This window comes from Schistocerca serialis, chromosome 10 (assembly GCF_023864345.2).
Source record: "Schistocerca serialis cubense isolate TAMUIC-IGC-003099 chromosome 10, iqSchSeri2.2, whole genome shotgun sequence".
NCBI classification, from domain to species: domain Eukaryota; kingdom Metazoa; phylum Arthropoda; class Insecta; order Orthoptera; family Acrididae; genus Schistocerca; species Schistocerca serialis.
Genome location: NC_064647.1, coordinates 210636251 through 210708339, shown reverse-complemented (window position 1 = coordinate 210708339; position 72089 = coordinate 210636251). Strand labels below are relative to the sequence as shown.

The 72089-nt window shown below is 39.9% G+C and overlaps 1 protein-coding gene across 1 annotated transcript; it reads right to left on the bottom strand.

The window, feature by feature from the left end:
• Positions 1 to 19687: 19687 nt before the first annotated feature.
• LOC126425103 (smad nuclear-interacting protein 1) lies at positions 19688 to 57105 on the bottom strand. Its single transcript, XM_050088027.1, has 5 exons — positions 56973 to 57105; positions 56019 to 56638; positions 48266 to 48541; positions 36555 to 36903; positions 19688 to 20249 (listed from the first exon to the last, which is right to left on the bottom strand). Exons 1-5 carry the CDS (start codon positions 56988 to 56990, stop codon positions 19956 to 19958), a joined length of 1557 nt encoding a protein of 518 aa, XP_049943984.1. The 5' UTR covers positions 56991 to 57105; the 3' UTR covers positions 19688 to 19955.
• Between the last annotated feature and the right edge of the window lie 14984 nt (positions 57106 to 72089).

Here is a 72089-nt window from a genome sequence, read left to right as displayed (position 1 = left end):
TCGTGGTTTTTGAGGAAGTAGCTTTCTAATTATAAAAGTTTTCTTTGCTGTCATTATTGCAAGTGGTATTTCTGGCTGAATAACAGTTGTTTTAACCTCTTCGTTCCAGCGGTCCACAAATGTGGACCTACGTTCGTTATTTTTTTTCTCCGCAAATACGCGTATTTTTCCGCTTACAGACCCTTGGTCCACCAGCGTGGACCTTTATTTCTCAGTTTCAACACGAGAGCGCAGCACCTCGCAAGGAACGACTGATGTATTTGTTTACAGCTGGCTGTGCACTCAAAATGACTGCTGAAGTTAGAAAGGTATGTAAATAATTATTTTGCTCAAATATTAAGTCTAAAATGCTGTGACTTTTTTCTAAAGTGTGTTAACTCTTCTAGATGTTGAGAGTTAGTTCCGATTTCAATATATTTTGTTTATTACTATGAAATAACTCATTTTCTGAAGGTCCTCGTATGTGGATCTCAGGTCATAATATGAATTTGCTGACTTCAATTTCGTCTTCGACAGTAGAGTACTGAAGTAACTCTCCTTTTTATACTTTACAGATATGAATGAAATATTAACTGACGAGCAGTTGGAAGTGCTTCTGAACGACAGTAATGCTGAATTATCTGATGGGGAAGATGACGAATTTTCATTTTTGACTGGAGATTTTCCTGTTGAACCTGAAGCCAATGATGAAGATAAAGCAACAGTAGATGAGACTGTGGATTCTTCTGAAGAATTAGACGATAGAAATGGTAGGTTTACCCCACATAGTAATGATCAATAATATTATAAATTATGTAGCTAACTTACTCATGTTTTTTTCTTACAATTTTGTTTATTTGCAGATCCCCAAGACGAAATTCTTGTTCCACAACATCTGCCAGTGCGACCTATGAAGTGGAGGAAGAATGAAATGCCGTATTCGAATCCTTGTGAGAGCGAAGTCCATCTTCCAGATTATGAAGAAGAGAGAGGAATTTTTGAATCTTTCTTGGAATACCTTCCTCTGACATTCTGGGAAGAACATGCACAACAAACCAATTTGTATTCAGTTCAAAAACGACAACATAAATCTGTTAACACCAGTGGAGAAGAAATGTTGCATTTAGCTGGAATACATGTTGTTGTGGGAGTTCTGGGCTATGCACAAAGTAAGCTGTACTGGCAGCAAGATACTCAGGTTCCAGTTATTGCTAAGTGTATGACAAGAGACCGTTTCTATGAACTGAGAAATTATATGCATTTTGTGGATAACACAAGTGAGCACAACTAGAAGCTTTGGAAGGTAAAACCTTTTCTTGATTGTGTGCAGAAGAAGTGTCTGACCCTTCCAAGATCACATCATCTTTCCATTGACGAACAGATGGTGCCATTTTCTGGTAAATGTGGCTTTGTGACTTACGTACCATCAAAACCTAATCCATTAGGTTTAAAATGCTTCATTCTGGCTGCACCTGATGGCCTTGTGTTGGACTTTATGTTTCATGCTGGGTCAGGTACTGTGTCAGCTGAAGAGATGAAAGAATATGGTCTCAGTGCAGCAGTTGTTAAGATGATGACAGAAAGTGTTCCTAGAGACAACCAGCATTGTGTATACACTGATAGATTTTTCACAAGTGTAAAATCTGTAGACATGTTGCTGGGAAGGAAAATTTATCAGACAGGTACAGTTATGAAGAACAGGTTGGGTCCAATAGTGAAGAAACTGAAAAATGACATGCTATTTCAAAGGGGGGAATGGGAAGAATGGGTTAGGGAAGATGATAAAATTTGTCTTATTAAGTGGAAAGACAACAGAAGTGTCCTAATACTCTCATCATGTGTTGGAAGCAGCCCTCCAACCACATGTAAGAGGTGGTCAAGAGAACAGAAAAAGAAGATAGATGTTCCTCAGCCAGTGGCAGTGAAGCTTTACAATGAAAATATGGGAGGTGTTGATCTCTGTGATAGATTTTTGTCATATTACAGATGCTACATTCACACATCAAAATGGCCTGTAAGAATGTTTAACCATTTTATACATCTCATGATTGTCAATTGTTGGGTGATGTACCACAGATGGTGCTCAGAAAATGAAATACCCCAACAACGAAGGTTGTCACTGATGGATTACAAAATGCACGTAGGCAAAGCTATGATTAATTACGAATATGTTGAGCCTGTAGCTAGAAGAAGAGGACGCCCTTCAGTAGTCAATTCCTCTGATAGTGAAGATGTAGATGATGTACAAAATATGGATAAAAAGCCAAGAAGAGTTCTGTCACAACCAACTGCAAAAGTTAGGTTTGACAATGTAGTCCATTTACCAAAATTAGTTGAGGCAAAGAATGCCTCAAAATACAGGAATCATGGCTACAGTTCCAAGACAAGGGTCATCTGCATCAAATGTGAAATGTATTTGAGTGTCATCAAAAATAATTGTACTGAAGCCTATCACAAAAAGTAAAGATGCATTTATGGGCAATATCAAGTTATTATCTGGCAGAAATTGTTGCATGATATTTTTATTTTCTTTCATTTGTGGAGTATCAACAGAAACCTGTATTGGAAACACTGTATTTAAAAATACCGAAATTAAAATACTTATTTTCTGTGTAAATTAACATGTAGTTAAGTTTACAATAAAATAATTATTTTGTTGAAAAAAAAAATGTTTTTACTGAGGAAGAGAGAGAAAAATGTAATCAAAGACAAGTACATTATCATGATAACTGTGGACCTCCATTTATGCCCTAGTGAATAACCAATTTTTTTTCTTTGGCATGTGTGTCATGCTTGTATACTAGTTTGTTGGAAAATAGGAAAAGAAAAATTTCCTGTAAATTTTTTTCGTCTCAGGAGTGAAGAGGTTAAGACTTTTTCGTCTTTGTCTCAGCCGTTTTCAGAGGAATCTTATGATGTGCAGCTGGATAACGTAACAGTCTACACTGGGCATAAACAGGTTAACAATGTTTAGTGAGAATTTTTGAACAGTGGAAAAGTCAGCACGGCTGAAGGAGAAAAACAGTTTTTTTTTTTTAATTACTTGCCATCATCTGCCAATGATAAGGAAAACAAGATATAAAGTAAAAAGGAACAATGTACTGCCATCTCAATACTGTCTGACATGCTTATGTGTATACACGGTGGCCAGAAACATGTGATGACCTTTAAACTTCCATTTGCGGGATGACGGCTATGTTCTCTGGTCTGTGAAACATTCAGGTGCATCACATTCCTCCTCCTTTTCTACTATAGCACGAATGCTCCTACATTTTCTTTATATGTCCTCCTTTCCCACTTTTTTTGAAATTTTTATTCTTGGCTTAAAAAATAATAAATTCATTTTCATGTTTTGAGTTTTATTCTGTTTGCCAAAATTTCAAAAATGTTGTGTAGTGTAGTAGTACTTATTATTATTGCTAGATGGCAGCATCAGTCCATTTCCAAGTAACAAAATGTTTTGAATGTTAAACACACTGCATAAATCTGTATTGCTGGACTGATTAGCATCCTTGAGCATAACGTCACCATAAGCCCACAGTTACCGTTTGAGTTATTTTGGTAGCTCAAGATGACACCTCTACCAACAGTACAGAACAGTATGTTGGGCACACATGTATATTTAAGCAATGGCTGAACAATGACGTATTTATTTAATCACTATCCAATTATCTTATTTTCGTGATCTTGCATGTGTGTAAATTGTATGAACACACAGTGTTAAAAAGTGTGAAGTAATTAAAACTTTACAGAAAGTTTTATGAGTTTTGAAGGCAAAATAAACAAATGGTTGCATGAAATATGAGTTATTGTTTTTACTGTGTGAAACAAGTGTCATTTCTGCACTTTTATTTTTAGCCTGAACATGAAGCATAAAAATGCCAAAGAACCTAATTTCTTTTAGCAAAGCATGGTTTAGGTTAAGGACTGTGATGAACATTTTCTTCAAGATTGATGTAATACTTATGATCAAAATGTAGCGTGGTATCTAAATGTCAGAAGAAAAATGTTAGATCTGACAAAAATGGACTTAGCTTCTTCGCCATTATGAAACCGAGATGCATAAAAAGAATACTGAAGACGTAATGTCAGGAAGTCAGCTTGTTATGCAAGTATCTCTTCCAATGCATACAAAAGTAATAAACCAACAATAGTCTGCTGGTGCAGTAGGAATAACACAACAACAGCTAAACTTCTTTGCCCTTCAAAGGGGGCTTGCAATAATTTTAGGTGGAGGTCTGTTGATAACTTGAAGCTATTCATGGTAATGTTACCCAATACTATAATTGCTGGAAAATTGGCATTATCTCACTCACTCCGTCGTTAGGCCACGAGTGGCCATCCGATCGCTGTGTCATCCTTGGTGGAGGATGCGGATAGGAGGGGCGTGGGGTCAGCACACCGCTCTCCCAGTCGTAGGATGTTATTCTTGACCGAAGCCGCTGTTATTCGGCTGAGTAGCTCCTCAATTGGCATCACGAGGCTGAGTGCACCCCGCAAAATGGCAACAGCATATGGCGGTCTGGATGGTCACCCATCCAAGTGCCGGCCACGCCCGACAGCGTTTAACTTCGGTGATCTCACAGGAACAGGTGTATCCACTGCGGCAAGGCCATTGCCCAAATTGGCATTATCTGCATCAGAATTTTCCTATCTGATATCAGACACCATACGGCCACATTCCCACATACTATCATTAGATGAACTGCAAAAATCAGGTTCTTATACTTTTGTTTATGATGAATTAATAGAGAAATAAAAAAAAAGTAGCTAGATATAAAAGTAAGGTACTGGTCACATGTCAATGATGAAGTTAAAATTCATTACTTGAACACTTACCTGATGTCTTATGCTACAGCAAAAGATAGATCATAAAGTATCACGAAAGCTGTTGGATGATCATCAACTGGCCTTTAAAAATTTTTAATCATATTGGGCAGTGGTAGAATTATTAGGGAACAAAAAAGATTTTAAACTATCTGCAACTAACTGATATTGGCAGCTGCACTCTACATAATACATGAATTTAAAAAATTCATGATGATCTTCATCCAAAATTGAAACATATCAGACATGCGCAATGTAGATGGCCAACACTTCCTCCATGCACTGAGTCAGTGACCTGTTCTTTGAAAATACTTCTTGAGTTGCCAAAGAGTGATTAAAAAACAGGTGGTAACTCTTGATCTGGTAAAATTAATCTTATACAAAGTACGTAAGACAAAATTTTACTTCAGTTACATGTTCTAATTTGTGTCTTAGTTGATGAGATGACATCGCTGACAAAGATCCTTCATGGGTGTTTTGTTCATGTTAAAGAATTACAAAACAGCAGTATTTCGGATATTGTATAGAAATTCCCTGATAGTAAACTGAAGTGACCGATGATGGAATGGAAACTGGAAATGAAACAAGGAAAATTCTTATAAAGTTAGTACCTAAAATGCAGAAGTCAGTTCTTAATAAGAGACAATTTTAAGGAATTTTAAGGAGGGGGGGGGGGGGGGGGGGGGGGGAGGAGGGGACACTACCTTCAAAAATTACCATTCAATAATCAATAGTGCAAGAGAGTAGGTTCCTTCAAACAGCAAACAAATGTGAATCATGGACTGCAAATATCATTCAAAGCTCTCAGAAAAAAATTCTGTAGATAGTGCTACATTCCCAAATCTGAATAAATTGGTGAAAGCGTTATTAGACTGCCACAAGGCAATGCAGATCCAGAAAGAGGATTTTTTTAATGCTAAAAATTCTCTTTCAAACCATGGAAAAAGTTCCTATAACACAAAGAGTTTTTGAAAATAGTTACTTAATTGACTTGAGGAGAAAACAACTGCAAGAAGTGGGTATTAGGCAAAGGAAAGAAGAATATGAAGAGAGGAAGAAAGATGAAGGAGCAGCAAAGAGAAAAAAAATATTTTAGAAAATCAAAAGATACTTACATGAAAGAAAAATCATGGGGGGGGGGAATGGATACCAAATTGGAATCGTGTGCCACCAGCACACTTATCTGAAGTAAAGGAGAAAAACATTGCCCTCAAAGTCAATGATATGACTGGTGTGAGGATCTGACAGACAAAGCAAAGTTACAAGCAGCACAAAATAAACTAAATGACACAACCATTGTTCTAGAAACTATATGTGAAAATCAAGAGAGACATCAACAAAAAGAAAAGAACAGAATGAAAATGTTTTGTTTATTTGATTGTTTCTTTTTCTTTTCACTTTTTGAGTACTTAACCTCTTACCGCATACTGGGTCAGATGTAGCACATACCATTTTCCTCATTGTGGAGCTCATATTTGAAAATATATTTTATACACGCATGTTGGGACAGATATGGTATGCTGTTAAGAATATCTCTGCAAACAATGAATGCCATCTGTTGAGAGTAAGGAGCTATGTAGTAAGAATCTTTGCTTTGCGCTGCGAGCCGTTTATGTCAAGTTTGGTCATATGAAAAGTTGTATTTGACACAGTAAACATTTGAGTTTGGAGTTTATATAATTTCTAGGGGGAAAGGACATATGTGGCTAATTGTAAAGATGTAAGTGTATATATCTGTCAATTAGTCTAAAAACAAAGATGATGTGACTTACCGAATGAAAGCGCTGGCAGGTCGATAGACACACAAACAAGCACAAACATACACACAAAATTCAAGCTTTCGCAACAAACTGTTGCCTCATCAGGAAAGAGGGAAGGAGAGGGAAAGAGGAAAGGATGTGGGTTTTAAGGGAGAGGGTAAGGAGTCATCCCAATCCCGGGAGCGGAAAGACTTACCTTAGGGGTCTTACCTTAGAGGTCTTTAAATATGTCTGCTTGTGTCTGTATATGTGTGGATGGATATGTGTATGTGTGCGAGTGTATATCCGTCCTTTTTCCCCCTAAGGTAAGTCTTTCCGCTCCCGGGATTGGGATGACTCCTTACCCTCTCCCTTAAAACCCACATCCTTTCCTCTTTCCCTCTCCTTCCCTCTTTCCTGATGAGGCAACAGTTTGCTGCGAAAGCTTGAATTTTGTGTGTATGTTTGTGCTTGTTTGTGTGTCTATCGACCTGCCAGCGCTTTCATTCGGTAAGTCACATCATCTTTGTTTTTAGATATATTTTTCCCACGTGGAATGTTTCCCTCTATTATATTGATATCTGTCAATTAGAATACATATAACATTGAAAAATCGGTTTGTGATACGTATGGCACAACATGCATTATTGGTAGCTTAGAGTAAACATTCATCATAACCTAACTTTCGCAGCTTCTTTCCAGCTGTGTTAGTGCAATGAATGAAACAAAGTTTTACAGCTCTTCTGCCACAATAAGAGTCACTAAGGATGGAAATGTTAGCCAAGACCCAGATATGTCAGATGACGAAAATTTTCTGCAGAACAATATTTTCAAAATGAAGATGTGCTTTGTTCAGAGTCAGATAGTTATGATAATAACCTAAGAGCTATAATGTTAAGAACGGTGATACCAGAAACAGAATCAGAGTCAGAAGATGACAGTGAGATGAGGCTTTTTGCTGATTGTAACCTTGATGATAATGGTGTTGCAGATAGGGTTAAAGCACAGCAAAGAATTTCAAAACCTCCTACTATGGTGGAGAAACCTACAACACACTGGAAAGTAGGACACTTGATTAGAAAAGATGAAGAGATAAAATTCACCGGTGATACCAATCATTACTGGATGACAATCCTGTGGAATATTTTCAGTACTTCTTTACTGAAGACATAGTGTAGTACATAACAAAACAAACTAATTTGAATTCTGTACAATGGCAACCAATATGTTAATGTTGAAGAAATGGAACACTTTACTGGTATGACCATGCCAATGTCCATTATTCAACTCCCAGCAACAAGGCATTATTGGTCTCAACATCTGGGCCACCCTGCTGTAAGTGACATAATGATCTGTAACCAATGGAAGGAAATCAAATGCTTCATACACTTTTGTGATAACAGTAATCTAGTCCCTGCTAGTGACCCCAACCATGACAAACTTTTCAAAATTCACCCACTGCTAGACCAGTTGCATGAAAGACTGTAGCGAGTACCAATAAGAGGAATTTTTAGCAGTTAATGAACAGATTATTCCAACAAAGTGCAGATCTTCACTAAAACAATACAATCCTAGTAAACCACATAAATGGGGGTTCAAAGCTTTTGTTCTTAATAGGGTGCCAGGATTCAGCTATGACCACCCGAAAACTGTGGTCGATGGAAGTATCCAGATTGTAATGGAAAATTCTGCATAACACGTCTGAAGTACAGTGCATCTTTATGTTTGATTTCTAATAAACAAGTAAATTAATGAACAGAAATTTTAATTATTTTAAAAAAATAAACTTAGTCCTGCTAATGTGTGTTTATACAGTATCTTGTTGTATATTTTTGAAGTGTTTTCTCATCCCGCCTGAAACTAGAATAACAAAATGTTAGCCGTAACTGCATGCTGTCCCATATACGGCACAAACCCTTAAATCAAAACTAACGGACTACACATAAGAGATATAATATTTTAAGTATTTTTCCAGACATCGGGACACTGAAATTAACATGTGTAATTTTTTTCATGACAATTAATCAACTCTATTAATGTTAAACTTAGAGATAATTATGCTCTCATAACAAAATCAGATAAAGGTAATTCTCTTATTATTGCTACAAAAGATGAATATGCAGCAAAAACTTCAGAATTTTTTGAGGAAAACAATATTTCTGAGCTACAGGTAGATCCTACCCCAATTTTACAAAAAGAAATTAGATCCGCGGTCAATGATGCAAATTCCTTACTTAAGCCATTCCAGAAAAAACAGCTGAGTAACATGAACCCCCAGCCACCTAAGCTTTGGGCCCAGTTTAAGGTCCACAAAATAAATCACCCCATTCGGCCTATTTCTAATAGTATGAACAACGCTTACCACGATCTAGCAAAATTCCTTCATGATAAATTAAAAAGGTCTATGTTTTTCAAAATAATTACTCTATAGCTAACAGTCAGAGCCTCACCAACAAAATAAAAGACATACACTGCAACGAAAACACAAAGATGTTCTCATCTGATATTAAAAACCTTTATACCAATGTGCCTGTACTAACGACTTTAGATATTATAGAGAATAACTTACGTTTGTTCAAAAAAGAACACTCTGATGACCAGATCACTGATTTCATTAACCTAATGCAGATCGTAACAAAGTACAATTATTTTGAATTCAATGGACAGCTGTACCAACAACCTGATGGTCTTGCTATGGGCAATCCCTTAGCTGGCATCCTAGCAGACATTTTTACCAACTCTCTAGAAGAGACATTTTTCAAAAAATTTTCCCATACCACCTTAAAAATTGTTTCATATTCTAGGTACGACGATGACATTTTAATCGTCTATAACGGAACAAACGATGGCATTAACCACCTGTTCGAGATCTTTAACAAACTACATGAAAAAATCACCTTCACATGTGAACTTGAAAACAGCTCACGTCAGTTAAGTTATTTACACTTAACTCTGACAATAGTGAATGACAAAATCTCTTTCAATATTTTTCGTAAGGATTCTTTTTCTGACCAAATTGTGCCAGCTTGTTCCACACACCCACGATCTCACAAAAAAGCATTTTTTCACTCTGCTGTTCATAGAGCAATCTCTACCCCTTTGTCCTCTAACAGAATTACCACGCTTGGGACCACTATTGACGAGACTAGCGATTTGAAGAAATACTTCTCTTTACCGTATGTAGGGCCAATAACCTACAGATTGCAACGTCTCCTTAAAAATAAATATGGCTGCAACATAGTTTTCTCTACCAACAACTCTCTCAAAAGTAATCTTATCCACAATTTAAAACCAAGATGGTCGCCTCTGCAAAACTCAGGCGTTTATAAAATCACCTGTGACACTTGCTCTGCTTATTATATAGGACAGACTGGATGAGCTTTTTCGATTAGATATAAAGAGCATCTATTAGGGAAAATAGGTACAAACGTACATAATTCGTCATTCGCTGACCACCTTATCACAGGACACAAACCTAAATATGTTCATCATATTAGTATCTTACATACGGAAAAGAAAGGCTTCAGACTTGATATTCTTGAACAGTTGGAAATTTTCAAACATTTTTCCCGTAACGACCGTTTAATCCTCAATGAGCAATTACAATTACGTGATAAAAATTTCTTTGATGGTGTAAAGCCCTTGCTTAAAATCACTTAACGCGGAATATTGCTATTATGCTTCCCGTACTGTAGTCTTAAATATTGTTCTCTCTCTCCCTGTTTTACAGTATAATATTTTGTTCAACTTTTGATCTGTTACATACTATCTGACATAATGTAATCAGTACATTACGTGCACTCCCGTTCCAATGCTTCTGACAGCTGTTGTCACTGAAAATTACAAGTATTCAATACTAGATGGCGCGATACAAGGTGCCGACTTGCTAATATCGACGGCGCGCACCCCTGTCAGTCTGATGCTGCTTACAGTGCCGGCCGCACACGCGACCCTTAGCGGCGCGTCTTAATCAAGTTGTGCATTCCTAGGAAAATTTTATAATGTACAAATATATTTTTAATTTTATTACATATGTTTAATTTAATAATTTTTATATTATTCCAAAATTCTGTTATAGGTCATGTAAAATTTTTTTACTTCTGATGAAGTCTGCCTTAGAGCAGTTGAAACCTAGGAAAAGTAGAAAATTTTTTACCTGTGCAACTGAAGAGCTGTATTTTCAAGTAATATTATAGACAGTAAAAAAGTCATGTCGTAAGAGGTTAAAAATTGGAGTGCATAGAATTATTTATAAACAAAGGTAATAGTAACTTTCCTTAGACAGTCTGCAGTTAAAGAAAAATACTAGTGAAACTGGAAGTCTACTAATTTCAATCTATCATTAGTAGAAAATGTTGATGTTTTCATATTAAAATGAGGTTGTGAATTTAGGGAATATGATTCCAATAACTGTGAAAATATTCTCATTTTCAAAAAGCAAATCATGATAAGACGAACTGGAAAATTATTTGTGTTTAAAATATAACAATCTTCATAAAAAGCTGAATGGATTATATTAGTATTTTTGTTGCTTTATTTCTTAATTTTTTTTAATACACTGGAGAAGTTCAACTATCATATTATGTTGTACAGCAACTGAAGTTCTCCTACACTGAATCCTACTTTTTCACTTTAAAGTGTTACTTTTCCTACTTTTTGGAAAAAAGACGGCTGTGTTGCCTGAATATTGCACAATGACACTAGAGGAGTTTAGCTGCTCGATAACTTTTAATGCAGTTTTGCTCAACATGAAGCCTCTAGTCACAATACTCCATTGCTATGGGTATTGAAAATTGTGTCACAACGGAACTGTAAACAGCAGTGAGCCTGCAGGATGTCCTAGTTCGATACTTACACCGGAAAATGTGAATAATGTATGGAATATGATCTTGCGTATCCCTCGATGGCAAGCTATCGCACTCAGGTTAGTCGATACCAATGTTCACCGTTATCTTGCACAAAAATCTTCTCTGCCATATGTACAAGGTCCAAGTTGACTTTAAGCTTACTAAAAGAGTCAAGATGAAGATACTTTAATTTTGTAATAAGTTCTTGGAGCTCCTGCAAGCCTACTGCTGTCAGGCAAGGCTCTTTTCCACTTGTCTGGGCACACAAACAAACAGAATTGTCAGTTCTAGCCACCACACACCCTGTGTGGATTGCTGGAGCATCTAGACACTGCTCAAAAGTGACAAAATGATGAGCAATTCCTTTGAGCGCATTATTGGTATATGTATTTTTGAGAATGAGGGCCATACTGTGAAAATAAATTCCACATGCAACACAGCCAAGCTGCAGAACATTTCTACATCATGAAGACAATCCCCATAATCACCTATGGTTCCAGCAAGATTGTGCAATAGTCAGTACTACATATCTTTCCACAGGAGCCCTGATTGAAATGTTTCCAGGCAGAATCATTTCTCACTTTGAAGACACCAACTGGCTTGCTCTTGTTCACTTCACCTGACCTGACAGAATCTGATTATTCATTGTGGTGCTATCTTAACAGAAAGTTCGTGAACAACCGGTACAGACGAGCTAGCAGATCAAATTCGTGAGTGCGTTCTGGAGATTCCAAACAACATGTTACAGTGAGTTATGTTCTCTTCCAGACAGCCTATGTAAGTGTGTTATTCAGCATGACTGACACTTACCAAATATTACTTTTAAGAAATAGTGATACACACTTTAATTCTTCATGAAAAGGGAACGTACCTTTACAAAAATTACTCTTTCCCCCGACTTGTTTTATTCTCAAACCATCAGCTGTTTCGGGGTGCCCTGAATATTTTATTTTTCAAATGGGTTGTCCCCCATAACCTCACCTTAACTGTTCAGAACTGGGCCGAGGGACAAGACATTCTAATGTGAATTCATTATTATCGATGGTGGTGATGTTTTTGCTCAGTGATGGTCCATTGCCATATACTGTGAATCAACCTTCAACCACTTGATTTCTTCTGGAGGAGTATCCTGGAGTACATATTGTACACAAGTCAGTGAAAGAGAATTAAGCTCAGCACCTAGGTGAACCCTTTTAACTGGTTCCGATACATACTTACATGCTCTCTTTGCTAATGATGTATATATGCAGCAGCAGTCGACAATGCCACAAGGGCAAATGTCAGATATATACGTGTGTTTTGATGTACACATGTAGAACTACAGCATATCGTGTGTTTGTGTGCTGTAAAAATAACTTCACAATACTGCTCACGGATGGCAGGAGACAATTCTTATTTGCCTTTCGCAACTTTTGGAGGTATTATAGTGTCGGAACACGTACAAATCATATTTCGGGCTTGCAGCCGGATCACGTTGCCATCTTGGCACGATATTTCGGCTAACAAACATGCAGTCATCTTCAGGTGAGTACGAGACTGAAGATTACTGGTGCGCGTCGTTCAATACGTACCGAAAAATGGCGCAGCGGCGTCTGCGCAGTGGAGAATAGGAAGGATTTTAAAGAAGCATTGTGTTAAAGTGATCTTCCGACCACCTACGAAAATATCGGCTTTGCTTGGCTCTGTGAAGGACGATCTGGGTCTAAGGAAGGCGGGTATCTATAAGATCGGTTATCAATGTGGCAAATCCTACATTGGCCAAACTACTCGCACAGTACAGGAAAGATGCGTGGAGCATGAGCGCCACACACATCTACTACAGCCCAACAAATCAGCCATAGCAGAACACTGTATTTCGCCGGGACACTCCATGGATTATTGTGGAACAAAAATTTTAGCGACAACTAGATCTTTTTGGGAATCCATTATCAAGGAGTCCGTGGAGATACGACTGGCAGAAGATCTTATTAATCGAGACGGCGGCTTTCAGATGGATAAAGCATGGGATCCTGTAATTTCTTTAATCGCTTCACAGAGACATTGGCCTATATCTAGTGTGACGGCTGACAAAAATTGATTTTATACCTTCGACTACCGCGCCTCAGCTGTGCGAAGGCGCTTTACGACAGATAGCGCAAATGTAGGTACATCACTACGCATGCGCGGCCCGCTTCTGCTGCAGAGCGCGCCAAATTAGATAGGGGGCGTGGTATTAGCCTTCTCCACTGCGCAGACGCCGCCGCGCCAGTTTTTGGTATATATAGAACGATACGCACCAGTAATCTTCAGTCTTGTACTCACCTGAAGATGGCTGCATGTTTATTAGCCGAAATATCGTGCCAAGATGACAACGTGATCTGGCTGCAAGCCCGAAATATGATGGACCAATCAATACGCTGGGAAAACTTCAAGATACACACGTACAAATCACTTAAAAAATTTGCAAGCTTGGACAGTCAAACGCAGAAGTTGGAAAGTTGCTTATGAACAATGACACTGAGGATGAAAATTAATTTCATCTTCTTATGAGCATTTTGGCTCTTCAACAAATCAAGGCCAAGAAAATTGTCCTTCCGTTTCACGTGCATGTCTTCTTTGAGCAAAACTGGTGACTATGACAAAGTGGTCCCTTCCAGTGAAAAGAAAAGCACGTCTTTGGATAGTTTTCAGTGGCAGAGAAAGGTAATGCATCATGTGATACCTAAGTTTGACTCATCAAATTCAGGTGCAAATCTTGCATTTGCAGATAGTTTTAGTGCCTTGGAAATTTGAGATTTTTTTTTTTTTTTCTTTTCTCCATCTGATATAGTTTCACGTATCATAGGAGATACTAACAGTTATCATAAATATAATGTGCAGAATATTGTTATTGAAGGGAATAGCTGTGTTTTTGCCTGGAGAGACACGTGTGTCGATGAAATGTATTGTTTCCTGGAGGTAATCCTGCTTATGATGCACTGATGAGTTGAACATACCACATTATAAGTCAAGAGATCCTCTTCTTCAGAGTCCAATTTTTCGTGAAATGATGTCTCAAGACAGATATTTGCTGTCACTCTGTATGTTTCATTTATGTGATGATAATGTTCCTTCTCAGGGGGACATTATGTAAAGTGTGGTTATACACTGAAACACACATAATTTTAGATTTGTGACGTGCACCTATAATAACGGTACTACTGATTCTGGTTTTGTGACAAGTGTAACAATGTCGCTCACAAGTACGATGACAGTGGATATCATTCAAATATGACATGTGCAGAGGCTATTATGGCATAAAGTGCCACACAGTAAGTTTTTATTAATCATAGCATAGTTTACCATCCGATTTGTTACCATATTTAGCTTCTAAACATGGATTTGTTAACTTATAGGAAGAGACACTGTAAGAATACTATCACACATTTTCTGTGCATTTTTGACAGAAGTTATCATTTTAACAAAAGTAAGTTAACAGTCCTGCACTGTTGAAACCTTTCTGTCAACAGCTGCAGGTGACTAAGGAAAATTCCCCATTCTGTTTAAAGGGATAAGGAATTTGATTTTTGGTGAAATAAATCGATTCATCTTTATACGACATATCATACACGTCTCTATTAGAATTAGAACTATTCTATTTTTTTAGATTTGTGAGATCAGGTATTGCGCTTTTGTGATATACTTCTGTCATGGGGGACGATAAACTTTCTGGCACTATATTCATGCAACATGAATTCAAAATCCCGCTTTCCAGCAACTCTTTATACATAATTTGTCCGAAATTGTTTGTCTGGTTGCATGAAGTTACTATTTAATTTTTTGACTTGGGACTGCTTGTAAACAGTGTATTGTAAGAAAGTAGTTGTGACTTTTTTTCCGTCTATAGTGCTTGATTTTCCGCATTGAAAATGCTTAGAGAAAGGGCAAAAGTGTTTAAAAAGTGTGTGAACTGGAAAAAGAAAATAAACATTGATTCACTAGCAAATGAAGCACTCCTTCTTCATCGTCATTGGAAAAACGTGAGTCCACTTACTTCTGATTTGCAGAACGAACTTACTCCAAATGAAAACAGTGTTTCCCAAAGATTTGGAAGAGAAATACAATTTATTTGCTAAAAGGAAGAAAGTTTTTGAACTCACTGGCATAAGTATATTGTGCAAAGCTCTTAAGAAAAAATGCGTGCTGCAAAAAATGTCAAAGAAACGTCTCTCTAAAAGTAGAATCGCATGTTTGTCTAGCTGCCCTGTTTAATTTACTATGGATTGTTTGTAAATACAGCTGTTAAGTTTCCAAGCTCTGTTTCAGTAACTGCAAATAATGGATACAAGAACACTGAATTTTGTAGTTTAAATATTAGGTTAGTCTACGGGTTGTGAGTGGTTGACAAGGGCAATGCAGCAGGTAACTTGCTATGTGGTGTTTTAAATCTTCCCAGTGTACCTTCAAAGTTTGATACTTACAACTATGTACTAGGATCTGCAGTTGAAGATGTTGCACATAATTCGATTCAGGAAGTTGTGGAAGAAGCAGTAAAGGAAAGTGAAGACAACAGTGACCTCACAGTAGCTTCTGATGACACAAGACAAAAAAGGGGTCACACCCGCAATAGTGGTGTTGCCACAGCAACTGGTGCTGAAACTATTAAGGTTATTGATGTTGCAATAATGTCCAAATACTGTAGATGCATAGATAGGCTGAAAAATTAACACATTGATGATTGTGTTGCTAATTAGTTTGGTAGTAATGGTGGCATAGAGGTTGCTGGGATGAAAAGAATTTTTCATCTCTCTTCTGAGTAGTATAATGTTCACTATGTCCAGTATCTGGGATATGGTGACTCTAAAGCATTCAAAGAAATTTTGGAAAGCAAACCATGTAGGAACAGTGTAAATATAAGCAAACTTGAATGTATAGGACACGTGCAGAAGAGAATGGGTGACTTGCTGAGAAGGCTGAAATCAGTTATGAAAGGGAAAAAATTAGATGACGGGAAAACCTTGGTATGGTCTAGCAATCAGACAAAATACAGGCAGTCCTGAAGGAATGTGGAAAGCTATATGTGCTTTGAATTTCTACACCACAGACACAGATGAGCATCCGCAACAAGGTTTGTGCCCCAGAGGTGAAAAGATCTTCAGAGATCTTGCTGACAGTAGTCTTCTGATGAAATGTCTTCATGGAAGAAGGCAGAACCCCTACGAGTGCTTGAACAGTGTGATATGGCATCACCTCCGAGAAACAGTGTTTGTTGGAATTAATACACTGAATTTTGAAGTGCATGATGCTGCGGCAACCTTCAATCCTGGGAATATTTCTAAATGCAAGGTCCTTGAAAAGCTGGCTGTGCACGTTGGTTTCCGCACAGCATATGCTGTGTCGACTTTAAACTGGCACAGACAAAGGTGTGCAAACAATACAGTTTAGACATTAGTGAAAAAAGCAAGGCAGGTGCAAAGAGGGGCCAAAACAAGAGTTAAACATGATTAGGAATATTGTGAAGAAGGTATTAACAGTGCTTGTGAAGAAGGTATTAACAGTGGCTCAGGAATGTTTTAATGTTCTTTCTCCGTTTTCAGTAAGTTTACTTTTTACTTCTTCTAAGAACATTATAACACCCACTGCTGAACCTAGAAGTCTGAAATTTTTATGACACAGTCACATATGTTTCTTGTGCATACTGAAACAATGATTTTCAAATTATGTGATTTACAAAAGATTTTGAGGAGATAACTTAGTGAAAAGTAATGGAAAAATTTAATATCTTTTTAAGTAGTAACTATGAACAAAAACTGTTGTTTCTGTATTGTTATGACATATCAATCCACATACAGTAAAAATTTTCTCTCCAGCTCCAGTAGTTTGAGGGAAAATGTTCCCTAAAGTAGCCATAAATTAACACTGCGGTGATGGGAGATTCTGCACCCCTTAACAAATGTGAGCATAAATCTGAACTTAAGAGAGATAATGATATAATTCACTGTGCAACTGGAAACTTAATAAATCGAAGAATTTTTTTTTTATCAAAAGCTATATAACAGTGTTCAAACAGACTGTATCACAACTATTTAAAGAAACTGCAGAGAGGAAAGTTACATGGCAACAAAATAGTCAAAATTAAAAGTACCTATATCAATGAAATTATACAGCAGATGCATCACCAAACTCCAGGTAAATTATATTACCGGCAACATTATTCATCCGCCAGAGGTGATTGTTGGTACTCTGCACTGTCAGATGTATCTAGTAAACAGGTGTAATCTCAAACTGGTCAAGGAGTTTACACAATTTACAGAGTATGGTAAAGTCATCATTTTCAAAAGCATTCACACTGGGCATTCAGCAGCATATGCAATTTCCTTCTTTGAACAACCTGAAATCGGGAGCTTATTGTCTTGTGGCAAAATATTCAGCTCCAGTACACTCAAACTCAGACTCCAGTTTATTGTCAAGGAAGCATCACTCGAACGACTGCATCGTGAGGATCCCTGAAGTTGTAGAAACAGCTCAAGTGTTTGTTTCAGAGGAGCTGAGACCATCATTGTGATCATTGGTGAAGATTATTGATGTAAGCAAACTGACAATGAACATAATTTTTGAGGATGATTTACGACACAAATCTTATAATTGAAGGCCAGACAAACGCTCCCTGAAACTGAGAAAGCAAAGCCTGTCAGTCACTGATATTTTTTTGTTTTTTTTTGAACAACTATGCCATGGGGTGAATCAGATTTTTTTTCTGGTGTGAATGTATCTTATGGACACAAAAAATAATTCCTGTCAGTTCTGACAAGTTCACAAGCTCACCACTGTGTCCTGTGAGGTCATGTCATGTCTCCATATTTTTGTTGAACTCCACATTTTTCAGCAAGACAGTGCAATGGCCCGCATAAGCTATCTGGCACAATACTGTATTTTACACAACTTTGATATGATTTTTCCTAAGGAATTTTAGCGTGCCAACACTCCTAATTTAGATCTCATGGACTACGGCACACAGACAGTAGTTGAAAGGGTTTCGAACAAATCTCAACATGCCAATCTGATGTCATTAATGACCATCACAGAGGTAGGCAGCACTTGCCAATATAGACTATGATACATAATTTTGTGCACACATGCACTTCAGACAGATATTGGAGGTCATTGTTTATGCTAAAAGAGGTTGGGTTGAAATACTGTGTTCTACACATGTAAAGAATTTTTCATAACATTAAATATTTCAAAAACAAAATTTTATCTAAAGAAACTAATAAATTGTCCTGAGTTTGGTGATGCACCCTGCCTGTACCACCTTATATAACATCCTCAAAATGTCTTTCATCTAGCAATACCTTCTAGTTATTCTGCTAACAGAAATATAATTTACGTAATGAAAGCAAAATACATAATGAAAGCAAAACTTACATATTCCAGTGAACATGGTGGGGAAAATGGGAATTCAATGTATGTGACTGTCATGATGCAGTGGTCAAAAAGTTTTATTAGTCAGAGTGTCTTCACAAACAGCTGAAAATTGTAATTACACTTAATCTCTCCCCCCCCCCCCCCCCCACTCTCTCTCTCTCTCTCTCTCCCCCCCCTCCCTCACCCCCCCCCTCTCTCTCTCTCTCTCTCTCACACACACACACACACACACACACACACACACACACACACACACACACACACACAGGTTTAACCGGCTATTACATAAACAATGCAAATGGGTACCCATGAATAACTACGGCTATAGTCAAAAATGCAAATGCTGCTCTACAACTGAAACAACAAAACAAAAAAATACTGAAGCACTGTCTGCTCCCTTTAAAAATGTGTGATTGAATTCATACCAATTAACTTCACCTCTGTATTGTGATTAAAATTCAGTTATACGTAACTGCAAGTGCCAAGTGGCAAGAAAGAATTAAACTGAAGGAATCTTTACTTTACGCAAGTTCAACCCATACCCTGTTTTTTATAACTATATCACAGTCATTTTTGTCTTAAATGCAAAAGTGCCACAGATAACATACTACACACTTCTCAGGGACCATGTCACTGCACAACATACAATGGACTAAGTCTAGTGAGTTATTACTACCATAACCAACTTCCCTTGTGGTGAAGTTAGTCCTTCTCTCTCCTCTTTTTGAAGTATTGAGTTAAATAATATGGCACCAACGCATATTCTACTATGAACATTTCTTCCACTATAAGACAACAGCATTATTATCAACTTTATAGATGAAACAGGTACTTTTACTGCTATTAGAATTGTTACAACAACAACAACAGCAGCCACCAATGTAAGTAGCATGATGAAAAGAAAGACAGAAGTGCCATTGTTGAGGTTTAATGATCGATTCTGATGAATCACAACCAACGTGATACAAAATGAGGCAGTCTAGCGCTGTCATTAATCAGTGGAAATTTCTGCCTAGTGGGCACAATATGACAAAGTGGTCTAGATGAATGGAGCTCATTCAACAATATCAACAAATGAATCACTTTTTTTTTTCACCCATTCAAGTAAACGTTAACTAACCAGTTCAATAAAACAGGCAACTACCTTCCTTCAAAGTATCTCCCGGACAGCCATTTGTGACTACCCATTCTGATCGTCGTCTTCTTCGTCGCCTTTGCTGTGCTCGTGTAACAAAACATAATCTCTTGAGCTGTATCCAAATTTAATAACATCTCGCTCCATCAGTTCCACGTACTTCCGTGCCTCAATACGCTTATTGTTCACGTACGTGCCGTTAGCAGAGTCCAAGTCGATGATGTACGGTCGCACTCTCTTGCCTTTTGTTCCATCTTCTCGAGTGAAAGGCACAAGTCTATACTGCAGGGCTGCGTGCTGCTTCGAACACGATGGGTGGTCCACAGGGATATCAGCCACCTGCAAAAATTTTAAATACTAGCTTATAACAGGGATTCTGTACGTAGTAGACTGGCAGAAGTGTTATTTATTTCATCACTGATGGTAACAATGTCCGTGTTTATATAGTGTCTATCTTCTCATGTGTCTGTTCCTTCATGCATGCATATCAGGGACATGTGATGTGCAGACATGGACACTGCAGATATGGAAACTGTGTAACTGCAGACATTGTAACCATCATCAGTGATGTATCCTTGCCTATATGAGATAAAACGATGATAAATATCTCTCTCCCCCTGTGTCAAAATCACAATGTGTGCAAGCATAAGGGTTGTGGACTCCACATGGAAGTTTGGGTCAGTCCTGAAGGCATGCTCAAACAGCTGAAGTGCTTAAGGGACTGCTCATGATAAGTGGGAAATCCAGATTCACACCCCAGTCCGGCACATATTTTCAACTGTCACAAAGAGCTGACACCAATCCAGATTCACAAAATGCAAATCAATTTTGTAATATTATTTATTTATGGATATGTGGCACCTGGGAACATTAAAGCCATCAGGCCTATTACTAGATATCCTTAGAGATTTGAAATTATGATATTCATACTACACGAGATGTAAATATTGACAATTAATTTGACTGAATGGCTGATGATAACACCAACAGCTCTCATAATGAATATCTATAATTTATGAAATGCCAGTCTTTGTGATATTATGTTAAGCTATTTCCTGATTACATTCTTATCAACTTTTAACACATCCTTTCCTAGCCACCCAGGTGTTCTTTAGCAGTTTTGATACTGTAGTCACCCAAGCTGATTTCTAGTGGCAGAGGGAAGTGAGTTTATGTTCGGCCAGAGGAAGATGGGTTAGATTTTCCCTAAATGGATGCCAGTTGGAGCCGAGTAGACTGGCTCGGAGGGAGAGAAATACTGCAGGAATGATTCCTAAACTCCTGCCATGAGACATTACTTTATAGAAGTGCAGTTAAGCAGGGGCAGGGGATGGCTAATACAATGCTTCCATTCTCCTCCAGATTTCTGAATGGCTCAAAGGTCTCTATTTTAAACAATTTTGTGGGCTGGTTGGGTGCTCACGAAATTGAGGAGTCAGATTGAGCCCTCATCAAATTCAGGTGGCAAGCTGTCAGCCATTTTTCCTTTTTTCTTTTTCTCTTTTTCCAAATGCTAATTTTGAATGTCTGGAATTAGTGGCTTCTTGGCATCAAAGATTACATTTCTCGAACGGAATCCTATAAAGCATTCGAAAGTGCGTTCCGCTGCAGGGGCATCGAATTCTATGCGTGCACTTTTTCTTGTTGTCTGTCAGTGCCATGGATTAATGAGTGTCCACTTGTTCTGTGAAAGAAGGGTTCAGAGTGGTGTGTGGAAACATAAGCCAGCTGGAGATGTGATTTGAACAGAAGTGTAGGACTTGGATAGAGTTAATTAATAACAATAAATTTCATTTTTTTTCTGTGCAAATTTGTGCATGTGCATGTTTCAGTGATTGCATGACAGTTTCCCTAGCTACCTCATGTAATTAATTGTGAAATAAGGACCAATAAGTACTGAACAAAGATGAATAAGAATGCATTTATTAAATGACTAAAAAGAACAACATGAGATGTCTTAAAATTAACAGATATTGAGGAAAGTCACTCGTCGATGTGGTGGCACAAGACAAAGGTGGCGCACGGTAGGAACAGAGGACAACAAACAAAGTCACTACCTTGTCCCCAAGTATCACCAGCATAATACCAAATTTTATCGAAGCGAGAGGCTTAGAATTAATCATCTCTTGTGGAAAAAATGGTCTGGACAAGATCCGGACTAAATGTATGTGTTTAACACACAAGTTTGCCGGCAGTGTCCAGTGGACCTTACGCACACTCACGTGGGCATTAACATTTGCCAGTTGGAATGCCTTGGAGCATGAAACACCGATTTACATTTTGGGCTGTGTAGCATGAGTAAAGACAGTGAAATGGTGGCGAGTCACAATACTTCACGAAAGGCATTTCGGCATGAAATCGATGCTGATGCTGTGAGGAGAAGACGAAGACCGAGAGCAACGCTAGGTCAGTGGAAATCTCACTAGGAACTGAGATATTTTCTTGTACCAGTAGCTGCCGTAACAGACAGCTATAGCGAGCTAGGAACATACGGTACCATAAAAATGACGACGATTTGAGTTGAGGGGGTGCTAGACATCATAGTCATCAGAGCCCTGACGAAAAGTCAGCATGCAAATCTCATTGGTGGGGATGAAGGCTGTCCCCACATGCAGAGCAGTTTATAATGTCAAAATCTACTGTCCTTCCCCACCAATTTAGGGATGAGGCCTGAAAGTGCACAAAATTCCACCAGCCTTGTAACACCTCTGTGAGGATGGTGGGCACATCTCCAGCGAGACTAAGGGCTGCCCTGATATCAGTATACAGGACACACATAGCCAAAATATGCTGAACTGAAAGTGGCATGCAAGAAACTTCAGAGTGGGGGATCCTCCCACTGGAGGAGAAAACCACGTGTTAAAGGGCTATGCCTGAAGCACATTCTGGTACGCAGAACCTTCTCCCAGCGGCAAAGCTGAGGTGAAGTCTGCCAAGCCTTTGTGGTTGATTCGAGCGACCGCAGTTTATTGTCTGTCACATGCAATCATTCAGCCTCCAATGCATCTGTCAGAAAATGAGATGATGGCGTGCAACGGGATGGGACAGTGATGGACAGCACCATCCCAACATGCTTCCTTGGCGACTGCCAGCCATGTCATTGCTCTGTATCCCAACGTGGCCAGGTATCCAGCAAAACATCACCTCCTTACCACAGTGTTGGAACCACTGTAAGGAGTCATGGTTGCACTGAATCATTGGGTCTACTGGATACATTTGGTGCTTGCAGGGCACTAAGAGAGTCAGAACAGACAAGAAACCTTGTACAGTGATGTCTGTGAACCCTCCCCAGTGGCACCAGAATGCCATATAATTCATCATCATAATTTGTAAATTGTTCTGGAAGATGCACTATAAAAACTATTATCAAGATAAGCAGCAGAACAACCGAGAGCATTCTCTTGCTGGGAGCCAGCTATATAAATAACGATAAAACTGTGGTACGTACTTAAAATGGACGACAACATAGGTGTAAAAACAAAATCTGGAGTACAAGTTTTACTGTACTGTGTCAAGCTTAAAATCACTCTGGGCCTCTGAAGACACCAAGGCAGCAATGTGTTCTGTCCCTGGCTGTGTATTTTGATGCCTGGTACATCCAGATCTTTGAAACAGTCCATAGCATGTATCCCAAATGGCTTGGTCGCATGGGGCTGATTCCTGAACAGCCATTCAAAGGTGGGTTGGACCACTGAACTAAATGTCAATGACTGAGATTTTCAGTGCCTGCCAAGCCAGATGGATATGTTGCCAAATCCAGAGTGGTGGTTCACCAGCCTCTGCACACAGACTCCGAGCTGGGCTGGTCCGAAACACTCCAGTCGACATCCAAATGCGCTCATGGTGGACAGCATCTAACATCTTGAGATAGGAAGGACAGGCCAATCAGTAGACCACACTGCCATAATCTAAGTGTGATTGAACAAATGCCCTATAAAATTGCAGGAGGGGGGACCTGTCAGCTCCATGTTTTTCCGCTAAGACATTTCAAAATATTCAATGACTGGAAACCCTTTGTTGATAGGTCTTTCAGGTGGGGGAGCAAAGTCAATTTTGAGTCAAATAATAAACCCAAAAAGTGCACAGTATCTTGAAAACATAAAATATTGTTCACCACTGTGAGCATTGGTTGGTTAAAACTTTAACGAGCACGGTCAAAAGTGACACATGTAGTCTTGAGTGAGAAATGAAAACCAATTGTCCTGGCCCAGGTTTCCAGCCTCGTAATGGTCAGCTGTAGCTGCCTCTGATCTTGTCATCATCATAAGATCAGAGGAAGAGTAGACGACTGCAAAGTCATCCACAAACAAAGAGCATTTGACAGGGCTCGTGACTGCAGAGGAAATGGCATTGACAGCGATGGCAACTGCTGTGGGGGATCCCATTCTCCTGAACATAGAAGTCAGATTTGGCACTGCCAACGCGATATTGGAAATGCTGGTCCTCAAGAAAGGATTGGATAAGAAGTGGTAGATGTCCACGTAGTCCCCATTCATGAAGTAGGCAAAGAATGTTGTACCTCCAAGTAGTATCATACACTTTTTCGAGGTCAAAAAACGACAGACAAAATGGCTCCTGTATCGCCGTCTCCAGCAGAACTAAGTTGTCAAGGGTGGAATGGTAGCACCTGAAACCACACTGGGTGCGGCTCAGGTGACCTCGGGATTCGAGCAGCCAGATGAGGTGGCTATTGACCATGCGTTTAAGAGTCTTACCCATACAACTGGTAAGGGTGACAGTCTGGTGACTGTTAGGGGCGCCACAGCAGCCCTTGCCTAGTTTCCAGAATTAATAATAACTCCTTCCAAGTCGTGGGGTACTGTCCAGCAAACCAGATCTGACAAACAAGAGAGGAGCTGTCCTTTCACTTCAGGGCACATGATGAAGCATGGCATTATGGATCTCATCAGATCCTGGAGCAGTGTCTCTGGCTGCAGACAAAGATAATTCCATTTCCCGCACGGAGAACGGAAGGTTGTAGACTTCGTCATTATTCAAGAAGAAATTTAGCTTCCTCACCTCTGCAGTCCTACAGAACACCTGAAAAGCAGGAGCTTGTCAGGATGACATAGTAACAGTAAAGAAGTGTTCAGCTAAAACTTCAGCCACGTCTTCTGGTGTGTCCACCAAGACCCCATTACATGCCACGGCCATAAGGGGGATGAGTACTACCTTTGCCTGAAATCCATCTTATTGATTCCCAAACTTGCACATTGGAAGTTGACCAATTAATGGAAGTCTTTAATTTCCTCCAGGAAGCCCTCTTTTGTTGCTTTATCACTTTTCTCGCATGTGCTCCTCCAGATCTGGAGGCATGAAGAATGTCTGTAGTTGGACAGTGTTTTAAGTTCTGCAGAGCTGTCAGTCTGGCACTGATTGCCAATCGACAGTCATCATTCCACTAAGGTATAGGCTGCCGTCTCAGATGGTTACTAGACCTGGGGATGGACGCTGGGGCAGCCCAATTGATCTCACAAGTGATATGGGTCACCACCCCTTACGCACAATATTTTTGTTCAAAAATAGCCTGTCAACTCTACTGTAACAATTTTCCCTTTGTATCGTCCATCTGCAAGGTCTCACGTTGGCCACCATCCTAGTCGGCGTACAGATCCACACTGGGAAGCGGTCACTAGACTGGAAATCTGAAGCTACTTCTCACTGAAATGAGTCTGCAATAGCTGGGGAAAAAAAAGAAGGGCTGATGGCTGAAAAAGACCCTGTAGCTGTGGAAAAGTGTGTCATCTGACCCGCGTTCAGAAGGTCAATATTCTCAGAGTATATGAGTCATTTGATCATCCGACCCCTAGAGCAACTGGTAGCTGAGCCCCACAGCACGCTTTGTGCACTTAAGTTCCCCCACGAGGAGGAATGGGCATGGTAGTGCCCGGAAGAGTTCTTCCAGTGCGTCAAAGCATCAATAGGGGGAAGGTACAATGAACACAGTGTGATATTAAAGGGTACAAGAACTTTCACAGCAACTGCTTGCATGGCTGTGGTAAGAGGGGCAGCCACTCCACCTTTAACCCTGTCTCCAGTAGTATCGTCCTTCCTGTATGCCTGGTAGCCCCATAATGCAGGTGTATCAGTGACTTTAAGATGCGTTTCTTGTAAGCAGATGCAGAATGGTTTCTCCTGGACCTATAGCTGCAATTCTTTCAAACGTGAGCAATATCCATTCAAATTCCACTGCAACACTGAAGTCCCTGTGGAAGCCATTGGTTAGCAATGGTTGTTCTCTTTCTCCCTCGGAGGCGGTGATTTACTGGAGAGGTCAGGGAGAACATTAGCCGGTTCCTTGGTCTCCGGTTCCTCCAACTGGAAGTCCATATCCTCAAGAGCACAGTGCCCATCAGAGAGGAAGAGAGTGTACCGATCTGAAGGTTTAACTACTGCTTTCTTGGAGTTTTAACTACTTTTCAAAGGATGTTTTTCTTTACTGACAGGTGGTTGGCTGGATTGCGGAGATGGCTTAGTTGGCTTCTGATGTTGGCTTTGGCATGCAGCTTTACTGTATGATTAAATGATGGCGTCCTCTTGGGTAAAATATTCCGGAGGTAAAATAGTCCCCCATTCGGATCTCCGGGCGGGGACTACTCAAGAGGACGCGTTATCAGAAGAAAAAAAACTGGCGTTCTACGGATCGGAGCGTGGAATGTCAGATCCCTTAATCTGGCAGGTAGGTTAGAAAATTTAAAAAGGGAAATGGATAGCTTGAAGTTAGATATAGTGGGAATTAGTGAAGTCCGGTGGCAGGAGGAACAAGACTTCTGGTCAGGTGACTACAGAGTTATAAACACAAAATCAAATAGGGGTAATGCAGGAGTAGGTTTAATAATGAATAGGAAAATAGGAATGCGGGTAAGCTACTACAAACAGCATAGTGAACGCATTATTGTGGCCAAGATAGATACGAAGCCCACACCTACTACAGTAGTACAAGTTTATATGCCAACTATCTCTGCAGATGACGAAGAAATTGAAGAAATGTATGATGAAATAAAAGAAATTATTAAGATTGTGAAGGGAGACCAAAATTTAATAGTCATGGGTGACTGGAATTCAAGTGTAGGAAAAGGGAGAGAAGAAAACATAGTAGGTGAATATGGATTGGGGCTAAGAAATGAAAGAGGAAGCCGCCTGGTAGAATTTTGCACAGAGCACAACATAATCATAACTAACACTTGGTTTAAGAATCATGAAAGAAGGTTGTATACATGGAAGAACCCTGGAGATACTGAAAGGTATCAGATAGATTATATAATGGTAAGACAGAGATTTAGGAACCAGGTTTTAAATTGTAAGACATTTCCAGGGGCAGATGTGGATTCTGACCACAATCTATTGGTTATGACCTGTAGATTAAAACTGAAGAAACTGCAAAAAGGTGGGAATTTAAGGAGATGGGACCTGGATAAACTGAAAGAACCAGAGGTTGTAGAGAGTTTCAGGGAGAGCATAAGGGAACAATTGACAGGAATGGGGGAAAGAAATACAGTAGAAGAAGAATGGGTAGCTTTGAGGGACGAAGTAGCGAAGGCAGCAGAGGATCAAGTAGGTAAAAAGACGAGGGCTAGTATAAATCCTTGGGTAACAGAAGAAATATTGAATTTAATTGATGAAAGGAGAAAATAAAAAAACGCAGTAAATGAAGCAGGCAAAAAGGAATACAAACGTCTCAAAAATGAGATCGACAGGAAGTGCAAAATGGCTAAGCAGGGATGGCTGGAGGACAAATGTAAGGATGTAGAGGCCTATCTCACTAGGGGTAAGATAGATACTGCCTACAGGAAAATTAAAGAGACCTTTGGAGATAAGAGAACGACTTGTATGAATATCAAGAGCTCAGATGGAAACCCAGTTCTAAGCAAAGAAGGGAAAGCAGAAAGGTGGAAGGAGTATATAGAGGGTCTATACAAGGGCGATGTACTTGAGGACAATATTATGGAAATGGAAGTGGATGTAGATGAAGATGAAATGGGAGATATGATACTGCGTGAAGAGTTTGACAGAGCACTGAAAGACCTGAGTCGAAACAAGGCCCCCGGAGTAGACAACATTCCATTGGAACTACTGACGGCCTTGGGAGAGCCAGTCCTGACAAAACTCTACCATCTGGTGAGCAAGATGTATGAAACAGGCGAAATACCCTCAGACTTCAAGAAGAATATAATAATTTCAATCCCAAAGAGAGCAGGTGTTGACAGATGTGAAAATTACCGAACTATCAGTTTAATAAGTCACAGCTGCAAAATACTAACACGAATTCTTTACAGACGAATGGAAAAACTAGTAGAAGCCAACCTCGGGGAAGATCAGTTTGGATTCCATAGAAACACTGGAACACGTGAGGCAATACTGACCTTACGACTTATCTTAGAAGAAAGATTAAGGAAAGGCAAACCTACGTTTCTAGCGTTTGTAGACTTAGAGAAAGCTTTTGACAATGTTGACTGGAATACTCTCTCTCAAATTCTAAAGGTGGCAGGGGTAAAATACAGGGAGCGAAAGGCTATTTACAATTTGTACAGAAACCAGATGGCAGTTATAAGAGTCGAGGGACATGAAAGGGAAGCAGTGGTTGGGAAGGGAGTAAGACAGGGTTGTAGCCTCTCCCCGATGTTGTTCAATCTGTATATTGAGCAAGCAGTAAAGGAAACAAAAGAAAAATTCGGAGTAGGTATTAAAATTCATGGAGAAGAAATAAAAACTTTGAGGTTCGCCGATGACATTGTAATTCTGTCAGAGACAGCAAAGGACTTGGAAGAGCAATTGAATGGAATGGACAGTGTCTTGAAAGGAGGATATAAGATGAACATCAACAAAAGCAAAACAAGGGTAATGGAATGTAGTGTAATTAAGTCAGGTGATGCTGAGGGAATTAGATTAGGAAATGAGGCACTTAAAGTAGTTTTGCTATTTGGGGAGCAAAATAACTGATGATGGTCGAAGTAGAGAGGATATAAAATATAGGCTAGCAATGGCAAGGAAAGCGTTTCTGAAGAAGAGAAATTTGTTAACATCCAGTATTGATTTAAGTGTCAGGAAGTCATTTCTGAAAGTATTTGTATGGAGTGTAGCCATGTATGGAAGTGAAACATGGACGATAACTAGTTTGGACAAGAAGAGAATAGAAGCTTTCGAAATGTGGTGCTACAGAAGAATGCTGAAGATTAGATGGGTAGATCACATAACTAATGAGGAAGTATTGAATAGGATTGGGGAGAAGAGAAGTTTGTGGCACAACTTGACCAGAAGAAGGGATCGGTTGGTAGGACATGTTCTGAGGCATCAAGGGATCACCAATTTAGTATTGGAGGGCAGCGTGGAGGGTAAAAATCGTAGAGGGAGACCAAGAGATGAATACACTAAGCAGATTCAGAAGGATGTAGGTTGCAGTAGGTACTGGGAGATGAAAAAGCTTGCACAGGATAGAATAGCATGGAGAGCTGCATCAAACCAGTCTCAGGACTGAAGACCACAACAACAACAACAACAACTGATGTTGGTAGTGGTATGTGGCTTAGGTGGCAAGCCTATTGTTGATGACTTCTGAATGACTTCATTTTCAAGTGGAGCATTTCCCCACACAGGTACACCGACAAGTGCATGTACTGACATTTGAATCTGTGGTCTGAGTTTGTGTGGAGGCATCACACTTAGTGATTGACATCTTAAGAGCTGATGCAAAAAAAGTAGCAAAAACCAGTGGTTGCATAGCTTTGAAAGCCTTTTTAGCTTCCCCATAGGGTATGTGTCTCTTTACTTCCAACTCCTGAATTTTGCTTTCCTCATTGTAAACCCCACACTTTCTGCTCCAGACTGGGTGATACCCAGAGAAGTTCATATGTTTTGGAGGAAGTATACAAAAATTGCCCGAGTCATGAGCTGAGCCTCCACAATTGCAATACGTAGCCTTCCCATTACATCTCATAGTGGTATGGCCAAATCTCTGACATTTGTAGCATCACACTGGTAACTCCACAGGGTCCAACTCCATTATATTGGAGCAGTTAATTATGCCCTTCCTAACGTGAAGGGTGTCATGCAACTCAGCCTCGACTACGGAGCCACCTAGGGCCTTACATCCCAGAAGCTTAGATATTTGGTTTGAATCTGCTGATTCTACTAAAATTGTTCCATTACTAAGTCATTTGACACTTTTTACAGACCCAGCAATATCTTACAATGCCTTGTGAATATAGAAATGGGATATTTTCTCAAAGGTTCCTCCTGTTTGCTTGATTACAACGAAAGTGTTATGGCACTATAATGCCCCGTTACTATGTTTCTGAGACTTCTTTTCGGGAGGACTGACCAACCGAGCTCTCTTTGAGGAGTGGGTGTAGGTACCAGCTGACGGTACACCCGTACTGTCAGTGAAAATAGTAGTAGTAGTTTGATTAGAACGTTCCATAGGGATCCCATGATACATTAGGGAAACAACTGTCGACCCAGGCAGAGCTCTGCGTGCCTTAGCAAGCCTCATACAACCAGAGGGTGGCAGGTGCCCGAGAGGTTGCCTGCCGGAGACTGCTTTACTTCAAGAGCCATTCACCTCATCAGCACGTAGCACATGTTGAGGTTGAGGTTTTTTTTTATAGAGGTTTGTACCTTCATTGCGGTCTAGGCGGTGAAGCAATGGCCTACATTCTCCAAAACAAACATTACACCACAGCGCTGCACGGTGGTCGCTGAAGCATACCCAGAGCTTATGGCGGCAGAGGGCTGGCGGCACTTATCAGTCTCCATCTCAGGAACCCCGGGGTCACCTAGCCCATACTCAGCAAACAAATGCAGAGCCACTGAGGGACAGAACTATTGAGACATGTGGCGAAAGGCTGTCACATGAGCTTTTGTTGAATTGTTACTTGTTTTGTTGCTACAGTAATTATTAAGGGCACTTACTAATAGCCAATTGAGAGACATGTATTGAATTGTTAGCGGTGATCATTTCCAGTCCAATGGTTGGATCTCTGAAACTTTTATGAAAGCAGTTCGATAGTTACAGGGCTTTTAATTACTGACAGTTGAGTTGCGAAGTTTAACCCTGTCACACAGATCAACGTGAGACTGGCTACCCTTCCTTTTACTGATGTCTAATGTAATAGGTTGGTATATAAGTTTATAGCATTTTTCTTTTGCATGGGTTCGTTTATCAATTGTAATTTTCTATTTGTAGTTCACTGTTGCTATTTGAGTTTACATATTATCATTTTGTGTTCTGGAGATACTGAGTGGAACTTTGGGCACTAGAAAATGGACTTCCAAGTAGAGAATCTGAACATTTCTGACATATTCTTCTGACCGAGTTCAATAGAGGGGTGACATCAGCAAAGGCAGCCAAAAACATTCATGCTGTGTATAGGGCTAATGCAATTGGACAGAGCATGGCAAGGAAATGGTTTTCTCATTTTGAAGAGGATGATTTTGATACAAGTGTCTCTCGATGTTCAGGAAGACCTTCAGGGTTGGATGAAGATCGTTTAAACACACTAATCCACATCAGTGTATTTGAGAATTGGTAAATGTGACGAATTTTGATCATTCCACCAATGTATGACATTTGCAAGCAATGGGAAAGGTTTGAAAATCTAGTAAACGGATACCGCGGGCTCTAAGCCACAATCACAAAAATCAGTAGGTGACTGTATGTGCATCTCTGTTTGCTCGTCATCAATTAGTTCGTGAAAAACATCGACTGTTCCTACCCTGAATGATTACTGCTGATGAGAAATGGTGTCTCTATGCTAACATAAGGAAAAGAAAAGAATGGTTGTGCCCAAACAAAGCAGCAAATCCCTGTACAAAGGCCAGCACACATTCACAAAAGATAATGTTGCGCATCTGGTGGAGCAGTGATGGTGTGGTGTACTATGAACTCCTTCCCCGAGGTTTAACCATCACTGCTGACATTTATTGTCAACATCTGAGATGTCTTGCAGATGCAGTCAATGAACAATGACCAGGAAGACCATAAAGTGATGCTACTCCACCATAATGCACACCCACAGTCTGCTAGATTGACAAAAAATACTATACAGGAGTTGCGTTGGAAAGACATTCTGCACCCACCTTATTCCCCAGATCTTGCGACCTCACATTTTCACCTTTTCTGCTCTCTATAGACAAACCTTCAAGAAACTTCTTTTCTGGATGAAAATGCACTCTGAATATAGCTCGAAGAGTTCTTCACCTCAAAACCACGATTCCTACACTCACAGAACTGAAAAGTTACTGCAGCATTGTTGAACTGTTGTAAATAGTGAAGGAGATTATATTGATGAAATAAGTTTCAGTCATGTGCATCTGTTGTTGTTGTTGTGGTCTTCAGTCCTGAGACTGGTTTGATGCAGCTCTCCATGCTACTCTATCCTGTGCAAGCTGCTTCATCTCCCAGTACCTACTGCAGCCTCCATCCTTCTGAATCTGCTTAGTGTATTGATCTCTTGGTCTCCCTCTACGATTTTTACCCTCCACGCTGCCCTCCAATGCTAAATTTGTGATCCCTTGATGCCTCAAAACATGTCCTACCAACCGATCCCTTCTTCTAGTCAAGTTGTGCCACAAACTTCTCTTCTCCCCAATCCTATTCAATACCTCCTCATTAGTTACGTGATCTACCCACCTTATCTTCAGCATTCTTCTGTAGCACCACATTTCGAAGGCTTCTATTCTCTTCTTGTCCAAACTGGTTATCGTCCATGTTTCACTTCCATACATGGCTACACTCCATACGAATACTTTCAGAAACGACTTCCTGACACTTAAATCTATACTCGATGTTAACAAATTTCTCTTCTTCAGAAACGATTTCCTTGCCATTGCCAGTCTACATTTTATATCCTCTCTACTTCGACCATCATCAGTTATTTTACTCCCTAAATAGCAAAACTCCTTTACTACTTTAAGTGTCTCATTTCCTAATCTAATCCCCTCAGCATCACCCGATTTAATTTGACTACATTCCATTATCCTTGTTTTGCTTTTGTTGATGTTCATCTTATATCTTCCTTTTAAGACACTGTCCATTCCGTTCTACTGCTCTTCCAAGTCCTTTGCTGTCTCTGACAGAATTACAATGTCATCGGCGAACCTCAAAGTTTTTACTTCTTCTCCATGAATTTTAATACCTACTCCGAATTTTTCTTTTGTTTCCTTTACTGCTTGCTAAATATACAGATTGAATAACATCGGGGAGAGGCTACAACCCTGTCTCACTCCTTTCCCAACTACTGCTTCCCTTTCATGCCCCTCGACTCTTGTAACTGCCATCTGGTTTCTATACAAATTGTAAATAGCCTTTCGCTCCCTGTATTTTACCCCTGCCACCTTCAGAATTTGAAAGAGAGTATTCCAGTTAACGTTGTCAAAAGCTTTATCTAAGTCTACAAACGCTAGAAACGTAGGTTTGCCTTTTCTTAATCTTTCTTCTAAGATAAGTCGTAAGGTTAGTATTGCCTCACGTGTTCCAACATTTCTACAGAATCCAAACTGACCTTCCCCGAGGTCCGCTTCTACCAGTTTTTCCATTCGTCTGTAAAGAATTCGCGTTAGTACTTTGCAGCTGTGACTTATTAAACTGATAGTTCGGTAATTTTCACATCTGTCAACACCTGCTTTCTTTGGGATTGGAATTATTACATTCTTCTTGAAGTCTGTGGGTATTTCGCCTGTCTCATACATCTTGCTCACCAGATGGTAGAGTTTTGTCATGACTGGCTCTCCCAAGGCCATCAGTAGTTCTAATGGAATGTTGTCTACTCCCGGGGCCTTGTTTCGACTCAGGTCTTTCAGTGCTCTGTCAAACTCTTCACGCAGTATCATATCTCCCATTTCTTCTTCATCTACATCCTCTTCCATTTCCATAATATTGTCCTCAAGTACATCGCCCTTGTATAAACCCTCTATATACTCCATCCACCTTTCTGCCTTTCCTTCTTTGCTTAGAACTGGTTTGCCATCTGAGCTCTTGATATTCATACAAGTGGTTCTCTTCTCTCCAAAGGTCTCTTTAATTTTCCTGTAGGCAGTATCTATCTTACCCCTAGTGAGATAAGCCTCTACATCCTTACATTTGCCCTCTAGCCATCCCTGCTTAGCCATTTTGCACTTCCTGTCGATCTCATTTTTGAGACGTTTGTATTCCTTTTTGCCTGCTTCATTTACTGCATTTTCATATTTTCTCCTTCCGTCAATTAAATTCAATATTTCTTCTGTTACCCAAGGATTTCTATTAGCCCTCGTCTTTTTATCTACTTGATCCTCTGCTGCCTTCACTACTTCATCCCTCAAAGCTACCCATTCTTCTTCTACTGTATTTCTTTCCCCCATTCCTGTCAATTGTTCCCTTATGCTCTCCCTGAAACTCTCTACAACCTCTAGTTCTTTCAGTTTATCCAGGTCCCATCTCCTTAAATTCCCGCCTTTTTGCAGTTTCTTTAGTTTCAATCTGCAGTTCATAACCAATAGATTGCGGTCAGAATCCACATCTGCCCCTGGAAATGTCTTACAATTTAAAACCTGGTTCCTAAATCTCTGTTTTACCATTATGTAATCTATCTGATACCTTTTAGTATCTCCAGGATTCTTCCAGGTATACAACCTTCTTTCATTGTTGTATTTATTAAACTTATGGAAAAATGCAATGAACTTATGCACTAACCCAATAACAGTGAAACAATAAATCCTGGCCCACCATCAAACATTTCCGATCAAATCAGGAGAGCATTGCTCTATGTCATTTCTTTCAAATGCCAAGCATTGTCAAGACTGCAGATGCGAGATGACTTCGCATAAAGTCATGGATGTTCCATGAAACAAATGAAAGCAATGTTTAAAAACATAATAATGATATGTATCACAACAGTACTGAAGCAATCAAATGTGGAGAAGCAGCTGAGTGCTCAGAGGAAGTGAGAGAAACAGTAAGATAAGGCTAGTGGATGAGACGAAGGGAAGAAAACAGTAATGGATAGATATGAGAAAAACATTTCGGTGTTAGCACTTTAACAAATATTGTGTCAGACAAAAGGAAAATTGCTGGTATACATCAAAAGGGAAATAATGTTGATGGTAAGACTGCACGGACTTTTTAGCTAAAATGCAGGTTACTAGGTCCCTTGTTCCGCATTTGTACACCTAAAAGGGAGAAGAAGAAAAATTTAGTGTTATGCAAAGGTGCAGCCAAGATGCTGGACATATCAAATCTGGTATTGCAGTTATGGAATGACGATAGGTATTTGATACGTGAGGATAGGTACTGAGGACACTAGTACTCAAACACCAACAAAGTAGCAGGATGTGAGAAAATTACATTCCTATTCCATCACATTCCCCCTAACTGAGCACAGGAAGGACCAACAATCTGGCAAGATACACTTTCGGTGGATGTAACACAAATGGAAAACAGGCTCTTCAACAAATCAAGTAATGACTTTTTGGAAGACAATATGTTTACAGAAGGATGATCATCGAGTCATCTACCAACTAATTTACAAATATTATCATTGATAACATATACAGTGTATCAAAATCAAAATTCATTTGAGAAAATTGTAAAATTACTGTGACACAGACTGGCCAGTCAGTAATTACATTCAGAGGGTTAAATTCAAAATACTGCAAATACTTGTACAGAAAGCAGTAACGACAATCAGTTCACAATTACTTTAAGATTGACACTTAGGTAGGAGCACATCGAAGACGCACACAATCTCGTATTTCATTCAGTTCACTCGAACTCACAAACTATTCAACATATAAAGATGAAACCGGCATCAGTGTGTTCTTGAAGAAAAATGTTCAAATGTGTGTGAAGTCTTATGGGACTTAACTGCTAAGGTCATCAGTCCCTAAGCTTACACACTACTTAACCTAAATTATCCTAAGGACAAAGACTTACACCCATGCCTGAGGGAGGACTCAAACCTCCGCCGGGACCAGCCGCACAGTCCACGACTGCAGCGCCTTAGACTGCTCGGCTAATCCCGCGTGGCTGTTCTGGAAGACCACTCAATGTTTTCATTTTAGGTTTTTTTTTCCCCCAGCAAATTTTTGAGATGATATATTGAAAGTTTATGAAACTGCATTTGCTAATGACATTACTGAGTTTTCAATATTGCTCAATTTATGTGGACACATTAGGGGAATGAAGGTTTACAAGCATTTATCCGTTTTTGTTTCATTTCATTTTTCTTAAGAAATACAGAAAACTTAATTCATAACTATTTCTGTTGTCTGCAGTGGTTAGTAAACTTCGCGATCGGATGGCATTTCAAAACATTGTCTTGGAGCTCCTCGATACAATGATAACACTTCAGTTGATCATCAGTCACTGATAAGATCTCATATTCATGTAAATAACCTTACATTCACTCAAAACTGCAATGACAACACAACATGATACAGCACGGGTGGGCTATTGAATGGTGGCATGGTCAGCTTTGACGTCAGCATTGCAGCCTTTTACTGCACCATCTCTGAGTGATTCCTACTGTGTACTCTTCATAACCGTGGGAAAACATATCACAAACACTCATGGATATGATGGAATGATTTATAACTGCAATAATACATGAATCTGGAATTGATATTTCTGCCTTTTGCAACTAAGAAAAAGAATGGCACATCAAGTATACAAACCTTTCTATCACGGCCAATCAGGAATGCAGACTGTCTGTGAAGGTACAGCGTGGGCAATGCCTCATCGCCTTTGAATGGGTAAAATCGCCACCGACGTTTCGGCTTGCGAGCTTCTGGAGGCTCGCTGTACTTGATAACAACACCATTGTAAACATTGACATCTTCTGTCAGTTTCCCTGACAGGCCAAAGTTTGGCTTCTTCTTATCCTCAGCTGAGGAAGGGCCTCCAGAGTTGTTATTTGCAGCTTGTTTGTTGTCAGCCTTGCCCCACTCGTACTCCCTCTCGTCTTCGGTGGGACGCTCACGTTTTATTCGGCGAGGACCTTCCCGTGAATCACCTACATGGTCCCTGGAAAGCAAATAACATCCTTTTACACTCATTTGACAAATGCTTTCACTAATACAACTATAAAAATGTTGTTCTGCACTTTGCAGAAATGTCACAAAACAATGTGATGGCTATTCTGTATGTGAAGAAACAAGCTCTACATTTCAGTCTTGTCTAGTGTTACTTACAAAGCCAGTCTCAAGAATCTCTCTCATTGAGGAGAGCAATGAAGAAGCATGATCAATGCACAAATATCATTTCTTCAATGTGACTGGAAAATGAACTAGAAGGTGACTCATTACTTAACACTATCAACTACATCCCAATCGTCACTGAACTGCACTATTAGATGTGTAACTCCACTTTTTCCAATGTTACTTCAAAATAATAAAAAGGCAACACTAATGGCTAGTGTGCCGAGTACCTACATCCACTGGTTATCCACGAACACAATAATTGAACTATTTGCATCTGTTTATTTTGTTTGTGCATTCTAATAAGCCTCAGGTAGTTGACAATACCTAAGCATGAAATATAAGCAGCGAGTCATTCTGTGCGTGCAAAAGCAGTCAAAATTGATTCACAGCTCAATAAACGGATGGAACAGTAACAAGAAAGTATTAGTGTTCAACAGATAGCCATACTAATGGGCATGATGAAATTCCAAATCGGCAGCCATCTGCCGTAATTGAAAGACTTGGCACAGAAAGTTTATGCAGGATGAAGTTTTACAATACTGTCCTTATTTAATGCGTTTCCTCACATTTCAGGAAGTTCTTTTTGGAAAAAATGCTATTTTTTATTTGACAAAAATGTGTACCATTACTAGCAAAACATAAATATACAGCCAAAATAGCTTCACTTCTAAATGTGTGCAAGTATTACCTGTAATCCCTGTCTTTTATGTAATTGCTCTTTATTTTAACTTCTCACAAAAATCTTCCCAACTGAGTCTTTAAATGGAAACAACGGATACTGGCTCAGTCTGTCTCTCTGTAGCATTCACTGAGTATGTTCATTTACAAGGTGCTGCCCTAAATGCCTGAGAATATCCTGCAAGAATTACAAAACTTACAACTTAATTTCCACCATTCACTGTCAAGGTAGTCTCCATGCGCTTGTACGATGTTTGTTCAAAAAATTCCGGAACTTTGTCCACAAAATTTTTCTATGCTTACCATTTAGTTACTGTGCATGGTCTCATCCAAAATACTCTCCTCCCAATTAATATACTGCTCCCAAAGCCGTTTCCACTTGGTATGCCTCTAGCGGGATTGGTGAAGCACGATCTGCGAATTTTCTTTGATCTCACCTATCATTGCAAACCTTCGTCTTTCAGCAGGATTTTCAACTATTTTTTTTTTTTTTTTTTTTTTTTTTTTTTTTTTTTTTTTTTTTGGGGTGGGGGGGCGGGGGGGGGGGCCGTGAGGGGGGGTGGGGATGGGAGCCTCTGCAGGGACCAGGTCTGGAAAGTATGGAGGATGAGGCAGCACAGTAGTTCCATTTTTTTGTGCAATTGTCACGCACCAACAGGGCTGAATGTGCAGCTGCATTATCATGATGCAAGAGCAATGAATTGTCTCGCATGTTTCAGGCCATTTCCTTCTCACATTTTCTCGCAGGTGTCGCAACGTACCGGATAGTGTCATCGATTAACAGTTTGTCCCTGTGGTAGGAATTCATGATTAACTAATCCTCCAAAGTCAAAGAAGACTATCAGCATGGCTCTGACATTTCACCTGACCTGAAGAGCTATTTTTGGCCTAGGAAAACCTTTCCTGACCCATTATGAAGACTGAACCTTTGTCTCAACATCAAAACCCTAGAACCATGCCTCAACACCAGTTATGATTCTCTCAATGAACATCTCGTTCTCATTTGTATGATCCGAAAGCTCTTCACAGACAGTGAGGCGAAGGTCTCGGTCTTGACTCATGAGCCATGGGACAAACTTGGTGGCAACATGATGCCTTCTAAGATGCTCTGTCAGTATTTCATGGAATGATATTACTGAATTGTTAAATTCTTCTGCAATCTCTCAGACAGTTAGTGATGTGGACAGACATCAAAGGGCATCCTGAATGAGGGTCATCTTCAACTTCCGTCTGGATATTTTTAAACTTTGTGAACCATTCATAACACCAAGTACAGCTTGAACACTCATCACCATAGGCTTCCTGCATCATTTGGTGTGTGTCTCATGATTTTCTTGAGTTTCATGCAAAATTTAATGCAGATGACTTGCTGCTCTAACTCTGCCATGTGCAACATAACATTCTACTCAATACAGCACCGAAAAAGTAACTAACAGATATACAACAATGAAACTTCCGGCAGTTACACATTAAATACAGGCACGTGCAGGGATGCCAACCACACTTCGCTCCAACACATCATTGGCACGGTGTTACAAATGATCCAGAATTTTTTGAACAGACCTCATATGCAACATTTCTGATGATTTTCCCCTTGTTGGAGGTAGTGCTGAAATTCTGTTGGCCGATTACACTTTAATCTCTTCTATGGAGCCAAAATGCTGCCCTTTAAACCTTTATTTCATTTTCAGTAAGAAAAAGAAATAATGCAGCAACCCGTCTTTGTTGTCCTACCTCAGAATGTTTGCTGTAACATCATATGAAAATCTACTCAACATAGCAGAACTTTCCTGTGACTGTCTGACAACATGGAAAAAATCCTTACAGAAAACTACATTAAAAAACAGATATAATATTAGAATTAATTTGATGTTGCTGTGAACTTGTCACATTTTTTGGGCTGTGGAGATGACGGTGTCTTTCACTGTGAAGATTACTGTTTTGTTGCAGGGTCACTAATGTACACATACCATTCACTAGCAGTTATTTATTTATTTAACCTGATCTAATTTGGGCCTCTCTTACATCAGGCCATGGTTTCACATGTACAGTACCCTTTCTACATCATATGTACCTAAGAATTAGCAATTTTAATATGACAAACAATATTAAAATGATTTGAGTGTCTGAAGCGTCAATGTGAGTAAATAATACTGCCTACGATATAATAAATTTATACTTACACTATCTGAACTACAGCAATGGCTGTCACTGATAGTTATGGTGGTGGTAATAATAATAATAATAATAATAATAATAATAATAATAATAAACCCCGTGGAGGCCCGGGAAAAGAATAGGCCTCCGGTATGTTCTGCCAGTCGTAAAAGGCGACGAAAAGAACAAACCACTAATAGGGCTAACCCCCCTTTTAGTGTGATTACTTGGTTCAGGACAGAACTAAAGAAGCCTCGGACAAGCGCTGTCATGGTCGGGGACGACGCTTGAACCCTATGCCCGCCCACAATGGTAACAACACTGCTAGCCAACTGGAAAATGATTTAAATCCAAATAGAGGTGTTTTGCAGGATATGCTTCCTGCAACCACCCTAGAAGGAAAACAAAGACAGAGGATGAGATGGTCAGATGAAGTTAATCGACACCTCATGTTCTGTTATTACCAAGCAACAAACCTAGGAACCAACACAACTGGATACAGATCACAAGTATACACAACATTTATACCAGATACCCGGAATTAAAATTTTTAACAGAACAACGACTAGCTGATCAGATCCGTGTAATAATAAAAAGTAACAGGATACCCCAGTCAGAATTAGAAAACATCAAACAACAAGTACAAGAAATACTGGAACAAAATAATGTGCAATCAGAAGAAGAAGAAAATACAGTAATGGACTCAAACATCCCAGAGCAAACAAACAAAGACCAACACGCATCAATTAAACAATCAGAGGAAAACGAAATCTTAAGACAGCCACCAGAACAAGCACAAATAGAACACGAAGAGACACACGTGTTAGATATAGAAGAGAAATTTCAGCTGACATATATAGAATACAAAGACACAAATACAGACATCAGACCATTCTTGCATAGACCACCAAATAACCCACAAGTCGAAACAACAATAAAAACTATCAACACAATCATACACAACAAAATAAATGAAAATACAACTATGGAAGAGTTACAACTACTGGTTTATATAGGAGCACTCACTACACTAAATATACACACTAGGCAGAGATCAGAACAAACCAATACACAGAAGAAACCCACAAAACCAGCATGGCAACACAGGCTACAGATCAGAATAGAAAAACTGAGAAAAGACATCGAACAGCTAACACAATTTATAAGAAATGAAATATCAGACAAAAAACGAAAAAGGTTAGGTAAAAGCTCACAACAAGAAGCAATAGAGCAATTAGATGAAAAGAAGCAGAAATTACAAGCATTGGCCAAACGACTTAGAAGATACAAAAAAAGTGAAAATAAAAGGAAACAAAACCAAACATTCAACACAAACCAAAAGAGATTTTACCAAACAATAGATAACACACACATTAAAACAGACAATCCACCAAACATAACAGACATGGAACACTTCTGGAGCAACATATGGTCAAACCCGGTACAACATAACAGGCATGCACGGTGGATACAAGCAGAAACAGACACATACAAGATGATACCACAAATGCCTGAAGTGATAATTTTGCAACATGAAGTCACCCGAGCAATTAATTCTACACACAACTGGAAATCCCCTGGAAATGATAAAATAGCAAATTACTGGCTAAAGAAGTTCACCTCAACACATTCACATCTAACTAAATTATTTAACAGTTACATTGCAGACCCATACACATTCCCTGATACACTTGCACATGGAATAACCTATCTGAAACCTAAAGATCAAGCAGACACAGCAAACCCAGCTAAATATCGCCCCATAACATGCCTACCAACAATCTACAAAATATTAACTTCAGTCATTACACAGAAATTAATGACACATACAACACAGAACAAAATTATAAATGAAGAACAAAAAGGCTGCTGCAAAGGAGCACGAGGATGTAAAGAGCAACTGATAATAGATACAGAGGTGACATATCAAGCTAAAACTAAACAAAGGTCGCTACACTACGCATACATTGATTACCAAAAAGCCTTTGATAGTGTACCCCACTCATGGTTACTACAGATATTGGAAATATACAAAGTAGATCCTAAATTGACACAGTTTCTAAACATAGTAATGAAAAACTGGAAAACCACACTTAATATTCAAACAAATTCAGATAACATCACATCACAGCCAATACAGATTAAGCGTGGAATATACCAAGGAGATTCATTAAGTCCTTTCTGGTTCTGCCTTGCTCTGAACCCACTATCCAACATGCTAAATAATACAAATTATGGATATAATATTACTGGAACATACCCACACAAAATCACACATTTGCTATATATGGATGATCTAAAACTACTGGCAGCAACCAATCAACAACTCAACCAATTACTAAAGATAACAGAAGTATTCAGCAATTATAGAAATATGGCTTTTGGAACAGACAATGCCACAAATATAGAATACATCACATACATTCAGCAACAGAGAGATTCACATTAAGCAGAAAGGAAGGAGGACGGGGATTCATCGACATAAAAAACCTACATTATGGACAGGTAGACAATTTAAGAAAATTCTTTCTAGAACGAGCAGAAACTAGCAAAATACACAAAGCAATCACTCATATAAATACATCGGCTACACCACTGCAATTTCATAACCACCTTTACAACCCTTTAGATCATGTAACATCAGCAGATACGAAGAAAGTAAACTGGAAAAAGAAAACACTACATGGCAAGCACCCGTATCATCTAACACAGCCACACATCGATCAAGACGCATCCAACACATGGTTAAGAAAAGGCAATATATACAGTGAGACGGAAGGATTCATGATTGCAATACAGGATCAAACAATAACCACCAGATATTACAGCAAGCATATTATTAAAGATCCCAATACCACAACAGATAAATGCAGACTTTGCAAACAACAAATAGAAACAGTAGATCACATCACAAGCGGATGTACAATACTAGCAAATACAGAATACCCCAGAAGACATGACAATGTAGCAAAAATAATACATCAACAACTTGCCATACAACATGAACTAATAAAACAACATGTTCCCACATACAAGTATGCACCACAAAATGTACTGGAGAATGATGAATACAAATTATACTGGAACAGAACCATTATAACATATAAAACAACACCACATAACAAACCTGACATCATACTAACCTATAAAAAGAAGAAATTAACACAACTAATCGAAATATCCATACCCAATACAACAAATATACAAAAGAAAACAGGAGAAAAAATTGAAAAATACATCCAACTGGCTGAGGAAGTCAAGGACATGTGGCATCAGAATAAAGTTGACCATACCAATCATACTATCAACTACAGGAGTCATACCACACAATATCCACCATTACATCAATACAATACAGCTACATCCAAACTTATATATACAATTACAGAAATCCGTAATTATTGATACATGTTCAATTACCCGAAAGTTCCTAAATGCAATATAACATATACCGTACAGTTAAAAGGAAGTGACGCTTGATCAAGGTCCGTGTCACGTCCCATTTTTAACCAGACTTAACGTCTGAGAAAGTAAAGAAATAATAATAATAATAATGAAACTTCCTGGTAGATTACAACTGTGTGCCAGATCGAAACTCGAACTCGGGATCTTTGCCTTTCGCGGGCAAGTTCTCTACCAACTGAGCTACCCAATCACGACTCACGCCCCGTCCTCACAGCTTTACTTCTGCCAGTACCTCGTCCCTTGTCTCCTACCTTCCCAACTTTACAGAAGCTAAAAAAAAAAAGTATGGATCAGAGAGACAGATGAGCTGATCCAGTTTTAGACCACAGGACGCAGAGTTAATTTGTGAAACAGAACAGCTCTTTGTGTTTCTCTGGGCCTAAAAGAACTGTTAGAAGTTGCTTTTCCCTCTACTTCTCTTTAGACGCAGTGTCGCTCTGTGATGACAATGAAATGCGACTTCCTGGCAAGGAAGATAAATATTGTTTCAGTTGTGAATGGGTTTACAAGCAATTAGGAGCATTATGCAGTCCACAGGAAGAAAGATGGTGAAAATGTGCCTAGATAAGGAACAGAATTTAATGGAATCTTGTAAGTATTACAATCTGTTTCTTGGTGTATGTATTTCAGTAGTAAGTACTATAATAATAATAATAATAATAATAATAATAATAATAATAACCACTGCAATTTCATAACCATTTCTACAACCCTTTAGATCACATAACATCAACAGATACAAAGAAAGTAAATTGGAAAAAGAAAACACTACATGGCAAGCACCCGTATCATCTAACACAGCCACACATCGATCAAGACGCATCCAACACATGGTTACGAAAAGGCAATATATACAGTGAGACGGAAGGATTCATGATTGCAATTCAGGATCAAACAATAAACACCAGATATTACAGCAAGCGTATTATTAAAGATCCCAATACCACAACAGATAAATGCAGACTTTGCAAACAACAAATAGAAACAGTAGTTCACATCACAAGTGGATGTACAATACTAGCAAATACAGAATACACCAGAAGACATGACAATGTAGCAAAATACATCAACAACTTGCCATACAACATAAACTAATAAAACAACACGTTCTCACATACAAGTATGCATCACAAAATGTACTGGAGAATGATGAATACAAATTATACTGGAACAGAACCATTATAGCAGATAAAACAACACCACATAACAAACCTGACATCATACTCACCAATAAAAAGAAGAAATTAACACAACTAATCGAAATATCCATACCCAATACAACAAATATACAAAAGAAAACAGGAGAAAAAATTGAAAAATTCATCCAACTGGCTGAGGAAGTCAAAGACATGTGGCATCAGGATAAAGTTGACATTAAACCAATTATACTATCAACTACAGGAGTCATACCACACAATATCCACCAGTACAACAATGCAATACAGCTACATCCAAACGTATATATACAACTACAGAAATCTGTAATTATTGATACATATTCAATTACCCGAAAGTTCCTAAATGCAATGTAACATATACCGTACAGTTAAAAGGAAGTCACGCTTGATCAAGGTCCGCGTCACTTTCCATTTCTAACCACACATAACGTCTGAGACAGGAAAGAGAAATAATAATAATAATAATAATAATAATAATAATAATAATAATTATTATTATTATTTTTATTACTAGTATTATTATAGCTATTAGTGGTGTTGACATTATTATTTATATTCAAAGCTGAGGAAGAACGTGATGTGGAGATGCTCAGGACATTCATTGGTTCAGATACAGATGATGATCCATCCTACGAACCGGACAACACTATAGATTCTGGTGAGAAGCCAAACAATTACTAGACACTACAGCAGCTTCAGTGATTTTTCCCCCTTTCTCTGAATACCTGTCATGTCTAACAACGACAGCGGTGTTGAGCATACAATGTCCCTTGTAAAGAACGTCACAAAAACTGCTGAGGATGCAACTAGTGCACAAGTAAATCACCACAATCACGATGGGGATACTGCAGATGCCAACGCTGGTATTGAGTAACAAAACGAGAACGAAGAATGGTAGCGGTTGAAGAGAAATGGAAAAGAAATCAAAGAAAAATCAATTGACAGCATGGTAGAGCATGTATTTTTATGAAGAATTGTGAAGTTCCTGCAAGAAATATGAAGCCGAAAGATTGCTCTAGATGCCCAAAACAGTTCAGCAATAAGTTTACTGAGCAAGACTGACAAAATATCCATAGAGCTTATTGGGAACTTGGATCAGTTGAGCTACAAAGGCAGTACCTAAGTAAGTTCGTGGAAGACAAAGAGAAAAAAGGTGCGAGGACAAAATCGGATAACTCACGAAGGAAGAGGACCAAGAAATTACATTTACTGAAGGGTTCTGATAAGATTCCAGTGTGTATGCGGTTTTTTCTCAAGACTTTTGACATTTCTGAAAACTTTGTAAGGAATGCTATTAAAAAGAGAGATGAATATCACATAATTGAGAAAGAGTGAAGAGGGTGTCATGAACCAGATATAAAGAGAGCAGAAGAAAGTAAAGAGGCTATAAGGAAACATGTTAAAGAGTTTTCCTGCCCTTCCTTCTCATTACAAGAGGAAATAATGTACAGCAGATTATTTACCTGCCAATATGAGTATTAATATAATGTGTGAGTTATATAAGGTACAATGCTATGAGAAAGGAAAGATAGTCAATAAATTACGATGGTATGGGGAGATAATCACAAAGGAGTTTAATTTGAAATTCCACAGCCCACGAAAAGATGTGTGTGATAAATGTTTAAAGTTTTCACACCTGGCCGAGGAAAAGGAAGACAAAGATTTTAAAAGGGAACAGGAAGAGCATTTGAAGAAAAGGAAAGAAATGACAAGGGATTTTAAGAACATTAAGAAAGAAAGTGCAAGAAAAGGCGAATTTTTGCAAGCTTAATCTCATTACAAGCTGTGCTTTATTGCCCATAAGTGAATGAAAAGGCAGTATTCTATAAAAGAAGACTCTCCATGTACAATCTCACAGTTCTTAATATAGGAGAAAACAAAACTGATTGCTACATAAGGGATGAGACAACAGCAAAAAGGGGGTCCATAAAGGTGGCTTCATTTCTGTGGGACTTTTTGAAAAAATCATGCACAAAAAAACCGACAACCTTGTTTTCTGATACATGTGGGGGCCAGAACAGGAATGCCAACATGAGCACTACGTGTTTGCATGCAGTGAATGCACCGGACATTCCAACTATCGACCAATGCTTTTTTGAGCCTATATATTCACAAATGGAAGTAGACTCAGTGTTTGCGAGCATCGAAAGAAAAAGAAAACACATAGATGTTTCTGGTCGCATTGGCTGATATACAATTTTAAGAATGATCTCAACAAGTACACAGTGACAAAGATGGGTAACACTCAAATTTTAGATTTCAGCCAGCTTCAGAAGAAAATAATTCAGAATAGGAAAACTGCTGAAAATGGAGAAACTGTGAAATGACTTAAGATTGATTGGATGCAAAATACGGAAGAACAGTGTGACACGATGTTTTTCAAGTATTCCTACAATCATCATGACTTTCAAGTTTTGCACACCAAGAAAAGACTTGGCCTACGAAATTCTTCGAATTCAGGACCTAAAGATAATACTATCTGCCCAGCGTATGACAATCTTCTCTGCATACATAAAGAAAAAAGATCTTATAGATGTATGTAATAAGGGTATTATACCTCCTATGTATCACACATTATACCAAGGACTCAATGCTGTTAATTATTTCAAAAATGAGGAAAACGTGGAGGAATCACAGGAACAGACTTCATGTTTAATCTCTGTTTTTGTATCCCTTATTACTGTTCCTAGTTCATAACCTTAGCTATTTCATGAAACCACTAATTTTAGCTCGTTTAAGTGTCTGTGTTGTATTATTTTTGAAACAGTAATCCACAAACAGAAAAACAAGTGTGAGGGAGCACTGTGTTTCGCTAAAATGATTTTTCCTATGTTTGTTATGTGAAGATTAAAAAACATGAATATCATTTCTGTTACCTGTAAATTATTTATCGTAAGTTCAATGTGACTGCAGACAAATAATACAAAGTGAAAATATTAATGGCTTTTATGTATTCTCGATCACAGTTCTCTTGCTTATAGCACTCACTGAGTAGCTGTGACACACATTCCCATAACTCATTTCATGTAACCTGTATTTATAAACGACATTATTAATACAACTTCAGTAATCTATCAAATGATAACATTGCTTAAAGCTATGTATTATTTGTTTGACATTCATATGTTATACAGCAGCAGCCTTTAAGCTAAGGATCGGACAAACGTAACTATGTGGGTAATTTCATAAAATATTGCATTAGTGTCCACCAAGTGACTAGAATATGTAACACATGTTAGAAAACAACAGTCAATGAAGTACACTATTTATTTATCATAGAAGGTTTGTGAAAAATTATTAGAAATTACTCAGATTTTTGGACAAAAACCTTTAAAACGAATTAAAATACTGTTTTTTGAGTTACGTTTGTTTGGTCCTAAATGGGTGAATTGTGCAGGTACGTTCTCTCCCTGCAACATATCTCTCATTCCTATAGACCCTGGCCTCTAACTTCACTAGTCCCATCCCGGTCTTCCACCCACTCCAGCAGTACACACACTTTTTACTCCGCCAACATTCCCACTAGTCTTTTGCCCTTCTCCCCAACACAGCCTCCCGAAACTGCAATTAGCAACTCTACCCAGTCCTCACCATGCCAATGCACACACTCATATTATTGTTTTTCAATCAAGCACTTCCAACTGTTTGAAAAACTTAACAAATGTGATTCCACTGTGTCACCTCTCCCCCAGTCAGTCAGTCACTCACCTGGATCGCTCCTCCTGTTCATCATTCCTCCGTCTTCTGCTCCTGCTCCTTGAACGAGAATCATCATCCCTTTCAGTCTTTACGGATGATGACGATTCACCGTTTACCCGGCCATTCCTGCGATCTCGGTGGCTGTGGTGATCTTCACTGGCTCCATTTCTCCTCTCTGGCTTAACACGTCTAAGTAGCTCTGGGTGGGGCTTTCGCTCACCAGAACTAGAGCGATCACGGGGTTCCTCCTTTATACGATGGTCTGGCCTCAAACTGTTGTGACTGCTGCGAAATGTGAATTAAATTTTAGAATAAAAATTTAAAGAACAACAGATTCTATGAACACTAAATGCCACAAAAATGTATCAAGATCAGCACAGTATAGAAGACACTGAATGTGGAAAACTGCAAAATGATCAGAGATCAGGAAAATTGCAAAATAATACTCAGGTCAGATTTACAACATTGTAAGCTGTTGCCACAACATGACTGAATATCAGGTGTAAGCATAAATAATATGATCTAGAAAGTGGAGTATATTATACTTGACTAGCAAAATCATTTCTAAAATGCCAATACATTCTTTGAGAACTTTTTAGCTTTGTAATGATGCTGGAGATCGAATTTCATGCATTAAAAACAAAAACTTTTATCTGGCAAGTTCATAACAAGTATTTCCAGTCCTTCAATTTAATGAAATCCGACTTACAAGTGTCTAGTAAGACAAATTCCCAACGCCTATTTCTTGCTGTACGTAATATTTAATTTTCTAACTGGAAATATTAAATTTTACTGGAGGCTTTTCTGAAGTCAAGTAACACGAGCTAAGTGCTGTTACCTGCAGCTCTCTGTGACCAGTAACACAGGAGATGAACTGTTTTACACAAAGCACAAGGCATAGTGTTTGCCACATACTCTAAATACACTGGTCTCCAGGATGTCTGCTTTCAAACTGAAGTTCTCTCTTGCTCTTGTGTTGTTAAGAAAAATTATAGGATTGTTGGTTTTCTGTGAAACATTCTGCAACAGTTAGAAGTTTACAGCAGAGGCACCTGACTGCAAAGCTGGATCACAATTTTATATTATTTTCTTCATATTTATTTCTTAATGTTTCTACTATTTCTATTATTATGGGCACAATTTTTTTAAGGTGAAAGTATCTTTGCTTAACTACATAGATTATATAATCATTAACAACAGAGTTGTCTGGAGCAAAATTCTTCACTTCCTAAGGAAAATAGTAACTGTGCCTACTACTTCTAATGAAGGTAGTTGAAAAAACTGCATATTCTTCGAAGATTCATAAAAGAACTATTGAGAAAGCTTGCAAACAGAAATACTGTGCAGAACAGGAAGTGGCTGTTTCATCTAAGCTTTGGGCACCAGCTAAAAATAGTAAGAGAGAACAATGAGCAACAGACTCGTTCTAGCAAGATACTGCTCATCGACACAAATATTAGCATTATCAGAGAAAAGAACATCGAATCATAGAAAAATATCTGTACCTTACTCTATGCAAGAAGGATTTTTCAGTGGCAGCAAAATTTTATCAGTTTCACAACCCTCGGTTTCCGGTAAAAATAAATTAATGGATCCAAAATTATAAAATAGAGCTAAGTGACATAGTTGAATTTTGGGAGACATTGTTAAGGTACAATCTGAAGACACTGAGTAGCTTGATCACAAATGGCTAAACACCAGTCATTCCATTAGAGAACATGGAGACATGACGATACATGTGGAAGTACTCCTATTCCCATGGCAATGGCACTATGATTACTGTTTCGCATGCTGGGACTTCCTCTGGTTTTACACTGAACTGTTTTACAGTTTACAAATCAGGGAAATCAAGCAACTGCCATGGGGAGATGATTCACTACAGTTTTCTGCAGTAGTTTAAAGAGGCAACTATTTGAAAACAAATCAGAAGTTATGCTACCATAATGGTTAATGCCCCACATCTGCAGTTATTAGAGATAAAGCTCCAATAATGGCAACACAAAAAAAGCATCACTCTAGCAGAAATTCAGAAACTGTTGGGGGAAGCAATGGCACAAATAATGCTATGGAAATGGAGTAATGTTTTATGCAACACAGAAACAGTTGTTGATGAAGCAAAGTGCGTTCAGACAATAATATAGAAGATGCCATTACATCTTTGGGCAATTCCAATGGCTCTTCCACATATCAGAGTACTGATAATGGCAATATTACGGATGTAGCATCTGACGTAAGAGGTACATACCCTTCGCTGTATTCTGTTTTCTTCAGTGCTTGTAGACACAGCTTTTGTTTCGTATTTCGAGTGAGGGGCATCTACCATGCTTAGATTATAAATGTCATTTCACTATACAGAAATAACACTCTGCACAAGTACAAGATACTGCAAGGACTGTACAGTGATTAGTATGTGCTTAAGCAGTTTATATTGTTTTAAAGTTGTTACATATTGTGTTTACATGAAGAATTCAGATCCATTCGAGCACTGCTATCATTACGAATGCGCCGACTAAATTTGAATCATACTGATTATTGTAAAAACCATGTAAATATATTATGAGATAATGTTGTTATGATGTTGTAGAGTGGATTAACATTGCGTGTTAACAGGGAACCCGACAAGACAGTTGGTATGGATTTTTACAGCTGTTGCCACTAGGGTCATTGCACACTGTGACCCAACAAAATCGCCCCCTTCCACACAATACTGTGCTTTGTTGCCAATCACTTTGATATTCTGATCCAAGTACTGTACCATAAAATCACCGTCAGCATTTCAGTAAGTAGTTTGGACATTACTGAAAATTGCAGTACCACACGTTGGTTTTCAGTTGTGATGTCACCAAGATGGTGGACTACCATTCCTTAAAGCTTACACAATATGACAACCAGGACATTACACATTATGCATTCGATCAGACACAAACACAAAAAATAACTGTAGGAATAACATGAAACTAATTGGGTAAATGCGGAAAATAGGGGTTTTTGTGTGGGAACAAACTAGATACGTGACAATCCTAGTAGCTAATGAAGACTTAGCAAAACAAGAGTTCATGCAAAAATGAACCTAATGGAAAAATCAGAAAATGTGGGTATTGGAAATATCATTTGACCTATTTAGCTCAAAAAGCCCACCATACCAGGAACAAAAAAACTTACAAAAACTAGGCATCAAAAATTTAACTCAACCTTTATAGGTCAAACGAAGTCTACAACACCACCACGCCCCAACTATTACCAAAACCTAACCAGACCAAAATAACTACAACATACTCAATTTGCATCCAATGCTACAGACTACGAAAACCAACCAAAACCATAAAAAAGCTACTCTAACGTAAATTTCAATACCCACGTCTCAAACAAAATTAGGTACAAAAACCAGTACACTACAGTTCTGACTATAAAGAACAAAACTACCATAAAAAGATACATACCACACAAAGCCAGCTGGCAAATAAATCTAGGCTAGCACAACATAACACACATACAAAACTGGGTTTACAGAAACGTTCGATTCCACCCGTCTGCTCTGACCAATGATGTCACCAATATGGTGGAAACGAAAATTCACAAAAACTCCCATATCGTGACTATGAAGTAAACATGACAACAAACACAAAAATAGATCAAAAACCCATCAAACACATAGTCCTCCAAAAATATACTGAAACTAACGGGACAATCGGGGGAAATAGGGGGTTTTTGGGTGGGGACAAAATAAAATAAACACACGTCACTAAACCAAATGACAAAAACGATAAAATAAAACGACCACAACCTTCACAAAATCAACTAAAAACAATAGCCACTGGAATCGAACATTTCTCTTGACCCATATAGGTCAACAGCAACTACCGATACCACACTATAAGTCTCATAACTTTCATCACCACCACCACCACCACCACCACCACCACAATGAATCCTACCACAAAAGGAAACACCTACAAAAACAAAATTGACATTGAACGCTTCCCTTGACCTGCTATCCTTACGACATCTCCACATATAGCCGTCCCTAATCCGAGCCGCCGGAACTTTAGTAGGCCTCATTTCTTCACAACACACTGAACACTTCATGACTTCAGCCAACAGGCCGAATAGCTGAAGAAATTTTATTAGAGACAATGCACTGTCCCTGGGTCTAGTGTAGCAGGGGGATACAACCCGTCGGCTTTGAACAATGACGTCATTCCTTAGTCATAGATAGTAATGTCTTCACTTCGAGGCATAGATAATAAAGCAGTTCTGTGTTCTAATAAGCGCTATCATTAAAATAATTGAATGTGAATCTAAAAGCGATCGCTTGATGTTAGATACAGATGCTTCAGTAGCTGATAAGTGTTTTTTGGCTTTTAAAAAAAAAATCTCATGAGATAGAATAAACTGATCCTACTTTATTAAGCAATCAATAAAAAAACTAAACTAAAACATAACAGCAAAAGACAAGTGAAACACAAAGGTTAAATAAACAATCAAAACATATAAAATGAAACAGGTTGCAAATGTAACGTACGTGTATTTCCACCTATTCATAAGTAGGATCAGTTTATTCTATCTCTTGAGATTTTTTTTTTTTTTTTTTTTTTTTTAAAAGCCAAAAAACACTTTTCATCTACTGAAGCATCTGTATCTTAGGATCAGTTTATTCTATCTCGTGAGATTTTTTTTTTTAAGCCAGAAAACACTTATCAGCTACTGAAGCATCTGTATCTTCTAATGGGCGCAAGAGTTCCGACTCACACCCACCCACCTCCCCAGGAGTCGGAACTCCTGCGCCCATTAGAAGATACAGATGCTTCAGCAGCTGATAAGTGTTTTTTGGCTTTAAAAAAAAAAAAACTCACGAGATAGAGTAAACTGATACTACTTTATGTTAGTAATAGCGGATACGAAATAAACAGCACACCTACAATTTGTATCCCGTGTTCCACTTAGGGTTTACTGAAGCGGAGGATACATCGTTCAGGTGAAGAACAGGACAGTAATACTAGTGAAAACGAAGAAATCGCCTTACGACAAACTCGTATTCCGGACTGTACGTAAGCAACACACTTCGAATGAGCTTTTAATTTGTATTGGGTTTCATTTGCGGTTTAGTGAAGCAGGGGATACATAGTTCAAGTGAACAACAGGACATCAATGCTAGTTGAAACTAAGAAATCGACTACGCTGAACTTGTATCCCGTACTGCACTTAAGCAATATAGTTCGAAAGACTTTCGAGATACAACTGACATACATGTAACGTGATGTATTCTTTGCTAGTAATTTCATTCATTTCTTTCCATTGTATTTTGCGGAGAAATACTAAGATACAAACACGCGATATCGTTAACGTGAAAATACTACTGGCCCTTCATACGTGAAATAAAGTTTATCTCTCTCGCATTCCTTTGTTTCTCAACATTCTCCTCAGCTCTTTCATCTTTGTAATACATACTCTCTGGCGACTTGTGACATCATTGATCAAAGCCGACGGGTTGTATCCCCTGCTACACTAGACCCCTGTCCCTCACCATCGCCGACTACCGAAAACTTTTGACCTTGCCGGTCATATCCATACCTACCAAAGACATAAACAAAGTGATATACCAAAATTGACACACGCCGAACAGAAAAAAACCCTACAATAACGTTGACATAACAAAACCAAAATCGTTAACTCACTGAAAAATAGTCTGCTGAAATCACAGTCACCACACACGTGCAATGCTACAATGCAAATGAACCTCATGCGCCACATAACGCACTAACCATAAACACACATCCAGAGAGAACCACCAACAGCAACAATATGCCACCTATAAACATGCCACACACGCAAACTAAACCAAAAACATCACCTAACACACAACACACCAACAGAGAGCACCACCGATCACATCAAATTTCAGACCATGGACAACACAATGAAATAACAACTTGAGACCAAAAACAAATCAGTGGCCAATAATTTAACTCCTTCCCAAAACACTGAGTAACACACAGAACTAAGTCCAATGCCACACCAACACCACCTACAAACAATTTAGGAACAGACACATCTCACACTAGAATGCGCCACCACTTTACTCCAACAGGCGCTCTGCAAATAAGATCCATTTCAAATAAGCCACACAACAATGAAATCACACAAGACAACAGTTGTATCGCAGGTCCAAGCCAACGGGTGGGGGCACAGTTTTTAGTTGACCCTTAATTTCTGGTGATAGTGAGATCTCCGTACAGCCACAGGTCTCAGTTAGGTCGGAAGCCAATCGTTTCGATGCGAGTAGGCAAAGCCAATGGTTTGACAAGACAATTATATTTTTATAAACCTATAGCTATATTTATATCCCCTCTGAAAATCTCTATTTTCTATAGCTTGAAAATATCAAGTTCTTCATAAGCTATTAACAAAAATATCCCCTCCTAAAACATTCCATGTTTGTATAATGTCTTAGTAACAAAGTAGGTTACACAATGCTGACAAATAGATTGCATTGTCCACAACTTTGTAGCTGTATGTGGTCAAAACTCAGGTTCAACAAAGAGAACATTTTGCCACATATAGAGTCAAGAAAGATATATCTGTCATCCAAGAATGGATTATGTAAACAGTGTAAATGTAACAACAGTTGGATGTTGGAGCAGGCCTGTATGAAAGTAAAGTAATTATTGCAACTATGAAATTAACATACACAATGCCAATTATGTTTAGAATATAAGACTACCAAAACCAATTAGTAATGTCAGATTTACAAAACACCAAATTGGTAACCTTTAAAAGGAGATGTGGATAGGGAGGAATTTATATTTTAACACACTATTTGCCCTACCAGTCCCTCTAGCAAAGTTACTTCGACTACAAATCTAGGCAATACAGGCCTATTTGTTAGAACCAGATAATTATGTTGCTGCCTGACATTTACAACCTATATGGACACACAGCTTTGCTGCATCACATATGCTAAACGTGCATGAAACTTTACGTATGTGTTCTCAATTTTTGTATGGTTGCCAGCATCACATATTATAAATGTAACATACAACTTGCATCCACAACACAAATTATACTGAACCCTCCATGCCTGCACACACACACACTATGAAAATAAGCCTACCCAGGAATATCCAATGCATATAACCACAACAGCCCTGTGCACAGAGGACAAGAAACTGCAATAACATTCATGTCATCCATGTCAAAACATCTGCTCATCAGAAAGTGTCTTTCAGCGTAGAACACAATTATGCAGTTACCTTTCTAACAATATCAAGGTCATAAAGATAGAAACCCCGTTTTTTTTTAAAAAAAAAGAAGTGTGATTTTCTCCTTAAATGATGACCCCAGAGAATTGAGTGAAATCTTACAAAAGTAAAATCGACAATTATGTTCCCTGGTGTAATTTTTATGAACAGCAATGATGTTCGATTTTACTGCGAAACAACATTTTATGTATCAACTGCTTAAGAAACACAATTGTATAATTAAATATTGGGAAATACCTAAAATAACAAATATGTATTGTCAACAGTAATACTGCTGCCACACATACACAATGTCTAACTATGCTGCTTATATTAATCATGTGTGATAAATTACATTAACATAATCATATGTATTTATGGTGAAACTCTACACCTACATGTTTGTTTTTATGAAAGACTCCACACTTTGAGATCACCTCACTCAGTAACGTACAACACATTAAATATATTATGCATTTTTGTTGTAAGTCCTACTAAGATGAGAATGCAAGAACTACGTCTACCTGTTGGAATGCCAGTTCCTGTCGTTAACGTCTGCTGATTGTTTGTAGTCCTTTGCTCTTTGACGGCGTCTTGTCTCTTCATCACTGCTTAGTGGCTCCTGTTTCACTTTCACTAGCATCTGTTGTTCATGCTGATGATCAGGCGAATGGTCATTATCAGTTTCCCCATCACGTTTTCTTCGCGATTCACTTACATGATTGGCTGTGTGATCGTCTTCCAGCCTATGTTTCCTGCAATGTTTTCTCTTCTTTTTTTCCTTATGCCTGTGCTTCTTTCTTCTCTTGGCTTTCTCTTCATCTCCTTCTGCGTCGTTATCAGTGTCACTAATTGAAATTGTCATCACATCACAACGCGTGTTTTCACCGTCCCTTGATCGCCGTTTCCGTCCAACGTTTTCGGGAGATTCATTGCCACTAGCACCAGATTGGTCCTTGGCAACAGGAAAACATCTCTCACTTCCCGACGTATCTGACGGAACAGGAGCTGGGGATGCGTCATCAGTGGCTGTTTTCGATGAACTCTCCTGCCGTCGTTTATGTTTAGAATGGCGCTCATGATGGCGATGACGACTATGGTGGTGACTTTTACGGACTTCACTTTTCATATTTCTGCTGTCGTCCTGTAAACACAATCATTTTATGACTACATACACTTCCAATGTACGTAAAAAAAACATCAAAAGTCACTAAACTGGAATCCAAGAAATGATTCAGTGAACAGGAGAATCTATAACAAACTACACTAACAAAAAATCATTGTAAACTTTTGTTGATGTACATTATATTACTTTAAAACCAATTGCTCCACGGAGGCGAAAAAAAATACCGTTAACGAATATGGAGGTCACGAGTCCCATCGATGGACGAACACTTACTTGAAATCTAGGTTAGGATTGTATTTCACACAGTATTTATACAATTTCACGTAGATTTTTTTAGAACCTGACACATTACCTGGTGAACAATCCGCATTGAGCTTTATCAATTTCAAAAGCTCATAACAAGAACACGTTAAATTTTCTTCTCAAAACATTACTTAACAACTTCCTTCCTTCCCCCTACGTCAGAAACAGAAGCAATCACTGGCGTCACGTTGGTTACACGACAGTGTTGCCAACCTAGCCGTAACTTCTCGTTTCCTGCCGAAATGAGCGGTTGCTTCCACAAAATACTCCCTCATTATCTGCTATTAAGTATACTGTAATTAACTTCACATTGTATATTTTCCGTTTACTTACGCTCCTCGTATTTCAGGTATTTATTTTATGGCAATATCGATGAAATTACCGTATTCTTATGTAGAGGAACTCTGGCTCAAGTTTAAAAGAATAACTGACCATGCATTGGATAGATGTACACAACGTAGAACAAACAGTTCATAACAGGAAGGAACCTACAGAGTATACAGTCACTGTAAAGAAACACCTAAAGAAACAGTGATTATTGCATGATAGGTGTAAAACAAAGCATACGCCTATACACAAAGAGATGCTGAAGGAAACGCGTTTAACTGTCGAGAGAGCAATGGGTGATGCCTTCAATGACAACCGTGCAGAATACCGTCACATGATATTTCATAAAACCCAAGGAAATTCTGGTCATATATAAAGGCTAGTAGTGGCACCAAAGTTAGTGTACAGTCCCAATGAGTGAGATAGGAACTGAAACTGAGGGTAGCAAAGCGAAAGCTGAAATGTTGAATTCCGTTTTCTGCTTCACTCCATTTTCAATTGTTCCTTTATAAAGGGAAACCCAAGAGGATTGCTCCAATTTAATCCTTGTGCCATCAAACGAATGAATGAAATAAATATTAGTTTGAGTGGTGCTGAGAAACAGTTGAAATCGTCAACACTGAGCAAAACTTGTGGCCCCGATGGAATTCCAGTCAGATTCTAAACTGAATTTGTGGCTGAGTTACCCCCTCTTCTAACTATAATCTGTCGTATGTTACTCGAACAAAAAACCATGCCCAGTTCTTGAAATAAGGCACAGGTCACGCCCCTTTACAGGAAGGGTGGTAGAAGTGATCCACAAAACTACCGTCCAATATCCGTGACATCGATTTGTCGCAGAAATATTAGAAAATATTACGAGCTGACACATAATGAGGTATCTGAACAGAATGACCTCGTCAATGCCAAACAGCATGGATTTTGGAAACATCGGTCACGTGAAACCCAACTTGCACTTTTCTCACATGACATACTGAAAGCTTTAGATAAAGGCAACCAGGAAGGTGCAGTATTTATTGATTTCCGAGAAACGTTTGACTCAGTACCATACCAACGCGTATTGTCGAAAGTACGACCATGTGCGGTATCAAATGAAATTTGTGACTGGACTGTGCAATTTTTGGTACGGAGGACACAGCATGTTATCTTGGCTGGAGAGTCATCGTGCCCCCAAGAAGTATGTTGGGGCTCTTGCTGTTCATCTTTATATTAATGACCTTGCAGACAATATTAATGGTAAAAGTGGGTAAAACAGGTGGTAGACTTCAGTTTATGGTAGCAATCTGGGGAAGTTCGATCAGTCTACAAAAAAGATTGCTTTCAAATCACTCGTGCAATCTGTTCTAGAATCTTGCTCAAGTGTCTGGGACTCCTACCAGATAGGACTAACAGGGATACTGAAGTATACAGAGAAGGGCAGCACGAATGGCCACAGGTTTGTTTAATCTGTGTTAGAGTGTGACACAGGTACTGAAGTACGAGGGTTAGAACTTAAATAGTGGCAACTATTTATTTACATCTCGTACAAAATAGACACGTGTTTCAAAATTTTACTGACCTTCAAAGTAGTCATCAGCATTGTGTAAAACACGTTGCCAGCGATGTGGAACTCGTAGGATACTCTTAGCAGTTCCAGTTGTGTTGACAGTTCGAGCGGCGCGGTCTATTGCCTGACGAATTTTTAGCAGTTCTGAAGCGAATGCCGTGAAGTATTTCCTTCAGTTTAGAAATCGAGTTCAACTCAAGAGAGCTTAAGTCAGGGGAGTGCAGTAGCAGTTACAGCGCTTAGCAGCCGCATCAGTCAAACACAGTACGTGCCTGAGCATTGTCCTGCAAAATAATGGTCAGGTCCTGCAGAAAGTGTCATCACTTCTGTCTCTAAGCTGGTAGTAGGTTGTGTTCCAAAAATGAACAGCATACCTGCTACTGCACTCCCCTGCCTTAAGCCCTCGTAGGTTCAACTCGATTTATAAAGAGAAGGAGACACTTCACGGCATTTGCTTCAGGACTGCTACAAATTCGTCGGGCAATAGAGGGCGCCGCTCGAACTGTCAACTCAACTGGCACTGCTAAGAGTATCCTACGACTTCCAAATCGCTGGCAACGGGTTATACACAATACTGGTGACTACTTTGAAGGTCAGTAAAACTTTGAAACACGCATCTGTTTTGTATGAGCTGTAAATAAATAGTTGCCACTATTAAAGTTCCAACCCTCAAAATGGCTCTGAGCACTACGAGACTTAACATCTGAGGTCATCAGTCCCCTAGACTTAGAACTACTTATACCTAACTAACCTAAGGACATCACATACATCCATGCCCGAGGCAGGATTCGAACCTGCGGCCGTAGCGATTGCGCGGTTCCAGAATGAAGCGCCTAGAACCGCTCGGCCACACCGGCCGGCTCCAACCCTCGTAAATGGGCTGACAGACTCTTGAAGACAGAGGTAAACCTTCCTGAGAAAATCTGTTAACAAAGACTGAAGAACTGGCACTGAATGATTACTCTAGGGATATACTACAACCCCTACATATCACTAACATAGGGATCGCAGGCATAAAATTATAATAATTACTGCACGCACAGATGCATTCAATCAATCATTCTTCCCGCCCATCATACGTGAATGGAACAGGAAGAAGCGCTAATAACTGGTGCAATGGGACTCACCCTCTGCCTTGCGCCTCACGTTGGTTTGCAAGGTGTAGTTATAGATGTTCTATAGTGTTTTATAAATACTGAACTGAATTTTGATACTGCATATTTTTAGTGTTTTGTTGTCTCATTGTACATGTTTAATGATATGATACTGCCTGAATGCATGCATGTCTTATGACTTGTCAGAGCATGAAAATTTGGCCTCTAGTAATACGTAATACGATAAAGAAAATACACTAATATGCAGTAACATCCACAGGTATAGAATGTGACGTGTTAGCTGCTCCAAGTGGATATGCATTTATTGTGCTCCACATTTCACGTCGTTTTTGTGAAGTGCAGTGTTCGCCTTTGGCACGCTAGTGTAAAAGGCGACGCCAAATCAGATAAGACGCAAAATTCGTGTGATTCGCACGTTTACTTGGTTCTATTTAAGTAAATAAGACGACTGCCGGCATTTCGGTTGCCCCCGAGTAAAATCACTTGCGTAGATAAAAATCGTTCATTAATTCACTTCCGTGTCCGGTCGACATTTCCAAAAAATAGCAGCTGCGATAGCTTTGTCAACGCAGCTAGCTCTTTATTCGCACGAAGTAATGGCCGCTATCGACAGAGGATCTCAGGTTGATTCCGTGCTATCGACAGGGGATCTCAGGATGATTCCGTATTTCTAGATTTCCGGAAAGCTTTTGACACCGTTCCTCACAAGCGACTTCTAATCAAGCTGCGGGCCTATGGGGTATCGTCTCAGTTGTGCGACTGGATTCGTGATTTCCTGTCAGGAAGGTCGCAGTTCGTAGTAATAGACGGCAAATTATCTACTAAAACTGAAGTGATACCAGGTGTTCCCCAGGGAAGCGTCCTGGGACCTCTGCTGTTCCTGATCTGTATAAATGACCTGGGTAACAATCTGAGCAGTTCTCTTACGTTGTTCGCAGATGATGCTGTAATTTACCGTCTAGTAAGGTCATCCGAAGACCAGTATCAGTTGCAAAGCGATTTAGAAAAGATTGCTGTATGGTGTGGTAGGTGGCAGTTGACGCTAAATAACGAAAAGTGTGAGGTGATCCACATGAGTTCCAAAAGAAATCCGTTGGAATTCGATTACTCGATAAATAGTACAATTCTCAAGGCTGTCAATTCAACTAAGTACCTGGGTGTCAAAATCACGAACAACTTCAGTTGGAAAGACCACATAGATAATATTGTGGGGAAGGCGAGCTAAAGGTTGCGTTTCATTGGCAGGAAACTTAGAAGATGCAACAAGTCCACTAAAGAGACAGCTTACACTACACTCGTCCGTCCTCTGTTAGAATATTGCTGCGCGGTGTGGGATCCTTACCAGGTGAGACTGACGGAGGTCAGCGAAAGGGTGCAAAAAAGGGCAGCTCGTTTTGTATTATCACGTAGTAGGGGAGAGAGTGTGGCAGATATGATACGCGAGTTGGGATGGAAGTCGTTACAGCAAAGACGTTTTTCGTCGCGGCGAGATCTATTTACGAAATTTCAGTCACCAACTTTCTCTTCCGAATGCGAAAATATTTTGTTGAGCCCAACCTACATAGGTAGGAATGATCATCAAAATAAAATAAGAGAAATCAGAGCTCGAACAGAAAGGTTTAGGTGTTCGTTTTTCCCGCGCGCTGTTCGGGAGTGGAATGGTAGAGAGATAGTATGATTGTGGTTCGATGAACCCTCTGCCAAGCACTTAAATGTGAATTGCAGAGTAATCATGTGAATGTAGATGTAGATTTTCTTCGTAAACATCTTATATTGTGCATGGGTTGTCCAGGAGGGGGCACACAAGTAGGTGGCTTGGATCTTCTTTAAGCCCCGCAGTCGCAAAAGGTGTCAGCGCTCGCTGGAAGGATTCCCCATTTCTTCAGGTTAATAAGAGAACAACAAGAAATAACCGGTCTCCACTGAAATAAAATCGTTCAGAAACCTTAGCACCAAAGATTTGACGTAAACTTTAAACGTGTTTTTCAGTTTGGATTTAACAAAACTCTTTCGGGTGTCGTCATATACTGAGTAGAAGTATCTGTCAATAATAATCATAACCTGTCGCTTTTCAGAAAATTGATGTAGCCTGTTTTGTAGTCTTGTATCGTCAAGTGTAAAGTTAATCTGGTTTTCAGAAACTTTTGACCACAGTAACCTTGTTCAGACTTAACAGTTCCCTAATTTAGTCATATACTTACGTAAAACAGGGTATATTTTAGTGAATCTTTGGACGCTTGCAGAGGTTTTTCTAAGTTGCATGTAATTTGCAGGATATCTTTTTTAATGCAATACTGGCCATTAAATTGCTACACCAAGAACAAATGCAGATGACAAACGGTTATTTATTGGACAAATATATTATACTAGAACTGACATGTGATTACATTTTCACGCAATTTGCGTGCATAGATCCTGAGAAAACAGTACCAAGAACAACCACCTCTGGGCGTAATAACGCCGGCCGCGGTGGACTAGCGGTTCTAGGCGCTCAGTCCGGAAACGCGCGACTGCTACGGTCGCTGGTTCGAATCCTGCCTCGGGCATGGATGTGTGTGATGTCCTTAGGTTAGTTAGGTTTAAGTAGTTCTAAGTTCTAGAGGACTGATGACCATAGATGTTAAGTCCCATAGTGCTCAGAGCCATTTGAACCATTTGAACCGTAATAACGGCCTTGATACGCCTGGGCAATGAGTCAAACAGAGCTTGGATGGCGTGTACAGGTACAGTTGCCCATGGAACTTCAACACGATACAGCAGTTCATCAGGAGTAGTGACGGGCGTATAGTGACGAGCCAGTTGCTCGGCCACCATTGACCAGACGTTTACAATTGGTGAGAGATCTGGAGAATGTGATGGTCAGGGCAGTAGTCGAACTCTGTCTGTATCCAGAAAGGCCCGTACAGGACCTGCAACATGCGGTCGTGCATTATCCTGCTGAAATGTAGGGTTTCACAGGGACCGAATGAGGGGTAGAGCCACGGGTCGTAACACATCGGAAATGTCACGTCCACTGTTCAAAATACCGTCAGTGCGAACAAGAGCTGACCGAGACGTGTAACCAATGGCACCCCATACAAATCACGCCGGGTGATATTCCAGTATAGCGATGACGAATACACGCTTCCAGTGTGCGTTTACTGCGATGTCACCGAGCACGGATGCGACCATCATGATGCTGTAAACAGAACCTGGATTCATTCGAAAAAATGACGTTTTACCATTCGTGCACCCAGGTTTGTCGTTGAGTAGGCCATTGCAGGCGCTCCTGTCTGAGATACAGCAAGGGTAGACGCAGCCATGGTCTCCGACCTGATAATCCATGCTGCTGCAAACGTCGTCGAACTGTTCGTGCAGATGGTTGTTGTCTTGCAAACGTCCCCATCTATTGATGCAGGGATCGAGACGTGGCTGCACGATCCGTTACAGCCATGCTGATAAGATGCCTGTCATCTCGACTGCTAGTGATACGAGGCCGTTGAGATCCAGCACGGCGTTCCGTATTGCCCTCCTGAACCCACCGATTCCATATTCTGCTAACAGTCATTGGATCTCGACCAACGCGAGCAGCAATGTCGCGATACGATAAAACGCAATCGCGATAGGCTACAATCCGACCTTTATCAAAGTCGGAAACGCGATGGTACACATTTCTCCTCCTTAGACGAGCCATCACAACAACGTTTCACCAGGCAACGCCGGTCAACTGCTATTTGTGTATGAGAAATCGGTTGGAAACTTTCCTCATGTCAGAACATTGTAGGTGTCTCCACCGGCGCCAACCTTGTGTGAATGCTCTGAAAAGCTAACCGTTTGAATATCACAGCATCTTCTTCCTGTCGGTTAATTTCGCGTCTGTAGCACGTCGTCTTCGTGGTGTAGCGATTTTTATGGCCAGTAGTGGAAATGATTTACAGTTTCCATAAGTAATATACAATGTCACATTAGTTTTCTCTTTTGATCGACTTGTATACTCGTGCATTTCAAGCAGCGTAACGCTGTTGTCGACTTTATTAGTGAACACAACCCGAAAAACTTTAAGGACAGTAAAGTTCAAAGTTTTCTGTTTTTGTAACATATCTCGTTCCGGCTCCAAATTGCTATAGTTCTAAAAGGCAACAAGGCATTGTGTAGCATTGTATTATCAATCGTAAACTTCACCTTTGTCTCCAGAAATTTTTGACTACAGTACCCTTGTTCAAAATCAACAGTCCTCTAATTTAGTCATACATTTACGTAAAAAAAGGTATATTTTCGAGAATTTTCGAACGCTTGCAGAGGTATTAGTGAGTTACAAATGTTTTGCAGAGTCTATTTTTTAACAAATCGGCGTTTGAGATTTAAAATTTCCGTACACAAGTAACATACTACGTTATGGCATATCAGACTCGTAAATTAAAAGAGAATCACAGCAAGCTTAGTTTAAGGTCGGTTGTTTACCGTTGTCTAAAATATTGCACCAGACGCAATGCAGTCTCACTGTGATCGCTGTTCTCGGGTATGGAATAAATTGGTAGCTGTTCGTAAGCAGCTGGAAATCGCTCTCTTTCCTGTCAAGTGATTGGAAGCTGCTACGAACAGGTGTTATGTACCATATGTATCTCAACATTATCCTCTCTTGAGGAGACTGTCTCTTTTGGATGAAATACTGGACCTATCATTATTCATTCACTTGCCTGTGAATGGCGCGTCAATGAGTCATGTACAGCAGAGACAGGAATCACAGAAAACTCAGGATGTTACACCCCTCCACCTGAAAAACAGGTTCGAGGTGTTGTCTTCTACTAAAATCGAAACTGAGCCAGTGAGACTCACTTCAGCTACTGGAAAATAACCTGTGTCAAGGGGAGGTAACTGCTAATGGGTAGGGGATCTGTTAATGGTCGGCAGTTGAAATGTACAGCGAATAGTGGTACCCCTTAGCAAAATGGCAGCAGGGTACGCGAAAGTGTACGAGGGGCGTTTGAAAAGTCCGTGCAAAGCAGTGTTGCCAACTCTAAAAAACCCGAGTCGCTAGATTCAATATCAAAAGTCGCTAGAAAGTCGCTAAAACTGATTTTACTAGGGGTGTACTGAAAATTTCGTGCTGTGAATGGTGCAATAAGCCAGTGGGGGAGGGGGGGGGGGGGAATAAAATATTAATAAAAACTCTCATACGTAATTGCTATATTGTCTTAATTAAATGACGCATCGCTTGCAACAACATATATATAAAATACGCTAACGTTTAATTAAACTTGTTATCATAATTGACGCAACACATAAATTGTTGTTTCAATCACAGTAGTCAAATATACTAGAAAATACAACTATATTTCTAACAAAAGAAAGCAAGAAAACAAATTAAGTTACAAAATATATAAATACCGGTATGTCAGCTATTCATCGTCGTCACTCAGAAGATCGAATAACTCTTCTGTTTCATGCTCTGACAGAACTGTAGTTGATGTAGAGGGTTGAACGTCGCTCAACAGATGATGCAGTTCGACTGGTTTTGTCGCAAAAGGGTAACTTTTGTCCGTTCCAACAAGCTCCAATACGTCTGACGGTATGTCGAAAGATGCACAATCTTTATTTTGTTTCTTCGACTGGTCTCTCAATATGATCAAAGCATTAATTGTCTTTAACTATAATCTGTTACGTTGTTCAGTTTTTATAATGTTCATAGAACTGAATATTCTTTCCATTTCTGCATTTTAATGCGGTAGGCATAGAACAGTCATTGCTAGCTGTGAAATCAAAGAAAAAGGATTCTCCCCAGCGGTATTTTCATACTGCAAAACCTCACTCCAAAACAAAACAGTGTTAGTAGTGTTATTCCACCTAATGAAGTTGATATTATGCCATTCTTGCAGCATACCGTCTATGAAATCGCTACTAAAACCCAGTTCTTTGGCTACATCCGCTACAGCATTATTTTTATTCACTTTTAGTGTTTCTTCAACATTCAGCATTGACATTTTTTTCAGGATCGTAACTTTACTTGGCAGTCTTTGTTGAATTTCTTTTATGAGTTTCAGACTAAACTGAATGCATCTCTTCTTCAAATAAACTTTATTTTCTTCAGACAAACTTGACTCAGACAATTTCTATAGTTAAAATCTTAGTTTTGTTAATGAAAATACTGGCCCAAAATAGTTTTGAGTCGTCAGTACTCCAAAAGTCGCCAGATAAGTCGCTAAATAATTTTTGTCGCTAAAATGTTTTTTTTGTCGCTAAGAGGAAGGCAAAAGTCGCCATTTCTAGCGACAAAGTCGCTAAATTGGCAACGCTGGTGCAAAGTCCGCGAGATGGTACCACCGGCGCGTATCTACGTCATGTGTAGTTAGTAGCATCTTTGGAAACAACGCACAACAAGTTTCAGCCACATTGGTCTAGTTCTTTGTGTTTGGCATTCGTGTGAATCAAGGAAGTCGAGTGATTGTCAAAAAATGGACGAAAAAGAATTTTGTGTAGTGATTAAACATTACTTTATGACAGGCAAAACGCCTCAGGAGACTAAAGAGAAGACTGATAAACATTACAGTGATTCAAATGGTTCAAATGGCTCTGAGCACTATGGGACTCAACTGCTGAGGTCATCAGTCCCCTAGAACTTAGAACTAGTTAAACCTAACTAACCTAAGGACATCACAAACATCCATGCCCGAGGCAGGATTCGAACCTGCGACCGTAGCGGTCTTGCGGTTCCAGACTGCAGCGCCTTTAACCGCACGGCCACTTCGGCCGGCTCATTACAGTGACTCTGCACCTTCGATTAGAACAGTTAATAAGCAGTTTCAAAATTTTCGGAGTGGCCATATGGGCACAAGTGATGCTGAACGTTCTGGACGCCCTGTGGAGGTTATGACTCCAGAAATCATTGATGAAATCCATGATATGGTGATGGATGACAGAAGAGTTAAGGTGGGTGAGATTGCTAGTACTGTGGACATCTCGAATGAACGGGTACATAATACTTTACATAAACATTTGGACATGTGAAAGCTATCTGCAAGATGGGTTCTGCGATTGCTCATGCTTGACCAGAAACGGAATTGTGTGAAGTGCTGCAAGGATGGTTTGCAGCTGTTCAGGAAGAATCCGCAGGACTTTAAGCGTTGTTTCGTCACTGTGGATGAAACATGGATACATCACTATACTTAAATATCTTCCAGTTCAGCACTCGTGGCTGCCATATTGCGGTTGTGAAGTTGGGTCGAGGCAGTGCCAGATAAGTTTTACAGTCTGACGATAGTTTATGGATTTGTAGTTTTAGCTTGACGATGTCCACTATGGACAAACGATAGATACTGTTATTCTGAAGAAGGTTGTGTTATCCTGACTGAAACCTAGGTAAATTCTAGGTAAACGGTGCAACTGACACTGTTCATTATTAAAATTAACATTACTATACTCCTGAGACCAAACAACAATCTAAACAATGGGTTACCAAGGGACAATCTGCACCAAAAAGGTGAAGACCATTTCTTCGGTAGGAAAGGTTATGGTGACTGTCTTTTGGGATTTGCAAGGGATAATCCTCATCGACTATCTGGAAAAGGGTAAAACTATTACAGGTGCATATTATTCATCTTTATTGGACCGTCTGAAAACCGAGCTGCAAGAAAAACGCTGGCCATTGAACCACAAAAAAGTCCTTTTCTATCATGACAATGCACCAGCACACACCTCAGCAGCTGTGGTCGCAAAATTAATGGAAATAGGACTGCAACTCGTTTCACAACCCCCCTATTCCCCAGACTTGGCTCCCTCGGGCTACTATTTGTTCCCCAATTCGAATAAACGGCTGGCAGGACAAAGATTTTATTCAAACAAGGAGGTGATTGCAGCAACTAATAGCTATTTTGCATACTTGGACAATTCCTATTATTCGGAAGGGTTAAAAAAATCAGAACAGCGTTGGACGAATGTGTAAGTCTAAAAGGAGACTATGTCGAAAAATAAAAAGGTTTACTCCAAACACGTAAGTAGTTTTTATTTTAGCACGGACTTTTTAAACGCCCCTCGCATTCCCAGTGGCGTCATTCAGCATGCTCAAGACACTCTCCCGACAGTCATTGAGAGAACAGTGTTAACCAACTACAGATTGTGGCACAAATTGCAACAAACTAAACCAGTCACCTGTGCTCTGTGATTATATTTGGATCACTTCAGACTAGCAGAGAATGTAGAGAATACTGGCCTTGCTCCCAGAATTTCAACAAAGCTCACAGTCTGCGGCTTTGTCTCCAGAAAAATACCGTGGCCCCCAGGTTCTTGAGTGGAAGGCTTGAACTAGAGTTTGTGAAGGTTCTCTGACAAACTAGGATGCAACTTCCTAGACTTGCAACATAGGGTTGATAACTATGAGGTCCCCCTAAATGGGTCAGGTTAGCCAACACATTAGAGGCAGTTACTCAGTGGGGTAAAACCAAGGCTTTTTTTTTTTTTAGGTTAGACTACTCTCCATTCAATCCAGATAACGATAGCTGAAGGAAATCCAAAAGTCTCAGTGTAAGACCCAAAGAAAAACCCCTATAGATCAGTGTAAACAAAGTCTAGTGGTTAACTGTTGAAGCGTTATCAACGAAGTGCTAGAGATTGAAGCTCTCCTAAAGAACAGTGACACATAATACAGGTACGTAAGGCTTACTAAAACGTGAAGCTGGCAGGAGTGAGAGATTAGGGTACATTTAAGCGCCTACCAGAGGGATAGGGGAATAGGATAGGGCCTTGTGTAATGGTCGCAGTAGACAAAATAAACTCAGATCCACCGAGATAGAAATCGAAGCTGCATGTGAGACTAAGTGGGCGAGACTCAGTATCAAGGATGGGCGTAAATTATAGTTGTATCATTCTATCGACCACCTGACTCACTTTTTGATGTAACTGAAAACTTTTAGTTTAATCACTGGAGGACACTTTAATCATCCAACAAATGATTGTCCTCATGCCCTCCCTATCTGAGTAGTACAGTGCAGTATTAGTAGACGTACTCTAGAAACAGGGCTTGTAGAATCAAAAACAAACTGCTTTGGCAGTTTGTTGCAATGTACATACTCCAGTCTGGTTAAATAAAGTTGGCACACAGCTCTGGTTCAAATGGCTCTGAGCACTATGGGACTTAACATCTGTGGTCATCAGTCCCCTAGAACTTAGAACTACTTAAACCTAACTAACCTAAGGACATCACACACATCCATGCCCGGGGCAGGATTCGAACCTGCGACCGTAGCAGTCGCGCGGTTCCGGACTGCGCGCCTAGAACCGCTAGACCACCGCGGCCGGCGGCACACAGCTCTAGTACTTCATATACACTCCTGGAAATTGAAATAAGAACACCGTGAATTCATTGTCCCAGGAAGGGGAAACTTTATTGACACATTCCTGGGGTCAGATACATCACATGATCACACTGACAGAACCACAGGCACATAGACACAGGCAACAGAGCATGCACAATGTCGGCACTAGTACAGTGTATATCCACCTTTCGCAGAAATGCAGGCTGCTATTCTCCCATGGAGACGATCGTAGAGATGCTGGATGTAGTCCTGTGGAACGGCTTGCCATGCCATTTCCACCTGGCGCCTCAGTTGGACCAGCGTTCGTGCTGGACGTGCAGACTGCGTGAGACGACGCTTCATCCAGTCCCAAACATGCTCAATGGGGGACAGATCCGGAGATCTTGCTGGCCAGGGTAGTTGACTTACACCTTCTAGAGCACGTTGGGTGGCACGGGATACATGCGGACGTGCATTGTCCTGTTGGAACAGCAAGTTCCCTTGCCGGTCTAGGAATGGTAGAACGATGGGTTCGCTGACGGTTTGGATGTACCGTGCACTATTCAGTGTCCCCTCGACGATCACCAGTGGTGTACGGCCAGTGTAGGAGATCGCTCCCCACACCATGATGCCGGGTGTTGGCCCTGTGTGCCTCGGTCGTATGCAGTCCTGATTGTGGCGCTCACCTGCACGGCGCCAAACACGCATACGACCATCATTGGCACCAAGGCAGAAGCGACTCTCATCGCTGAAGACGACACGTCTCCATTCGTCCCTCCATTCACGCCTGTCGCGACACCACTGGAGGCGGGCTGCACGATGTTGGGGCGTGAGCGGAAGACGGCCTAACGGTGTGCGGGACCGTAGCCCAGCTTCATGGAGACGGTTGCGAATGGTCCTCGCCGATACCCCAGGAGCAACAGTGTCCCTAATTTGCTGGGAAGTGGCGGTGCGGTCCCCTACGGCACTGCGTAGGATCCTACGGTCTTGGCGTGCATCCGTGCGTCGCTGCGGTCCGGTCCCAGGTCGACGGGCACGTGCACCTTCCGCTGATCACTGGCGACAACATCGATGTACTGTGGAGACCTCACGCCCCACGTGTTGAGCAATTCGGCGGTACGTCCACCCGGCCTCCCGCATACCCACTATACGCCCTCGCTCAAAGTCCGTCAACTGCACATACGGTTCACGTCCACGCTGTCGCTGCATGCTACCAGTGTTAAAGACTGCGATGGAGCTGCGTATGCCACGGCAAACTGGCTGACACTGACGGCGGCGGTGCACAAATGCTGCGCAGCTAGCGCCATTCGACGGCCAACACCGCGGTTCCTGGTGTGTCCGCTGTGCCGTGCGTGTGATCATTGCTTGTACAGCCCTCTCGCAGTGTCCGGAGCAAGTATGGTGGGTCTGACACACCGGTGTCAATGTGTTCTTTTTTCCATTTCCAGGAGTGTATATCTGCTATGCATCACGAAGGAATTATCCGAAAGGGACGGAAATCGGTAGATGTGATGTACGGTATGTGTACAGACAAAAACTGGATGATTTATTCAAGAGAAAGAGCTTCATGAACAGAGCAAGTCAATAATGCGTTGGTCCACCTATGGCCCTTATGCAGCAATTATTCGGTTTCGCACTGATTGAGAGTGTTGTTGAATGTCCCACAGAGAGATATCTTGTCACATTCTGTTTAGTTGGCGCATTAGGTCGTCTAAATCCCTACCTGACTGGAGGGCTCTCCCCGTAACACTCCAAACGTTCTCAATTGGGAAGAGATCCGCTGACCTCGCTTGCCAAGGTATGGTTTGGCAAGAACGATGACAAGCAGTATAAACTCTCACCGTTGTGGGTGTGCATTATCTTGCTGAAATGTTAAGATGGCCTGCCATAAAGGGCAACAAATCGGGGCATAGACTATCGTCGATGTACCGGCGTGTAGTAAGAGTGCCGTGGTCTTGGTAGTAAAAGAAACGGAACCCCAGACCATCACTCATGGTTGTCAGGCCGTATGATGGGCAACAGTCGGGTTAGTATCCCAGTGCTTTCCGGGACATCTCCAGACAGCCTTTGCTGGTCATAGGGGCTCAGTTCAAAGTGGGACTGATCAATGAAGACAGATCTACTCCAGTCAATAAGATGCCAGATCGAGTGTGCCCGACACCACACCAAATGAACTTCTTGCTGCACAGAGATCGATGGTAGTCAGCACAATGGGCTGCAGCATCCCACATTCATCCATCGGTCGCCAAAGTTAAAAATTTTGCATTTTCGTCGATACCTGCATGAAGATGAGTTTGTGACCAACTGGCATAATTCCTTCGTCGTGTGCCTTTCTTTTCGTCTTAGTGTGTATGAAACTACATATGAAATATTCTTTATCACGCTATCTCAGCATTTTTCGCAGTTATGTGGAGGTGGCTCAGACGACCACTCTTGGAATTACGAAATTGCAGTATTTGTGTTATTCTGATTACAATGCGAAGTTCCTTTGGACAGCATGCATGTCTAGAAGAACAGCCACTGTGCCGACTACAGCTGTTATGAAATACATTAAATGAATTCGCAAACGTGAATAAGGACAACCATTAACTGTAGAACGGAATGACGCCAATGAAAATTTGTTCTGGACCGGGACTCAAAGCCACATTTACTGCTTTGTCGCGAGATGTTGCCTTACCATTTTGTTATCCGTGCACGAGTCATGGCGAGACCCGAACTTCCACATGCCATCAACCATTGGTCTACAACCTGTACTCGTGAAGTCCATTATATATATTCCCGTACAGAGGAGACATTTTACTTAAAAGTCGCTTGCCTGTGTGTTTCATGACAGCTGTAGTCGCTGCAGTGCCTGTTTCTTTGGGCATGCATGCATGCAATATCGTATTTCTGTGCTGATACTGGGCAAACGA

What these genes read in the sequence shown, in the direction of transcription:
- LOC126425103 (XM_050088027.1), bottom strand. An exon ending in AGGAACTGGCATTCCAACAG is followed by an intron (nt 48,542 to 56,018) that starts GTAGACGTAGTT and finishes CACATTTCGCAG; the next exon opens with CAGTCACAACAGTTTGAGGC. An exon ending in GAACAGGAGGAGCGATCCAG is followed by an intron (nt 36,904 to 48,265) that starts GTGAGTGACTGA and finishes TTTGCTTTCCAG; the next exon opens with GGACCATGTAGGTGATTCAC.